The sequence below is a fragment of the Felis catus genome, chromosome B3 (genome assembly GCF_018350175.1).
Source record: "Felis catus isolate Fca126 chromosome B3, F.catus_Fca126_mat1.0, whole genome shotgun sequence".
Classification (NCBI taxonomy): Eukaryota; Metazoa; Chordata; class Mammalia; order Carnivora; family Felidae; genus Felis; species Felis catus.
The window spans coordinates 33,134,374-33,195,321 of NC_058373.1; the positions used below are offsets into that span (position 1 = coordinate 33,134,374).

Here is a 60,948-nt window from a genome sequence, read left to right on the forward strand (position 1 = left end):
TCACTGTAACATCAGGAAGGCCGTTGCAGTCTTTCAGTCAATGAAAACAGCCCTTGCAAACAACAAATGAAGGTTTTAAGGACACTTTATGTCCTTGGGCAAACTTCTTGGTTTTTTCCTGAATAGGCATTAGACTTTGAGGCACACATATTTTAGTTTAATGTTCAGTTCACAATATCAAAATTTTTCCTCAGTCGTGCTTAAATACTGGTTCATCTTTATTATGCATCATGAGGGAGAAAAAACTTTTCAGGGTCTCTTGTAGTCTTTCTATATCCCTGTCATGAAGTTTGGTGGCCGTGATCACTCCTCATCCTACAAACGTGTCCGTGTCCCCAGGCTCCACCTGCTCCTGGGATCTCCTCCTTCCTCTCTGACTACACCCTGATGAAGTGCTTCTTGCATGGTTTGCCCTTGACTCTGTTCTCTTTATTCACCAGAGGTCCTCAAAGTGTCATCCGGACTCACATTCAATCCACCTCCTGTGGGGCTGACGGGACTGAGAACAGGCTCAAGCAGACCTTAAATGACACAAAGCCACCCGGTGACCAATTTCCCCCTGCTAGGTCAGACCAAGGTTTAGTGGGTGACCATCTAGGACAGGGCTTCTAGTGGCACATCTCTCCTAGGTTTCCTATCACGATCTTTTAGGAAGGCTCCTACCAGCCAATATGTGCCGTGCCCTCTGTTCCCTTCTCCCTCCTCTACGATCGGTGACATCATCTCTCTGCATGGTTGGCCTTGACCTTCACAGCTCTTAGGTATTTAGGCACCTGTGCCCCAAGGTCACCGGGAAGGAACACACGGCCCCACCTCTCTGTGTCTGCGGGCAGAGAGTGAACATGGGGTCAGGTGGGCCAACACTCACCAGTGATGACCATCCTACCACTCTCTCATTCTTGCCAACACTTGGTATTACTCACCTTCTCTTTTGGCCAATGGACCACGTATGCAGTAATTTTTCATTGTTGTTCTAATTTGCATATCTTTGATTACTAATGTGGTTCGAGCATCCTCTCAAACACTCCTTAGTGCAAAACAAAAAGTTTTCTACTCAGTAAATTGTCTGGTCATTGTCCTTTGCCCATTCTTCAGTGGGCTGCATCTTAGCTGCTTGACTTGGCCCAGGGGCCCTCGGGAGGGGAAAATCAGCCCAGCCCAGAGTTACCTCCACCCACAAAAACAGCTTCCATCGGAGGGAGCTGCAGCCCTGTTTGGACACTCGGCTTCCTGAACTTTCTCACCCACATGTGCTTAGAAAAGTAAGTAGCTCTAAGCCAGGATAAAGGATATTTAAGACCCAGAAGCTCAATGACCAAGGTACTACATTAGGGAACAGTTTCTCTGGTGGGTGGCCTTCCTGGGAGGAAAGAGGCCAAGTTCCAGAGTTTATTTAGCCCCTGTCAGGAAAGGCTTAAGGATTATTCTGGGAGACACCAAGGTGGGAGTGGAAAGGGTCGTAGAAAGGCCTTGAGTACCAAAGGCTCCTTGTGTCTGCACAGGCCCCTCATCTATGGAATGAGGTGGATTATGGGAGGATATTTACCACCCTGCAGAATACAGGCTACACTTCCCTTACCTGTGCTGGCAGGATTGAACCTTCAAAGATGGAGCTTCCACACCAAGGAGGATCAGGGACTGTGAAGCCTTTCACACTAAACCCGTAGCTGTTCCTCTGCACTTTGGGAGCACAAACAATGCACATGTGCACAGGCATGCCTCATTCTAGTATGCTTTGCTTAATTACACTTTGCAGATGTGGCAATTTCTACAAATGGAAGGTTTGCAGCAACCCTACTGCTGTTTTTCCAACAGCATTTGCTAACTTTGTGTCTCTGTGTCACATCTTGGTAACTCACAAAATTCCACTTTCTGATTATTATTCCATTTGTTATGGTGATCTGTGGTCAGTGATTACAACTTGCTGAAAGTTCAGATGATGGTTAGCGTTTTTAACAATGAAGTATTTTTTAATTAAGTCATGTGCATTCTCTTTTTAGACATAATGCTATTGCGTGCTTAATAGATGACAGCACAGTGTAAACATAACTTATATGCACTGAGAAACTGAAAACCTCATTCAACTCACTTTATTGCTATGTTTACTTTATTGCCATGGTCTGGAACCAAACCCACAATATTTCTGAGATATGCCTATAGACGTGTGTGTTTTGTGGGACATTTAATGTTAATTATCTTATGTGTGTGTATACCCCATATACTTGTGTGTGGATGAGTGTGTGTGTGTGTGTGTGTGGATCTGCTAATATACACATAAGTGTCTGAGTGAACATGATTGAGCACAAGTGCTAGTGTGCACATGTATGCACAATTCTTATACAGGACATGGCCTCGAGGCACAACATACTGTGAAAAATGAAGAATAAAGAGAGTTCTCAAGAAAAAAAAGAAAAAGGGGCACCTGGGTGGCTCAGTAGGTTAAGCATCGGACTTCAACTCAGGTCACGATCTCATGGTTCATGAGTTTGAGCCCCACATCGGGCTTGCTGCTGTCAGCACAGAGCCCCCTTCAGATCCTGTCTCCCTCTCTCTCTGCCCCTCCCCTGCTGGTTCTCTCTCTCTCTCTCTGCCTCTCAAAATACATAAATAAACTTTAAAAGAAAAAAAAGGAATTGCTACGGGCCAAAAGTTTGTGTCCCCCATAATTCATATGTTGAAATCTGACCCTCCAAAGGGATGATATTAGGATATGAGACCTTTGGGGTGATTCGTTCATGAGGGTGGAACCCTCATGAATGGGATTAGTGCCTTATCCAAGAGACCATAGAGCGATCCCTTGCACCTTCCACCATGTGAGGACACAGAGAAAAGATGGTTGTCTTTGAACCAGGAAGCAGGCCCTCACCAGATCAGGTGGATCTCGGACTTCCCAGCCTCCAGAACCATGAGAAATAATTGTTGTTTAAGCCATTCGACCTATGGTATTTTTGTCATAGCAGCCAGAGCTAGGACAGGAACTGAAAGAATTAAAATTGGGTCTCTGCTTTCTCCTCTTCTTCAGTGGTTCCTTCTCTGACTTTCAGCACATGGGAACTCAAAAAGGTTTGAAAAATCTCAGAGTTGGAAAGAGCCATCTAATATTGGGAGCCCTTCTGCAGTATCCCCAGCAAGAAACTGTCGTCTCTCTAAACACTCCTGATGCGGTCCTGTGCTCACTGCCACACCAGGGAATACAATCTCATCACCAGGTAGCTCTGGTCACTGGAAATACCTTCCTCATATCACCTGAAATCAGTATCCCTGTAAGTCCCACTCACTGATACAGCTTCTCTCTGACAGGTTTCTCAAAGTAAGTCTCTCTTCTCTGCGCCAGCCCTAGCATGGTCTCTTGAAATACGAGCCCCAGGGCTGAACATGATTCTCCAGACTCAGCCAGAGCAGAGTAGGCAGGACAGATGAGAAGTATTTACCATGCCCAAAACAAGATAGAGATAGGAACTGATATCTAGAAAATTCTGAGAACCCCTGCAAATCAATGCTATAGATAGATAGATATAGATAGATATAGTTATATAGATATATATAGTTATATAGATATATAGTTATATATAGTTATATAGATATATAGTTATATAGTTATATTACTATATATATTACTATATATCACAATAATAGAATAGGCAAAGGATAACAAGCAGACAACTCAGGAGGCTAGGGAATATTTGAAAAGATATTCAACCCACACGAGTAATCAAATAAATACAAATTCAAATGACAACGCAAGATTACTTTATATGTGTTAGACTGGCAAAAAGAGAAGCTGAGTAGCACCAAGTGGCAGCAGAGCTGTGGGAATGGTAGAGCTCTCGCCACTGGTAAGCGTGTCAAACACTGAGCCCAGGTCAGATGCGGCCACGCTGCCCTCTGAGCCAGCAGACCCTTGCCTGGGTATACATCCCAAATGCATTCTCATACGGGTCTTTAGGTACACGTGCAGGGGCGTTTATATAGTTGTTTTGTGATTGCAGGCAACGGGAGAGTGTGTTTCAGGTAGAGGACACCACATACACAAAGCCCCCAAGGCTCCAGAGGGGGCTTGGCCTCTGCTCCGACAGTCTGGCCATTATTTTGAAGATAATGAAGAAAATGGCAAGTCCTGGAAAATGCAGCATATCCACCTCTGTGTGTGTTGGCTGTGAGTCCCCAGGAGGGCCCCGGAAGAGACGGAACGTGGCCAGCATACAAGGGACCGGCCATGGGAACTAACAAAAGCCAGAGGTATTTTCTTGTCAACCTTGAGCGGCAAGACAGCAGACATAGCAGAGAATAGCTAAAACCGTTGCAAGAACGAATTTCCTTTGAAACAGCACAAATGAAAAACAAAATCCTCTTAACCCAGTGACGGCTCCTGATGGAATAAAGCGCTTTCTCTGAAACGACCCCCAAATTAGCAAAACCATAATTAGGATTACTAAATGAATACATCAGAATTCCATAGAGAAAATATTTACTCAGGCAAAACCTCCTCAATTCAATAGCTCTTTCAATTAATTTTTTTCTAAAGTTTTGGATTTCCACAGACTAATCTGCGGGTATTTAGAAGGATTTGTCAACCACTTGCCAAGTAGTTAAAAAGTGTGAAAAGTCTTTGCCAGGAAGCTCTTTGGGGACCTTTGCAAGAACATACAGAGGGGAGTGAGGTGTCCGAAAGGGCCTCCCTGCAGCCAGAAGGACACTTCTCTCTCCACCGCTGGTTCACCCCCCACTGGAATAGACCTGACTAACGGTCCTGAGTAGCCTAGGATTGTCCAACGCCTTGGAGCACATGGGAGCCCAAGTGCTGGTTGCCCCTACAGGAGCCTTCCTGGCTATAGAACCTGGGGCTCCATTGGAGGGAGCTAATGAATGATTGGAGCTTACAGGGATTACACGATGAGGACGGACAGAGCTACATTGCATTGAACGTGATACTCAATCAAGCCTGGGCCACATGCAGCACTGAGAGCTACTGGATTACCCTAAGATTTTGATCAGAATATCTGGGAGAACCTCTGGTGTGGGAGGTAAGGAAGGCCCTACCCAGAGCCCTAACCCACTTACCAGCATCATCTCCCACCTCTCTGTTCCTCACCCCTCCCAACATCTCAGACATATTCCCCACCCACACGGATCTCTCCCTCCCCTTCCAAACACATCTTTTGCCCTGGTTGTGCCCTTACTTTAAATGTTCTTTTCTTTAAAGAAGGGAATGGCCATGGGGCGCCTGGGTGGCTCAGTCGGTTGAGCGTCCGACTTCAGCCAGGTCACGATCTCGCGGTCCGTGAGTTCGAGCCCCGCGTCAGGCTCTGGGCTGATGGCTCAGATTCTGGAGCCTGCTTCCGATTCTGTCTCCCTCTCTCTCTGCCCCTCCCCCGTTCATGCTCTGTCTCTCTCTGTCTCAAAAATAAATAAACGTTAAAAAAAAAAAAAAATTTTAAAAAGAAGGGAATGGCCAGAATGGAGACCACAGCATAGAGGTACCCAGGGCTCCCCGTAACCCTGAACCTGGGCCTGGCGCTCTCCCACTGGGAGCCTGTGGCCCACCCCTCACCAACCTTGCGTCACTCTCTCTCCAAAGAAAATCCACTGCACAAAGCATTGGAGTCACAAAGGCATTTTGTTCTGAAGTTTGACAAGGGAGACAGAGGATCACATGGCAGAGCACACAGCAAACTCGACGAAAATTTTAGTTACACACGTCCACTCTCCCTGCAAGTTTCTTCTCGGCCACACACATTCCTCCCACCCACCACGGCACTTGACCTTTCTCCAGGAAGCTTCTGTCTCTGCTCCCACCACCTCCTATATGTACATATTTCCTTTTCTTTCTGCAGAGCAATTTAACCCATCCCTGACTTGCTTCCAGTTTTGCAGGCCCCCTCCCGGGACCCCCTTGACAGTCTTTGTGCTCTATCTCCTTTAGAAGGCAGGGGGCAGTTGTAAATAACAGATGATACTTTCCCACATCATGCCTTTTCCCCTTGTGAACAAGTACCAGAACTCCATGAGGAGCACAGTTCAAGGCCTGGCTAAGGATGAGTGAACAGCTTTAGGGGGCTCTCAGGCCATGGGATCTTCCCAGAGCCAGCGGAGCTTTGCTCTCCAGGCAGACATGAAGCCGCCCTGAGGTCCTTCTGAAAACATTAGCAGGGGCAGTTCTACCCAGAAATGGGCTCAGGCCTCACCAGACCATCAGAACCAGAGGCCCAGACTAAAGTAAGAAAGTGAAATGATTGATCTTCACAGGAAAAGATGCCCGTACGGCAATCACCTGAGGGCAGTTTCTGTAAAATCTAAAGTCACAGGACATTCCAACTGGGGGGGTCACTGGGCTCCCACATGCCTTGGGAAAAGGAGACAACCATATCCTTCCTCTCCTCGTCAAGGTTTGCCTACCCATTTCCAGCTGGGAAAGCTGGGGTTGCCATGCCAATCCAAGTCAGGTTACACATTCCCCCCAAAATAGCTGTTTTCCACAGGGGTGGGCCTGAAAGCTGTTGGTGGTAGAACTGAGCTGAGTCTTCAGTATCTGTTTGTACCCACACGTGTTCCTGGGCGGGGGGACGGAAATAATTATCCCTCTCACTCGATGGAGCAAAGTAAAAAAAGCACATCCAATGCACTGGGGAAGCCCCAGCCAGATGTCTCATTTCAAAACCCCTAGGAGAGGCTCACCTTAATGGCACACGAATCTAAACCTCTGACTTGGGGTCCCCTGGGGCTGGGATGGGGGTGGGGAGCACTGGTTAGTGTCCTGGCTGGTGGGGAGTGGCTGTATTTCTGATGTGCCAGCAAGGGGCAGCAGTGAGCAGGAACCAGGAGTAGTTTGTAGGCTGCCTGCATCCCTGGAAACTGAAAACACCAACAGTGAAACCCTTGGAAGGATTGGACTTCCTGCTACTCAGATTGGTGGGGGTGTAGAGCCTTCATACATTGAGATATTTTTCTTTGGGAGCATTTTACCTGCAGACTCCCACCAAGTGGGATGTTGTCAGATATGTATATAGATACTTACACTGATTAGGATATGCAGCTGACGGGTTGTACTTTCCAAAGATGGCCACCTCAATATCCCCCATCCCACACGCCCTTCTGTGGAGTAACCCTGCCACACCCGTATCAGGAGGTGGAGGTTTGTTCCATCTTGTATCTGAGCTGTCCAATGTCTGCCTCAACCAACAGAATATAGCAGAAGTGATGTTGTACCAGTTCTGGGCATAGCTTTTAACTGTCCTCGTAGTTTCTGCTTCCTGCCTCTCAGGACCATCACTCTTGAGATTATCCCTTTCAGAATGCAGCTTCTATATTGATTGTATTTTCTCGTTTTCTATATTCTGAATGCTCTGGCATTTGATCCTGGAGGGACTGCCCCTCCTAGGATTAGTTCATTTCTAGAGCCTCCATCATGAGTGTGGCTTTGATATACAAACCAAACTATCCAGAGCCCCACTTCCCCAACCACCCCATTTATCAAATTCCCACACACCAAGCCAATATTCCCCCTGCCCTAAGTCACCACAGAGCCAAGTATCAGACAACAAAGGACCACCCTTATAGCCAGAGACCGAAATTATTCAAAGTATCCAATCCTAAACTTACTCAGCATATCTACCCTGCCTTCCCGTGAAAGTCCCAGGAAAGGCTCTGGACCACACTCTCCTCTCCCTCCTTTCTGTCTCCCCACTGACCCTGGTGCTTTTTTGTATGACTTTGCATGGCATGCTGTGCCTCCTGTTTCTAGGGATCTAGAGTGAGTGTAAACTCTTTCTTCCATGACAGTCATTCCCGTGTCTGCATGTCCTACTGTATCTGATTAACATAAATCCTGGGTATGTTTTAGAATAGCCACCATTGCTGGGAGAAGCCCAAGCCACATGGAGAGGGCACGCAAAGGCCCCACCTGAGCTCCCTGACAAAAGCCTGTGTCAGCTGCCAACCACGTTAAGTGAGCCCTCTTGGACATTCAGCACAGAAAACCACAGCTCCAGCCAACTTCTGGCGTCAACTACAAAAGAGACCCCCAGTGGGAACCACTGAGCTGAGTCCAGTCAACCCACAGAATGGTAAATGGTGTTTTGGATCACTCTGTTTTGAGGGTGATTTGATACATACCAGTAGAGAACCAGGACATGCATAATACTCCTTCACCAAAGGATCAGTTCCTATAACAAGAAGTTCCCACGAATGGTACTGTAGCTCATTGCTACTCAGAGCTTGGGCACCGCCTAGAAGCCCATTACAAATGCAGAATTTCAACCCCATCTCAAATTTATGAAGCCAGAGTCTGCATTTTAACAAGAGCCCCTGATGAATCAAATGCACATTAAAGCTTAAGAAGCACTGCTGTGGCCAGTATTGACTATACTCTGCCTAGCTCTCCTTAAATCCTTTAAATAGTTCTCTGTGCCCTTCTCCCACCTTTCGTCTAGGTGTTTTTATTCCAAGACCTTGCTCTTGTGATCTTTAGACTATCGCCCTTGGGTTACTGCGGTTGCTTTGCCTATACATGCAGACAGCCAGAAGAGTCTGAGAATTTATGCCCCTGGATAGCCCAATGACTGACTAGTATGGCAGTATGAAAGCTCAGCTCTTTTGCCTCAAGGTGGAAAAAACTTTAAGGTATCATTTTCTCCAGAGCTGTCCGGGATTAGTATGGGACTTGGACTCTGCCTGAAATGTCAACCTTGCTCCACTTGCCCCTCTTCCTGTGCTGCTTCCCCCACTCCTTTTCCAATTTCTCTTAAGGACTCTTCCTTGATAAATCTTCTGGACGTGAACCCTCCTCTAGGATCTGCAACGGGTATCTAAGACAGCATTGCCCTATCACATCCTCGTCACACAGACAGTAGACATTGGCTAACGTATCAGGATAGGATTAGGTGGAGGGGAAAGGAAGGAAAAGGAGATGATGAGTATAGACAACTCTCTTGAAAAGCTTTGTGATAGAGAGGAACTAAAAAATAATGCTGTAATTAGAGAGATATGGAAGTTGTGTTAATTATATTTCTATATATATAACCATTATTCCAAAACTTAGCAGCTTAAAACAACAAACATTTGTTCTCTCACACAGTTTCAGAGAGTCAGGAATTCCTCAGGGTGGTCCCACTCAGAGTCCATCATGAGACTGCAGTCATGATGTCGACCAGGGCTGCAGCCTCATCCGAAGGTTTGGTGAAGGCTGAAGGACCTGCTTCCAAACTCATTCACGTGGCTGCTGGCCCGTGGCTTCAATTCCTCGCCCCTTGGGCCCCTCCATAGAGTTGCTTATGGCATTGCTTCCCCTAGGGGGAGTGATGAGAGAGACAGGTATTTGTAAATGCACAGCATGGCTTGGCAAGGACACACGGTTAACAGCTGGCAAAAATCCTTTTAACTCTTAGGAGGAAGATGGAGGAGCACAGGACTGTAGGGATGGTGAATACAGACTTCCACTTTATATATTTCTGAATTCCTTTTGTAATCTTAAAACATTAAAGGAGAAAGCTTAAGTGAATCACCAGTAGCTTGTAATGCACATAACTAAGCCTGTTGCAAAAATATCTACAAGAAGGAGAAATGAGAAGGAGAGAAAATTTGAACTGAGTCATAAAAAATATGTAAGTGGTAAAAAAAAATACAGATAATTTTAGAGGCACGTATCTGTCCTATGTAGGATTGCTGGAAGTGCGTAATAAGCTCTGGAATTGCTGCTGACCCCAGGTGGGTGGGAGTTCCTACCTCCACTAAGAAAGCCCAGAGCACTCTGGGAACCTTCTTTCCCTTTCCATTTGCTCTGCCCACCATAGTGGGACAACAACTCTGACCGGCTCTACATGGCCCTCTTTCACCAGCTGCCTATCTGGGGCCTGACAATAGGCTTTCTGGTCTGATCTTAATGAACATCTCAAAATCAGTTATCTCCTGCTTCCTACAACATGCATGACCATTTGCTGTGGATGCAGCATCCTGACTCCTCCAGCAGAGACAAGTGAAACAATTCATCCCCAGGTTCTAGCATCAGCCCCTAAGAGGAAGGACAGGTGAGCAGATTTCTTAACCCCAGAAATGCACCCGCCATGTGCAGGTGGCCCTGCCAGAGAAGTAGCCATATCCTCCCAGTTCAAGGGGCAAATGAGCCTGACTCCCTCTCCCAACAGTCTCTGGAGCTGGAGAGGTCCTGGCTGTGTCAAATGCAACATCACACTCTCAGCACTGCCCTTGGCTCAGAAGCCTCTGCTCTAAGTATGTCTTTCAAGGTCCCTCATCATAAACCGATGGGGGTGACTCAGGGAGAAGCAGGGGTTGCAGAGGCTTGTGGAGATGGAGAAACCTTGGGGATCTGCACATGCGTCGGAACAACGAGAGAACAGAGGACTTGATGGCCTAACACGAGAACCGCATGACAGAGGGGGAAGTACTCAAACCAAGGCTGAAAAAGACAGTGGGGTAGGATTCAGGCTGGTGGTTTCTGGTACCTTCTTAGAGGCCAGAGGGGTCCCTACTCCAGCTTCTGGGACTTTGAGCAGCGCGGTAAGAAGTGTGGTCTGTGGACTATTGCCAGTCCACAAATGGTCTGTTACTGGAGTCTTAATGAGTTACACACAAAAACTGAGAGTAATTTTATATCTGTCGAACCTTTAAAACTTTAGCCTTGTATTTTGTATGGATTTTTTTAAATTCGTTTTTCTAGTGATTTGTTTTTATTGGATTCGTACAAAAGAATTGGTCTGGATTGGATCGGAAAATTGAAAACCGATCGTGCACCACAGCAAATTTGTGAAGTCCTCCCATAGAAGGTCCCACATATCATGAATACTCCAAAAATAAATTGATTAAGGAGCACACAGGATCTGTTGCTCAGCACTGGCTTAATGCAGCCTGCAGCCTAAACACCAGCTCCAGTGACGACACCGTTCAGGCCCTACTGAAACACCATTCCTGGTCTTTTGCCCCATGCCCTCAACACAAAAAGCAACTGTTGTCTGAATGTCACAAAGGTTTCTGAGCTGTGCTTCTGCCAACAGTGGAGACAGACACAGCTTCAGAGTAAGAGGAAGGTTTGAGTGGCAGAAGCACTTAAGTAAGAAAAAAGACAAATTAATTAACTTGTCAAATCCTTTTTCTCAGATAGCATGAATGCAATAGTTTCTTAGAGAGTGGAGTAGCATTTCCCAGTAGGGTACACGTCCATTTTCATGCTTCTCTGTGTGCTCCAGTTCATGGTCCAGAGCGTACTCACAAATTAGTGTGGTATTGACAGGTGCATATGGTGGCTGAGGAACGTCTTGCCATATTAACACTCTACCTCTGTATAAACATAAATATGGATATAGCGTGTGTAACTAATTCTTCACATCACAGCATCAATCTGTATATTACTTTAAGACCTGGTGAAATTTACAGTATAGGAGGTAGAAATTTATATTGTGAAATTTAAATATTTTGTGAGATTTGGGGCAATCGTGATGAATTTACCTTATGGAACTCCATTAACACATTGGAACAGGCTATGTACAATTCATGATTCATTTCCAAATTTAAATGCTGGTTTTAAGATTTTTTTTTTTTTTGGTGACAATATCCCACTTCTTTCTGAAGCTTTCTCTAAATAGAAATTAATTTTTTTAATTACCTAAGAATTATGACTCAGAAAAGATAATCTAATTTGGCCTCATCATCAAAGAACATAAATTGTGCAAAAATCTTGATTGTAACAATGTTGCAATAAGGAAGGCAAGAAAAATTAAGTTAATAAACGGATACATAATAATTTGTGAATTACGTGGATCTTGATTTTATTGTTCATTTACACATCAGCAGCCAATCAACAGAATACCAAAATATGTTCAAAAATAATTAAATTCTATCGCCTTTACTGCTTTGCCTACTTTTATTTATATAAAAATCATAATGTTACATTAAAAAATGTTTTCTTTTTTTTTTTTTTTTATCTCACGAGGGCATGTTTTTTAAGGCAGGAGGATAAAATATTTTTACCTAAGAGTTTATTGGCTTGGCTTATAACTTTAAATATTGACACACCAACTATGTGGGCCTTCATTTAGGGTAGAGGTCTGTTTAGAGCTGCCTTCCTAAGGTAAGCCAGGGCCCGCCCCCCTCCCCCCCCCCCCCCCCCCCCCCCCGACAGCTTGCTGGAGTTTAGCAAGTTTCCCCCACATTTAAAAAAAATTTTTTTTAACATTTATTTATTATTGAGAGACAGAGCGTGAGCAGGGAAGGGCAGACAGAATCTGAAGAGGCTCCAGGCTCTGAGCTGTCAGCAGAGAGCCCGACGTGGGGCTCGAATTCACACACCGTCGTGATATAATGACCTGAGCCGAAGTCAGACCCTTAACCGACCGAGACACCCAGGCGCCCCTCCCCCACATTTTAATTCACTTAAGACAGAGAGCCTCTGGGGCGCCTGGGTGGCGCAGTCGGTTAACCGTCCGACTTCAGCCAGGTCACGATCTTGCGGCCCGTGAGTTCGAGCCCCGAGTCAGGCTCTGGGCTGATGGCTCAGAGCCTGGAGCCTGTTTCCGATTCTGTGTCTCCCTCTCTCTCTGCCCCACCCCCGTTCATGCTCTGTCTCTCTCTGTCCCAAAAATAAAAAAAAAAAAAAAAGACAGAGAGCCTCAGGTGGATGGAGATGTGGCTTGACCACAAACATCAGAAGGGAGATGTGGTTTTTAGAAATAATTATTTGCAATTGATCCCTTCAATTAGTAGGAAATTTTTGCCTGACTTTGGTTTTAAAAAGCCACCGTAGGTGTGACTGGCAGTGAATGTAAGAGCCACCCTCGTGGTCCTCCTTTGTTGGTGTCCCTTCTTTGATCCTGAAGGCCCTGCCAAGAAGGGCTGTAGGAATGCCTCTGTCCCAGGTGATCACTTCTCCAAATTCTGCTATGTAATCAGTGCTGCTGGCTACGGGCAGGAGGAACAGGGCTTCTGATCGTCCACAACTGCCTCCCAGTCCAGTGCCCCAGGTGGAGACATCCTGTGGACTGAAAAGATTGCAGCTTACCCCAGGCCTCTGGACTATGAGCCCTAAGGGAGAGCACAGTCATTTACACCATTTCCTGCTGAGAAGCATTTGCTTTGTTTCCGGGCTGAGTGTCTGTGTGCGCACGTGTGTGTGTATCTGCACGCACACGCATCATGCATGCACCTCTACGATCAATGCTGCAATAAACACCCTTGTACACGAGCCTTTAGGTAGATGCTTTTATTTCTCTGGAATAGATTCCCAGGAGTAGGATTGCAAGGTCAAAGGGCATATGTATTTTTAATTTTAATGGATTTTTCCAGATTGATTTCCAAAATGGCTGTAATAATTTACATCTCCACCAGCAATGATTAAGAGCACACTTTTTCCCCCACATAAAATAGATGTAGAAGCTCTTTTTAATTTTTCCAGCCTGGAGGGTGCAAACTGGTATCTTATTATTACTTTAATTTACATTCTCCTGAATTCTAATGAATTTGAGCATCTTTCTATACAGTTGGATATTTTCCTTCTCTGAATTGCCTATTCATATCATTTTGTCTACTTCTCTATTGGGTTGTTTATCTTATCAATTGATAGCTCTTTGCATATTACAGCTTTTAACCTTTGTCTATCATCTGCATTGCAAATATTTTTTTTTTGCCAAATCTATTGTTGTCTTTTGACATTGCTTGAAGTATCTTTTGCCATAAAATTGCTTCCATATATATATGGAAACATCTATCACTTAGATCTCCAAAATTTCCAACTTTGGTTGAGAAGGTCTACAACCTTAGTTTATAAGAGACCTATCTATCAAAATTTTTTATTGAAGTATAACATACTTATGAAATAGTGCCTATATTTTTATGGATCCATGATTGTTCACAAAGGTGAACACACTCATGTAGCCAGGACCCAGATCAAGAAACATAACATCTCCAGCATCCTAAGAGCTCCTTTATGTCTCCTTCCAGTCACTCCCCTTCCAAAAAATTAACCTCTACCCTGACCTCTAACATCATAGGTTAATGTTTAAACTGTATTCAAATGAATCATCCGTATGTACCCATTTGTGTCTAGCTTCAACTCATATTATGTTTGTGAGATTCATTCATGTAATTCATTCATTCTCATTGCTCTGCTGTATTCCTTTATATAAGTATACCACACTTTATTTGTTTTACTGGGGTTTTTTTTGTTTCACTATTTTTTAAATTTGTTTTGGGCATGTGGTTTGCTTCCAATTTGGGGCTATTACAAATACTGGTGCTATGAACATCCTCGCACATATTTTTGGTGAATTTATGTCTGTATTTCTGTTATATGGAATTTATGTCCGTATTTCTGTTGTATATTTACCCAAGAGCATAATTTTGGGGACACAGGGTATGTGTATGCTCAGGTTTGTAGACACTGCCAGTTTTCCAAAGTGGATGTACCAATTACACTCACATCATAACATAAGAAACATCTAGTTGCTCTATATCCACCCAGTACTTGGTAGCATCTGACTTTTTCACCAGCCATTCTAGTGGGTATATGATAGTATTGCATCATGATTTGTCTTGCCAAATTTTTTAATATTTTATTTTTTACATTTTAAGCCCTTAGCCCATCTGGAATTTTATTTTTTTATATGATACAGTAGGAGTCCACTTTGACTCTCTCTATTCCAGACAATAGGCAAATATGTCAGATTAGATAATACATCCTTTGCCCTGATAACGCCTTGAGGTATAAGTAGTCAGGTGGAGAGTGGAGTGGGGCGAGCACTCCAGGCTGATGGAGCCATGTGAACAAAGGCACAAGGCATGAAGGAGCATAGATGTGGTTAAAGTTAAAAGTGAAAGTGCCTGGCTGGCTCAGTCAGTAGAGCATGCGACTCTTGATCCCAAAGTTGTAAGTTCAAGCCCCATGTTGGGTGTAGAGATTACTTAAAAACACAATCTTCAGGGGTGCCTGGGTGGCGCAGTCGGTTAAGCATCCGACTTCAGCCAGGTCACTGATCTCGCGGTCCGTGAGTTCGAGCCCCGCGTCAGGCTCTGGGCGGATGGCTCGGAGCCTGGAGCCTGTTTCCGATTCTGTGTCTCCCTCTCTCTCTGCCCCTCCCCCGTTCATGCTCTGTCTCTCTCTGTCCCAAAAATAAATAAACGTTGAAAAAAAAAAAAAACCACCATCTTCAAAAAAAGCGTATAGCAGCGAGTGACACAGGAGGGTAGACAGAGCCAGATCTTACCATTCTCCCACGGGTACATGGGTACAAGGCTGCTGTTGAATGGGCACACCAAAGGAAGAATGACCCTCTCGATTCTGATGTTTGGGGATGTTCTTTGAGATGTTCATTCTGAAAAGTGTGATTCTCAAACTCTTTCAGGGGGATGTTGACTGAGGTACTTATTAAGATCCATTACATATATTATTTAATTTAATCCTCACAATAACGTCACAAGGTGGCCACCATTAACCTCGATTTATAGATGAGGGCATGAGGCTCAGAGAAATCAAGTGACTGGCCCTCAACCACACAGCTACTAAGTGGCAGAGCTCAGTTTGGAACCCAGGTCCATCTCCTTCCTGAGTTCCTTCTCTTTCTCCCAGATCCACTGCTGGTGCTGCCAGTGGACAGTGAATCAAGCTTCCAGCCGCTTCCTAAACAATGGAGCAGGTTACAAAGCAGAGACTTATCGTTACTTCAGCCTCCGCCAACAGAACCTGCTGGTGGCTGTTTTCTCTTCCCCAGTCATGCTGAGTGGTGGTTTCTTGAGAAACAGAGTCACTGTTGCAGGCAGCAACGACCTCTTCTGCTGAAAGGTTTGCAGAGTCAGACCAGGGTGGCTACGTTGGGGCCCATGGACAAGTTCATGGGTCTGTGGAGAGGAAGGGAGTAGCACCCCAGCAAAAGCAGATAGGGCAGGAGAGACAGAGTACGAGGTTGCTACTGTCCTCAGTCCTTTTCTCATTAGCAGTGCTAGAAGGTCCAGCTGCTCTTCTTCTCCAACTGGGAGAGACCTCTGTGTCCCACATGAATCCCCTGGAAACCTGTGCCATTGTGAGCTCTCTGCTCCCCCTGCAGCCAAGGAGATGTTAACACTCACCAGCATGGACACACGGGCACTCAGACATCTTGCACACAGACACACAGAGGGAACACACAAGCTCCACGCTGACATAGAGCACAAACACCCACTTCCATAGAATCTGCCTCCTGGAATGTGAGATCCTGGGGAACCAAGCTAGCTCAAGAGTTTTCAAATTATGCCATGTGACTTATTCTGCAGAGGAAGGTCACATAAACAGTGAAGCAATTTCTCATCAAGGGGAAGATTTTTAACTGCTAGAGATAATTGTAGAAAAGTACACTGAAATGATGAGGGGCCATTTCCCTTTATCAGATCGACAAAGATTTAAAAGTCTGATAATACCCACTCTTGGTGGAGATGTAAAGATACGCCATTTGGCAGGGAAAAAATAAATGATTACAACTTTGGGGGAAGGTAACTTGGCAATATATATCAAAATGTTTAAATGCACCTGTCCCTCAACGCAGTGATTCCACTCCTAAAATTTTATAGATCAATAGATAGATATAGATATATCAGGGCGCCTGGGTGGCTCGGTTGGTTAAGTGTCCGACTTCGGCCCAGGTCATGATCTCATGGTTCGTGAGTTCGAGCCCCGCATCAGGCTCTGTGCTGACAGCTCAGAGCCTGGAGCCTGCTTCGGATTCTGTGTGCCCCTCTCTCTCTGCCCCTCCCCTGCTCATGCCCTGTCTCTCTCTATCTCAAAAATAATAAAAATTTTTTAAAAATTTTAAAAAAAGCTATAGATGTATCAGCACACAAAAATACTGACTAAGGAAGCTCATGGAAGCATTTGTTTATAATACCAAAAAACTGGAAACAACTAAAAAATATCCATTAATAGAAAGCAGGCCAAATAAGTTGAAGGTAACTATACCATGGAATACTACTAAGCCACTTAAAATGATTAGGTGGGCCTCTATGTCCATAGTATATTTTTAATTGAAAAAAAAAAGAAAGTACAGAAGAGCAAATTGTTTTTATCTCATCTGTGTTTTAAAAACCACATGTTTGTACACGTGAAGAGGGTGTCTTCTGAGGTATGCAAAAATGTTTCATAGTAGGTAGCTCTGGAATTGAAAGGAGAGAGGGAAAAGGGAGAAGAGAAGGAAGACTAATTTTTATTTAGTGACCTTCTGTATTTCCCCACAATTTTACAATGAGCATGTATTAACTGTATAGTAAATGATTTTAACTGAGATTTAAAATGTATACATATACATGGTACAAAAACAGACACTAAGATCAATGGAACAGAATAGAGAACACAGAAATGGACCCAGAAACATATGGCCAGCTAATCTTTGACAAAGCAGGAAAGAATATCCAGTGGAATAAAGACAGTCTCTTCAGCAACTGGTGCTGGGAAAACTGGACAGCGACATGCAGAAGAATGAACCTGGACCACTTTCTTACATCATACACAAAAATAAAATGGATAAAAGACCTGAACGTAAGACAGGAAGTCATCAAAATCCTTAAGGAGAAAGCAGGCAAAAACCTCTTTGACCTTGGCCTCAGCAACTTCTTACTCAACACGTCTCCAGAGGCAAGGGAAACCAAAGCAAAAATGAACTATTGGGACCTCATCAAAATAAAAAGCTTCTGCACAGCAAAGGAAACAATCAGCAAAACTAAAAGGCAACGGACAGAATGGGAGAAGATATTTACAAACGACCTATCAGATAAAGGGTCAATATCCAAAATCTATAAAGAATTTATCAAACTCAACACCCAAAAAACAAATAACCCAGTGAAGAAATGGGCAAAAGACATGAATAGACACTTCTCCAAAGAAGACATCCAGATGGCCAACCGACACATGAAAAAATGCTCAACATCACTCATCATCCAGGAAATACAAATCAAAACCACAATGAGATACCGCCTCACACCTGTCAGAATGGCTAACATTAATAACTCAGGCAACAACAGATGTTGGCGAGGATGCGGAGAAAGAGGATCTCTTTTGTGTTGCTGGTGGGAATGCAAACTGGTGCAGCCACTCTGGAAAACAGTATGGAGGTTCCTCAAAAAACTAAAAATAGAACTACCCTACGACCCAGCAATTGCACTACTAGGTATTTATCCAAGGGATACAGGTATGCTGTTTTGAAGGGACACATGCACCCCAATGTTTATAGCAGCACTGTCAGCAATAGCCAAAGTATGGAAAGAGCCCAAATGTCCATCGATGGATGAATGGATAAAGAAGATGTGGTATATATACACACAATGGAGTATCACTCGGCAATCATAAAGAATGAAGTCTTGCCATTTTGCAACTACGTGGTTGGAACTAGAGGGTATTATGCTAAGCAAAATTAGAGAAAGACAAATATCATACGACTTCACTCATATGAGGACTTTAAGAGACAAAACAGATGAATATAAGAAAAGGGAAGCAAAAATAATATAAAAACAGGGAGGTGACAAAACATGAGACTTAAATATAGAGAACAAACAGGGTTGCTGGAGGGGTTGTGGGTGGGGGGATGGGCTAAATGGGTAAGGGCACTAAGGAATCTACTCCTGAAATCATTGTTGCACCATTTGCAAATTAACTTTAATGTAAATTATAAAAAATAAATTCTAGAAAGTAAAATATATATATGTATATATACACATATATACATAAACACACACACACACATACACACACACACACACACGCGCGCGCGTGGATTTCCTGCAAGATTTCACTTAGAAAGAGTTGCACTACTAAAAACTTTGGAAAATCTTTATGCAGCCCAACCCTATTGTACAAATTGCCAGGAAAGTGTGAGAGATTTTTGAAATGGGGGGTGGGGGAGGGGGAAATGCCCTATTGAATACTGGGCTAGTGTGCCCTTCCAGGCTACCATCTCATTGTCTTTGAGTCTATAAATTGTAGAAAACTGAAAATAATACAAATGATTCATGTTCATCGCAATGCAAATAAATTTTGTCCGGTGGAGGTGTAATTGATACCCCGCCCCAGGGAAGGAGCCAATTTTGTATCAATTAACAAATTCATTTCATTATTCCTGATTGATGGTATGTGTGTCCGGCCTTTGTATTGTCCTTTGAACTGATTTTTCAACATAGTATTCTCTCACTAACTAAGGAGTTAAAATCTGACACATGGTCATTTCATACTTTTATGAGAGATTTTCCATTTAAACAATTATCTTTTACCAAAGTGGCAATGAAGACCAGTTAAGGAAGAGATTTGCCCAACGTTAGATGCTTATGGTTGCGAATATAGTATTAATCCCCAGCCCTCAGATTTCTTGGCTATTTTACCTATATCCTCAAGTAACAAGGATTAGAATCTTTTCCAGTTCCACTTGAATACTTACTCCATGCATTGAGTTAATTTAGAAGATGCTTTCTCACAGTACGTGTACAGTCACACAGGCACAAACACGCAGCCGACAGGCCGCACAAACTCCCACAAAGACGCACAACGATTCCCCCCCTCCCTCCCACCCCCCAACACACACGCACAATTGGCACGCCCCAATTGGGACCTGTAGCAAATTGGCTAAAGGGTGGGAGGTGCAGCATAGCCCCTTCCGAGGACCTTTGCGCTCTGCGGGGAGAAGAGGTGGCTCCTTCGCTTCTAACGATGGGCCCGAGGCGAGTGGCGCTTGCGTGCGGCAATAATGGGATCGAGTCCCGATAGGGAAGCAAAGCGCCCATCCCCAGAGACAGCCAAACGCAGGAAGTGGGCCGCACACTCGCGGAAGCAGGCGCCGCCCGGGGCGCCACGCCTTTTGAGCCCTGGGGGAGTCCAGCAAGGCTCCCTGGAGGCGAAGCCTCCCCGCGGAGGTTTGAAAACCCTGGAGCCAAGACTTGGAACTCAGGACCGCTGGACTGAGCGGGGAGGGGAAAAGCCAAGCGAGGACCTGTTAAGCTGCTGGCGTTCTTGTTGCACGGGAGAAGAAATCCCCCGAGATGAAGACCCAGCGTGGGTCCCGGCCGAACGCCTGGCGGCGCGTTCCTCCCTGGTGGCTCGGCGGCCCCGCCCCCCGCCGCTGCAGCTCGGGCAGTGGGCTCGCGGCGCCCCCTGCAGGCCCGGAGCCGTTCTCCCGGCGTGGCGTGGCTCCCTGGCCCTCGGCCTCCTGCAGGCGCCGGGGCGCTCCCGCAGGCGGGGCTCGGTTTTGTGCACCCCGGAGGCGCCGCATCCACGCGTCTCCATCACCAAGGGAATCCATCCCCGTTCCGCAGATGAGGAAATCAAGGTTCAAAGACAGAGCCTGTGCCACGCAGGGACAAAAGGTGACTCCTTCCATAGGCCCACCCTCATTCGTGCTCTCTTCTCCTGGGGACACCTCCCTTTGCCCTAGAGGGCTTAGATGGGACCACAGACTCAACGGCTTGCTGTGCACGCTACGCGCTCTCTACCCCAGGTTCCTCGGAGCCAGAACAGTCGTCTGGCGCGTACTTCCCGAAGCTGGCTGGGTGGGCTGCGGTGTGAACAGGAGTGCGTGCGGCATAGGGTTACTCAAGGAAAGCCTGAGAACTGCATCGGGCGTGCCCTTGGCTGTAGCCTTTCCACTTGTGTGACTGTCCTTAAGGAGACAAGTAAAGAAACAGAGAAGATTTTGTGATGAGCATGTTCATCTCTCATTGTTTGTAATAGCCAAAACTTGTGAACAGCCTCTCTACCCATAGGTTAAATAGTCTATGCAGCCATGAAAAATCATGTTAGATAAAAAATGTTGGTGATATATCCAAATGTTCAACTGTATTGTTTTTAGAAAGTTACCAGACAACATATATGATAATAAAATAACATTTCTGTGAAGATGTGTGTCTATGTGCTCACATTAAAAAAAATCTGAAAGATGTACACCAAAAAACTAACATTGACCAGTAGGATCAAGGGTGATTTTTTTTTTCTGAAGTTTACTTATTTTGAGAGAGAGAGAGAGAGGAAGCGTGCATTCACAAGCTGGGGAGGGGCAGAGAGAGAGGGAGAGAGAATCCCACACAGGCTCTGCTGAGCATGCAGAGATCCCATGACCCTGAGACCATGACCTGAACCAAAATCAGGGGTCGGAGGCTTAACCAACTTAGCCACCCAGGCGCCCAAAGGGTGATTTTTAAAACACTTCTATCTTTCTGTATTTTCTAAATGATACATACACACTGATCATGTCTTGTTTTTATGGTGTTGTTGTTTTTTTAAAAGCAGAAAAGGCCCAGTGTTCACTTATCCACCCCAGAAAGGACAGAGCAGCCTAAAAAGTTGGCTCAAGGCAGTAGGAAAGCATGACTGGGGCTTTTCTTTTCCCTAACCCCACAGGAATCATGCTTCTGAAGAATAGGACAGTGATGATACATTTTCCAAGGTGTTGATTATAACACAAAGTTTGCAACATGACCCAACTGACGGATCATACATTTGGCTACGGATCAGAAGCTCTGGAAGAAAGATTGCTACTGGGTACTCACATTGTAATGGATAAAGTAACCGACTGATGTGCCAGATTTTTGTTCCAGAAAGTTCACAGACGTAAGTGATGTGGTTCCTTTCTTGTACTAGCTTCATGCAAATTGACTGGAGCACATGAAGCAACACCTGAAATCCACAGCTCCATCGAAGAGGCAGGGGATTTATCTACTCCAACCGGGATTTGCAGCTCTAAGGCTGTGCATGGCGAGTAGGTGAAGCGATCATGTTGACAGATTCAGCTGTGACTGGGAACAGCGATGACAAAGTAGGCTGTCAGAAAGGAGCACGTCCTCCAGACTCTTCCAAGCAAGGAGAGAACATGGAAAACTCTGTTAGGCTTTTTCCTTTCGAAACTTGGCAAAACAGAATTTGCTGAAAAGTAAGCAGTGCCGTCTGTTTTTAATTTCATTTCTCAAGAAAATCCAGCTAACTTTCATCATGATTTCATAAGCTTGTGTCTTTTTGGAAATTAACTTTTTAATATAGCTTAACTAAAAATATGTAGATTTGGGGCATAAAAGTAAAATCTGTTTCTTGGAATAGTTTTTCAGTGAAGTGCTATCCACTTCTTATTTTAAAAGTTGTTCTCTATTGTTCTAAATGATAAATAGTGCCAAAAAAAAACTAAAAAACAAACAAAAAATCATGCATTACAGTTTCAACATCAGAACTGACTTGTTTAAAGAAATCAATTTGCAATAAATGGTGATGAACTCTAATGCCTCTTTAAAAAAAGATTTAGAAATAAATGCTAGAAGTATTAATTCGTTTTAAAAAAAAACCATAAGCATGAATGGGGATGGGGGAAATTAGTTGCCTGCTCTTTCTAGGAAGTAGGGAAGTCCATGCTGGGACTTGTAAGCCCTGCCACTGCTGCTGGGGCCAGTGACCCCAAGGGCTGACCACTTGGGATGTTAGCTGTCACTGGCCTGGGCACTGTGGTCGGAGTCTATGGTGTGAACAAGGACTACTGCTATAGAAGAACATAGAGATAACCAGCTTCATTCTGCCCTGCTTCCTGTCTCAGAATTTTTTAAAAACAGGGTGTCTTTATAAATCAGAGATTCACATCTCAGCACCCAATATCCCCACCACCACTACTACAAACTGTGCAGTTTAGGGCATGACACTTTATCTTTCCCAACCCAGTTTTTCATCTGTAAAATAGAACAATATCCATGTTATGCAGTTGCTGGGAGATTTAGTATTTTATTATTCAACAATGATTTATTGATGCCAGGCTGTATTCTAGTCACTGACTAGGAACAGACAAGGTCTCTGTTTTCACGGAATTCATATTCTAATAGGGTGAGATCACAATACAGAAATTAATAAACAAATGAGAAAAATCAGCTGTTAGTAAGTTCTAGGCAGAAAATAACAGAGGGAGAGGTGGTAGAGACCCACCAGCTGACGAGATTATATTGTTTGGTCAGAGCAGGCTGTACTTGAGCAGACATATTAGTGACAGAAAGTACCCAGGCATGCAAAGATTGAGGAGGAGAAACTGGGTAAAGGGTACAGGGAAACTCTGAACTATTTTTGCAACTGCCTGTGAATATGTAACTATTTCAAAATAAAAAGCCTTTTCTAAAAAGCAACTATTGATACACACTGTAGCCTAAATGAATCAAAACAGTTATGCTGAGTGAAAGAAACCAGATCAAAAAGAGTACATACTACATGATTTAATTTATATCATATTCTGGGAAGTGTAAACTGATCTAGAGTGACAGAAAGCCAGTTATTGATTGCTTGGGTACAGAGGAGACAGGGGGGATGTTTGGGAAGGAAGGATTACAAAGGGACATGAGGAGTCTTTTGGGGGTGATGCATATATTTATTATCTTGATTGTAGTGATGGTCTCGGGTGTGTATGGTAAACTTACCAAGTCATACACTATAAATATTATACAGTTATTGTATGTCAACCTTACCTCTATAGAGGTATTAAGAAATATTATGTGGCTAGAAATAAGTCATGCTAAAGATGTGCAAAGCCTCTATACTAAAGTTGAATATGTTAGTGTGAAACATTTAGGTGGATCTAAATATGAAGAGATCTACCATAGTCTTATATGGCACAACTCAGTTCTGTAAAGATGGAAATCCTCCCCAAACCGAAACGGATCAAAATCCTAACTGGTTTGTTTGTATTTGATAAGTCAATTTGAAAATGTATATGGGAATGGAAAAAGGCCAAGGATAGCCAAGATGCTCTTGAAAAATAAGGTAGATAGGGCACCTGGGTGGCTTAGTCGGTTGAGCATCTGACTTCAGCTCAGATCACGAGCTCGCAGTTAGTGAGTTCAAGTCCCACGTCAGGCTTGCTGCTGTCAGCCTGTCAGTGCAGAGCCTGCTTCAGATCCTCTGTTCCCCTCTCTCACTGCCCCTCCCCTACTTGCGCGTGCATGCGTGTGTGTGTGTGTGTGTGTGTGTGTGTGTGTGTGTGTCTGTGCTCTCTCTCTCTCAAAAAATAAAACATTTTTTAAAAAGAAAGAAAAATAAGATACAAAGAACCTACATTATCAGATATCAAGATAATGAGGTGCTGGTACAAGGGTGAACAAATAGATCCATGAAAGAGAATAAAGAGCCCCTAAAACTAGTCCAAACATATCTGGACACTTGATATTGGACAGAGATAGGAATGCAGGTCATTGAGAAATGCCTAGTAAAATACACCGGGTCAACTGAGTATCTATAAGGATTCCTCCCGTGATACACAAAAATCAACTCCAAAGTGGATTAACTCCCTAAACATGAAATGCAAAATCATACAGCTCTGAGAAGTATAAAGCTTCTCTAGTATAGTGTAGGAGGATAGTATAGGAGAAGATCTTCATGACCCTGGGTAGGGAAAGATTTCTTTTTTTTAAGCAAGTCACACAAAGCACTAATGATAATGGAAAAGGCCGCAAGAAAAAGGAACAAGTTACTAACAGCATTAAAATTAAGAACTTTATTCACTAAAGGTATTATAAGGAGAATGAAAACACAAGGGACAGGGGTAGAAGACAAAATATTTGCAACTAACAAAAATGTTGGCAAGACCACAATGAGACACCACCACACCTTACAGAATGGCAAAGCTTTAAGAACCTGTTGGTGTGTATTGTGGAGCAACAGCCAGTCTCATATGCTATGAGTTGGTGAGAGAGCTGGCATACCATTTTGGAAGGATGTATGACATTATCTAGTAAAGTTGAGGACAGGTGTTTCATATGACCGAGAAATTTCACTCTTGGTGAACCTCTTTGACACCCTGATGAAACTTAACATGCATGTGTATCAGCAGTATGTACATAGCAATGTTGTACGGAACAGTAAAAACTTGGGGAAATTCCAAGTGTTCTACTTACCATAAACTGGGCAAATAAATTATAGTATTTTTTTATTAAATTTTTTTTCCACGTTTTTATTTATTTTTGGGACAGAGAGAGACAGAGCATGAACGGGGGAGGGGCAGAGAGAGAGGGAGACACAGAATCGGAAACAGGCTCCAGGCTCCGAGCCATCTGCCCAGAGCCTGACGCGGGGCTCGAACTCACGGACCGCGAGATCGTGACCTGGCTGAAGTCAGACGCTTAACCGACTGCGCCACCCAGGCGCCCCTATAGTATTTTTATTCAATGGAATATTACATAGATGCTGAACAACCGAAAAATAGAAAAGGCCACTGCACAGTGATCTATGTGGAGATGACTGTCCTCTTTATAGTGAGAAAATGGCAGACCAGCAGGGCTGAGAAGAAAATTAAATAGACTTCTTAGGAACCAATTGTAGCAATGGGAGGGAATGTTCTGTCATGTAGCAACATGTAGCAGACACTGTGCTAGGCTCTTTTAAGATATGTCTACCTCTCACCACCATTTGGTATGGTAGGAATTATTTTGCAGGCAAGGAAACTGAGGGTCAGAAAGGTTAAATGACTTGCCTGAGATGCACAGAGACTCGGTGGCAGAAATAGAGATTTAAAAACAGGCATCAAATCCCACATTCCTTCCACTGGAGTAGAGGTGTTGATTGCCTTGCAACGGCCATGTGCCAACTCTCCTTTCTTTCAGAACCCCGATTTTATCATGGCACACCCTCCCCTCTATGCCATCACCCTACAGATGGCAGAGCAAAAGTCGGAGCAAGCCTGGGCCCCCGGCCGCTCCAGAGCACCCCAGACATGCCATACCACTTGGATGTTTTTGCTTCCTTTTATTTTCTCCTTTCTTTATTTTTGGAAAACAACTACTGGACTAAGTGGTCCTAGAATTGTTAGGGTTAGGATTGCTGGGTGGCTCAGTAGGTTCAGCTCAGGTCATGATCTCATGCATCGTGGGTTCAAGCCCCACGTTGGGCTCTGTGCTGACAGCTCAGAGCCTGGAGCCTGCTTCGGATTCTGTGTCTCCCTCTCTCTCTGTCCCTTCCCTGCTCACGCTCTCTCTGTCTCAAAAATAAATAAGCATTAATATGTATAGAATTGTTAGGGTTCTTGAAACAAGAAGGAAATAGAGTTACGGGCACTTGAGTGGCTCAGTTGGTTAAGCATCCAACTCTTGATTTCAGCTCAGGTCATGATCTCATGGTTTATGAGTTCAAGCACTGGGTATCAGCACAGAGCCTGCTTGGGATTCTCCCTGCCCCTCTCCCACTCTCTCTCTGAAAACAAATAAATAAACATTTTTTAAGAAGAGAGGAAATTCTTAAAAACTGAGAACTGAGGGTTGATGGGGGGTGGGAGGGAGGGGAGGGTGGGTGATGGGTATTGAGGAGGCCACCTTTTGGGATGAGCACAGGGTGTTGTATGGAAACCAATTTGACAATAAATTTCATATATTGAAAAAAAATAAAAAAATAAATGTTAAAAGAATTCAAAATAAATAAATAAATAAATAAATAAATAAATAAATAAATAAATAAATAAATAAATAAAAATAAAAAGAGAGGAAATGCAGTTAAAAGGCAAACTTTCCATTTCCTTCTAAACATACACGGCAAATATTACAGAACCCAGATCTGATGGCTGTATCATCCTCCAGGACCTACAGCAGGGCTGGTTTATACAGCCTGCAGAGAAGCACCAAGCTGGAGGGTCCCTAGTGTGAACAGGCTACAGCAGCCAGTGTGACAGCTATGTTCCAGAAGCATGCCTCACACGGCCCCCTTAAACATTTGCCCTGTGAAGCTCAGAGGCCCCTGCCAGATAGAAGCCCAGGCAGCTCTGCCCCTCCCACTTTCCCATGCTCAGCGCTTCCTCCTGGCCCAAAGCAGCTAATCCCAAAGCCCAAAGAAATCCAGCGCCACCACACTGTTGCATCCCCACAAACTAAGAAGTTCTTTGCCCTAATCTATGCAGGAGGTCCTATTAATGTCCATGAACTATCATGATTTGCAGCTGACATTCTTGTCACCTGGCTCCTATGCCTTTAACACTCTGCCTTTCCTTGTTCAGCAACCTATCCTCCTAGCTCTTCTAGTGCCCTCCTGATGGCAGATTAGGGAGGAGGGTGTCTGATTGCCCAGGGCTATGGCTGCAGACATAAAACTTTCTCTTTTCAGATCCTAGGATCCTTTATCCCTTCTCTTTTGTCTCCTTAGAGTTTTCTACAGTCTTCAAAGCTGAGCTCTCACTCTGGCCTTTGGGTGTGGCCTGTGGTGGTCTGTGTCTCTGGCTTGAGCAAAGGCCTTGACACAGTGTGGACTTCGGAGAGCAGCTTGGATGAAACTCCACAGGCCTACAACTGTGGAAAAGTGGGTTAGCCCAGCTTACATAAGGACTATTTGGTACCACTTTAGTTTCTGTTCCAGTGTGGGAACAAACTTGCTCCTTAAAACCCCTCTGATCACATGTGTGGTGTTGACTTGTGTTGTTGTCAAAGCCAAAGCTTCAGGCTAATTTGGGAACTGATAGCACTCTGCTAATTCCTTGTAGAAATATGGGATCTGCACCTTGGCCTTCCAGGTCAGGGTCTTGGGGGGGACACCTGGGGCCTCCATTTGCCTCTGAATTTTCTGGAACCAAATTGCTTTTTTTTCTCATTTCAAGATCCTAAGAGAGAGAACCAACTGCAAAAGGCCATGTCTGGAAGCAATTTGAGTGGGGGGAAGGGGTGTCTGGAGGCCTGCCCAGCCCCTTTTTCTTTGTTCAGCCTAGAGAATGGAGCCATGGCTGCCCATTCTGGGCTCTTTTGTATAATTGCCCCCAGAAATCTAACCTCTAGAAAAATTGCTTGCAATGCATTGCAGACTCTCTAAACAGATAAGATTATCAGAATCCTAAATAACTATTTTTCATTAAGGAAATATTTTAAGCGGGGTCGTAGCACCAAAAATAGCTGAATGCTCACCCCTGAGCTCCTGGTAAGTGAGAGGGAATTTAAGGCCACTGTGATTGTACAGGTGACCAGAAGTCACATCAGACTCTGCCGCGACTGGCAAATGTAACTGGTATTCTTCCTATAGCTCCTGCTGTTCTCACTTGGGACTGAGGTCCACACTCTGGGCTCTTTGTCCAGCCCTGCCATCACCCACAACACAAACCTACACTGAGCGACCAACCAGCAAGAGCCCCAGAGCAGCCTCAACAATGGGCAGATGGCTGCAGCCCACAGAGTACCGGCACCCCATGTGGACTTTTACATGAGAAATAAATCTCCATTTTATTCAAGCTGCTGTAGTTTTGTTTCTGTGGCTAAATCCAAAGTTCTAGTATAATGTATTTTTTAAAAAATTTTTTTAACATTTATTTACTTTTGAGAGAGAGACAGAGAATGAGCAGGGAGGGAGAGAGAGAGAGAGAGAGAGAGAGAGAGAGAGAGAGAGAGAATCAATCTGAAGAAGATCCAGGCTCTGGGGTGTCAGCACAGAGCTCGACACGGGCTCAAACTCATGAACTGTGAGTTCGTGACCTGAGCAGAAGTCAGATGCTGAGTGGACTGGGCCACCCAGGTGCCCCTAGTATCATGTATTTTAAAGCTGCTAAGAGAGTACAACTTAAATACAAAGAAACAAATGTTGTAACTATGCGAGGTAGTGATGTTAACTAAACTTATTGTAATCATGGTGCAGTATATACATGTATCAAATCATTATGTTGGACACCTTATACAGTGTTATAACTGACATGTCAATTATGTCTTAATAAAACTGAGGGGTTAAGGGGGCGGGGGTAGTTCTGGCAAGCCTGGAAAGAAGCAGAAGCATTAGTTTCAAAGTGCTGGCAGTTCAGCAGCTACCTTGGGAGCCAGAAGGTAAGGCCCCAGGCAGCTTTGTTTCCACATGACTCTGGTGTGGAGCATTTCCCTGTATCTCTAGGACTGTCTGCTCCGTGGTCCTCCCACAGTTTCCTGAGCGCCCCCAAAACTTCATCTTGGAAATATATTTAACTAACTCTATCTGACCATCAAGCCTATGTGACCTTGCGGGTCCAGAAAAGGAAAAGAAAAACAAACAAACACACCTAGCCACGGACTCTTGACTCTTGGTCCAAATTCTCAGTAGAGAGAAGTGTTCTGTGAGCTTTGTGCAGGGGCAGTATCATAGCCAATGAGGTTTATCTGAGGCAAAATTATTGCTAATTGAGAAGTGTTCTCTGCCACTGGTGGATTCCCTGCTTTTGAGTTAGGTGCTGGTTCAGTCATCTCTGGGATGGTAGGGAAACATGCCCACTGTGGGCCATGAGAGGGAATAGCTTCTCTAGGAACTGATTTGACACATCTCAGGAGAGAGAAGGGACAGGCAACTCTAGAGAAGACAGTTTCGTGGCTCCACGCAAATCTTACTGGCTCCTTGGCTTCTTTCCTTTCCTATAGCAGCCCAAATCTCTTCCTGTGTGAACATCTCCTTTGAAAAGGCTGCTACGATCAGGGATCAGGTGGGCTGGATGGGGTGAGCTAGGAGAAGATAGATGGCCAGGAGGGGGAAGAGCAGGTGATGTGGGGGTTGGGGAGTGTGGGAGGTGGGGGAATAAACCCTATAGCCCAAGATCAAAGCTAGGGAAATTAAGTTTCATTGCCAAGTCCAAAGGTCAGAGGCAGAGTGGAAAGTCGGACACAAAGCCAGTCAGGAGAAAAAATGGCAACAAGCCAGGGAAGAAGACCAAGAGGTGCATGGTGGCCACTGAGAAGGAACTGGCAACAAGCCTAGCTTCACTGGTTTCAATGTGGGCTCGCAGAAAGAGGGCCCCAACGAGGAAGACAGGGCCTACCTGGGTTGAAGCCCTACCACCAAGGGAAAAGAAGAGAAACCAGTCTTTCTTAACCCAAGTCCATAACCTCCCTAACACAAGATTGTGTGCCTGTGTGCGTTTTTCTGATACTGTTAAAGGGAACAGCGCCCCCCAGAGGGTTATCTTAAGCCTTGAATGTGATCATCCCTAGAGGAGGAACACTGCTGGCTCTCCCGTCTTGGAATGGGCCTCGAGTGGCCGAAGGCCTCGGCTACCCTCTAAAGGAGCAGAATCCCCTGCCACGCGCGCCCCAGGGGCTCGCTGCGGCGCTGCTCCCTCTGAGCTAATTCCCCCCGGGAGGAAGAGGAATTGTTAAATCAGCGGTGGAGGATGGACACAAGCGGAGGGATGGCTTAAAAGACGGGGAGTGTAACTGGTGTCCTTCCCGGCAAACGCAGGCGCTGCTCAAGCGGGGACACTGACCGGCTCAAAGATTAACGTGAGGTTGACCCGCTTCTTCATAATCCGTCTGTTTCCTCGTATTGGAACAACAAACGTGCCCTCGCCCCTCTGGTTTCGGGTCCGGGATGGAGCTGGGAGGCTGGGGGACGCGCGGGGCTTGCCTCCCGGCTCCGCGTTCGGACCTTTGTCCAACCTTCTGCAGGGCCTCGCAACCGCGCCCCCCAGCGCCAGAGTTGGCGCCTGCGGAGAGGCGCGGAGCCCCGCCCCCAGCCCGCCCCCGGGGGCCGCGGCGCACTGGCGTGACGTGGCGCGTGTGGACGTCGGCGCACGCAGAGACGGAAGAGGCGCGGGCCGGGAAAGGAGCTGTCTGGACGCTGCGGCGCCTCGGTCCCCATGGCGCTGTGGCGCGGCTCTGCGTACGCCGGCTTCCTGGCGCTGGCGGTGGGCTGTGTCCTCCTGCTGGAGCCGCAGCTGCCCGGCTCGGCGCTGCGCTCGCTGTGGAGCTCGCTACAGCTGGCGCCCGCGCCCCCGGGACCCGGCTCCCCTGAGGGCCGCTTGGCGGCCGCCTGGGACGCGCTCATTGTACGGCCGGCCCGGCGTTGGCGCCGCGTGGCCGTGGGGTGAGTGCCTGCGGGGCCTGAGTCTCAGGGTCTCTCCAAGGAGGTGCGGGCGCTCCGGGCCTCTTAGGGCCACATTGGCGGAGTTCGGGCGGCTGGGGAGCTGGGAGGTAGAGCCGCGCGGAAACAGGGGTTCCCAAATGTCCCCGGGAGGCCCCTCGGCGCTGGTGTCCACGCTGCCTCCTTGACGAGAAGCGTCAGACGTCTAGGACGAGCCCCGTTCGTCGCTGCTGCAAGGACTCACCAGACTGCTTTTTGCTCTCGGCTAGCCTCTGCGTCCTTCTCTCGTCTTGGTAGGACCAGCCTAATAGCTTCTTGCAAATCCCGCGCAGCCTGACACCCTCATGTTCCAGTCTCCTTCATTCCTGTTTCGGCTCGTCTGCCTTTTTGCGGTCAAAGACACCTGGTCTTACGGCGCTCATCCTCTTGCTTCTGAACTTCTTGAGTGAGTGGCGTGGCCGCTGCCTTTAACTGCTGACTTTATTTCCCTTGTTTTCGCTTCCTGAACGTCCGGGAGACCCCCACTCTACTGAAACTACTCTCTCAAAACTCACTGGTGACTTGTTGATTTTCCAGTTCAACTGCCTTTTTTTTTTTTTTTTTTTTTAGTCTTCACTGCCAACTGTCTGCAGTCTTGCACGCGCTAAAGAGTTTCCCTTTTTGAAACTCTTTTCTTCCCCTGACTTCAGTGACATGGCATATATAAGGTTCTCCCAGCTCACAACGCCTCCTTTCTGTGTTCCTCTCCAAAAAATGTATTTGTTCTCCTCACACAAACTTTAAACCCTGTCTCAGTTCGACTTAAATATCTTGTCTTCACCTTTAAAGCACCATACAAAAGCAGGCCATCTATGAAATATTCTGTAGGTTTTTGTGAGTGCTGGGGGAAGGCTAAGGTAGAGAGCCAAGTTATCCTGAAGGTTAGACAAAATAATCGTGTAATCTAGCATGCCTTCTGCTGTAAAGAGCACTCAAACGTTAGCTGGTTTTTTCGTTTTGTTTTGTTTTTTAATACCAGTGTATTGTTTCTTCAGATATATCCCCTGCTATCTCTTCTTTCAAGTTCAGGCCCTTTCACCAACTTCCTTATCAGCTTCTTAAGTGTCCTCCCTGGTTTTATGCACATTCAACAAAAATCATCAACTGCATGGTATGTGTCAGGTCTGTGCTAGGTTCTGATACAGAAATGGGTGAAGCAAGATCCCCGCCTCATTTGTTGAAAAGAGATATATTTATTATTAGTGCTCATGCTGCCATAACAGTATACCACAGACTGAGTGGCTTAAACAACAGAAATTTATTTTCTCAACAGCTCTAGATGCTGATAGTCTCAGATCAAGGTGAGGTGCTGGCAAGATTGGTTTCTAGTGAGTCCTCTCTTTCTGACTTGCAGATTCCCCCTTCTCACCGTGTACCCATGTGGCCTTTTCTCTGTGCATGCACACTCCTGGTGTCTCTTCCTCTTATATGGACTTTAGCCCTGTTAGATTAAATAGTCCCTATCTCCAAAAACAGTCACATTTGTGGTAAATGCTTCATACGAATTGGTGGGGGACAGGGGCACACAGTGCTCTCTGTAACAGTTATCAGAAGTGCTTTGCAGAACTAGGGCTAAAAACAAGGTAGCCTTGTGTCTCAAAGGATTACTAATTCTTCCCAGGATGAGGCTTTGGAAAATGCTCTGAGAAGGTGATGTTACATTTATTAAATCACAAATCACCCCAAAACTTGGTAGCTTAACACATGGTCATTTTATTATCTTTTCTGATTCTCAGGTTCAGTTAGGCTCTGCTAGGCAGTTCTCACCGGAGGGGCAGCTTCAGTCAGATGGTGTCTGGGACTGGAATCCTCTTTAAAGGTTGATTGTGGTTGTCAGCTACAGCCTCAGCTACATCCTGAGCACCTACAGGCATTCTGTGCAGCTAGCTATGTAGGTTTCTCATAGCAGAGTAAATAGAATGTTCCAAGACGACCAGGCAGAAGCCTTAATGCCTTTTACGACCTAATCTTAAAAGCACAGTGTTACTTCTACCACAGTCCTAGGTCCAGCTGGTTTCAAATGGATGGGACTTCGAGCACATCTTGATGGAAGGAGTGTCAACATCACATTGTAAAAAGGATGGAACATCTTGTGACCATCTTGGACAATATAATCTGCTATAGTGACTGCATGGGATAGGCCCTGGAGAAAAAATGGGATTTCTTCACAGAAGTGGGGTGGGGTGGGGGGATAAGACCACCTAAGCAGAGAGAACCAAATGTGAAGTACACAGTTTAGGAACAGCAAGTTGGCCCTGTTTTGAGGGCAAGGACCTTATGGTAGAGAGAGGTGAGTAAATGATGCTGAGAAGGGCCTTTCATATCAGGGTAGGTGGTAGGAGAGCAGTAATGGTTTATAAGCAGGTAAATAAGACTAAGTTCTTTGCTGAGAATAACTGGTAGGAACGTAAAGGGTGGGTCTTGAGCCATGGCTGTAACCCGATTGACAGTTTCACATCACTTTTGTGGGTAACAGACATCCGTTGGTAACATTTTTCATTACCCACAGGGATTTAGCCCTAAAGATGGTGATGTGCAAGGAGTAGGTGAGAGAAGTTGCAGTACTTGTACTAGAATTTCTTTTGGGGGAGGGGATGTTGTAGTTTGACTTCTCAGGAGAACACACACTTGCACTTGCACTCTGGATGCACAATGTAGTGTGGTTGATAAGGAGGAAAGTCTTGACATCCTGACCTTAGTTAAGAGGCCGTTGTAAGATCTGGGTAAAGGGAGAGAAGAGCCTTTTTTTCATTCGCAGTGTACTAAATGTGAAATTTGTTAACAGATTGAGTGTGGTAAAGAAAGGCAGTCCAGAATGACAAGTTTTTAGCATCGGGCATTTTATAACCTTATGTACATAGATACAAATATTGTCATCCAGTTTTCATAGATAAGTAAACCAAAGCTTTAGAAATATTGATTGGCCCAAGATTACACAGCTGTTAACTACCAGAGTCACAAGGTAAGCCGGTTTCTGGCTCCGATCTTGTTCATGCCACATTACTGCTATGAGACTAAGAAAAGAGATCAAGTTTGTGTTGAAAAGTAACAGGTTGGATTTCAGAGGAGGGGGCACTGTGCCTGCTTGTGGGATTTCAAATGAAACTGAGCCTTCAGCTGACAGTGAGGCTGAAGTTTAGGAGCATATTGAGGAGCAGGCTTGCAGGCTTTGGAGATGCCAATGGTTAAGTTGAGGTCAGAGACTGGATAGGATTGCCCCGGAAGAGACCAAGAAAGGAAAGTAAATGGCAGGGGTGGAATTCTGGGAGGCACCAGCATGTAGGGGGCTGGTGGAAAGGACCCAGAGAAAAAACGGATAGGACATGTTTCAAGAAAGATGGTCAGGGGTGGGCATGCTACCACACCTTTCTAAAATGTGCCACCTCCTCTGCTCCAAAATCGGACTCTGGTGCCTGAGACCCATTGAGTGAATCATGAACCTAGTGTTCATTCCCCAATACCTGGCTTTTCCCTGGCCTTTGAAGCCTGTCATACTCCACTCCTCTCTTCAGCTCTCCATTCTAACTAGATCCACATTGTTACTGTATCCACACGTAAAGTTAATCTCTTCATCTGAACCTGTGCTTGTGCACACTGCATGCAAGGGCTTCAGTATCGAATAAATCTGGGTTTGAATTTAGCCTCCTCCATTTGTGGCCTTTGGAATGTCAGTCAGCCTCCAGCCTCAGCTTTTCTCAGCTGAAAGCAGTGAGAACTACTTGCCTATCCTACCGTGTTTTGCAAACTGGTGTGATCTCTGAAAACACCTGCCTCACATGCATTGCTTCAGAAATACCAGCCTTCTCTCTCTGACCAGAGCACCATCCAGAGTTCAGCGCAGGGACCACTGCCCCTGCACCTTTGGATCTCTCTTCTCTGCAGTTCTGCATCTTCTGGTGATTATGATTACCCATTGTAAATATCTCAGGTATAGGGTTAAAGCTAGGAAGAACTTAAGGAAACATTTTACAGATAATGAAACAGAAGGGAGGTGATTAGAACCACCATCCTTGCCTTTAAAGAATTTACGGTCTAGAAGGGGAACTGTGCCCCCTTCCCCAGCCCCCCCAACAAACCTCTGGCAGTAGGGCACGGAAGCCCAGGCTTCCCTGTCCTTCTAGTCCTTCCTCTTGTTTGGACATTCAGTATCTGTTGCCTTGCTTTAGTTTCCAGTTATTGCATCTGTGTCTTCCTTTTCTCCAAACTTACAATCTTTTATACCTTTTGTACTCAACTGTGAAATTCTGCCTGAAGTCAAATGAGCATAATTTTGTCTTCTGGTTCTTTTGCTCCCTCCCTCTCTCTAATTCCGCTGGTAATAAAGCGACGTAGGTAATGTGCTTGTTTACATTTTCAGATGCTGTTGAATTGAGGTAAGTGCAGAGGAAGGTTCTTGCTCTGGTTAAAGGGTGACTAGAAAGCACATGGAGAAGTACTTGGTTTGGTGTCTGGCACAGAGATGTTCAATGATCCCTTTTTACTAAAAGCTACTGAATAAAATGTTTTCCTTTTATAAGATTTTTTTCCCCTTTGTATTCATGGCATGATTAAGTTGGGGGGTGGAAAATGTTCCTATGGTAGTTACATTTTTTTAAATCAAAATTCTGTTGAGTTTTGTCTTGTATTGCAAAGTATGCTGAACATTGTTCCTTTTGTTTTTTTTGTAACTTTTGCAAACTTCCCCCATTCCCATCTTTAAAGAATCAAACTCTATTCAAGGTCTCAGCACACCACTGGATATGAAGGCGATGTGTTAAGAGTCTACCCTTTAGATATATAATGTTGCATCCAGTAGAAATAAAGAACACCCTGTATGAGGTGGAATTGAGACTGGTTTATAAGGTTTGCTTGGTTTATGATCATGCAGGGCTGTGAAAGCGATGTTTTTTAAACACCGTTAAGCTCCTGCCACATGAATGTCAGTGTGTTTTATGCACTGAAGGGCATAGTAACTCTTAGATTATGCTTTTCCAGTTGACCAGAGTATGTATGTATCTTTAATTTTAAAAGAATAAGTAAATTTGAATATTTAAATGCAGAAATCTTTTTTAAAGCATGGGATCCATAGGAGAAAAATAAAGCATCCTTATGAAGAGGGTGTAGTCAGTTTGTATCACTAGGAGAGATGTGTCTCTTCCTTGCCATTGTAAACCTTATATCTAGTCTACATATGAACCTTTTAAAAATTATAGTGCTTTTCAATTATAAACATAATACATGCTTATAAAAATTAGAAATCTAATGAAAAACGAAATTCCTCTCCCTTACCCAATCTCATTCCTCTTAGGGTTTACCACCATTAATGACTTTGTTAATTTCCAGATCCAGAGATTTTTTTTTTTTTTTTTTAAGAGACTAGAAGGGAAACATTGTAGCTATATTCCACACTAGAATCCAGTCCTTCTGTCCTTCTTTATTGATGATTATACTTTCTGGTTTGAAGCTGCTTGGATTTTACCTGGAAGCCCAGCCCCCTTCTCCCCAGGAGCTATTTATTGGCCTTCTGTGGGCCTAGGTTCTCTCAGAGGCTTACGAGCTGTCTGTGTGGTCATCTAGCCCCATTGGCAAGAATGACATCCCCAATAGAAGCAAAAATATAGGTGACTATGGGTTGGGGGGCAGAAGGTCCTCATCTAGCTACCCAAATTATTTGACCCTTCTCTTTTAAGGGGTGGCTTTTTAACATTAAAAATATAAGCCAGAACTTTTCTGTGCACACATAGGAGAGGCCATGCCAGACAACCATAACTCTTTATAATTTGATTCCACAGAGCCAACCAGGTGATGCAGCATTGATTTCTTAGGAGCCCTTTAAGGTCATGGATTGGTCCAGTGAACACCTGCCAAGTGATGAGTCGTTACAAGACTGCAGGTGTGCCTGAGTCTTTAAGATACCACTTAACTCTTAAGAGTTTCAGCTGGGAGTATTTACACATTTAGGTATTTAGTGTTTTACCACCTTCCACATGTGTCTTTGGAGGTAGGCTATCAGATACTTGACTTTTGACCAACGCTTACATTTTGCTTACTTTGCACCAGTGTTCCTAAGCATATATTAACTTAATCTTTGAAACAGTTCTATAAGTTAAATACCCATATTATGCCATTTTATAAATAAGGAAACTGAGACACAGAAATTTGACTTGCCCAAGTCACAAAGCCAGTGTGAATCCAGACAGTTTGGCTCTGCCAGCATTTTCTCAGAAATGCTGTATTTGTGTTATCATGATATCTTTATTCTAAAATGCTGAGCACTTGTCTTCTCTTTGTAGCTCGCAAAGGTTTGCCAACCTATTGAAAAGAATCCTGTGTTCCAATCCTCAGAAATATTCTGGCATACGTCCAGACAAAAGACTCTTCCTTCTGCCATATGCTGTGTACTTCCCAGTTAAGGTTTCAGATCCACCTCGTCTGTTTTTCTGTTTGAATATGTTCCTGGAAACACTTCTCTGTTGTTAAATGCAGAATAGGTACTTCTGGTTTTCTCTTTCACACTGCCTCTTCCTTCCTTCCTTCCTTCCTTCCAGAGTCAATGCCTGTGTGGATGTAGTGCTCTCAGGAGTGAAGCTCTTGGAGGCGCTTGGTCTGAGTCCTGGGAATGGGAAAGATCACACCATTCTGCATTCAAGGAATGATCTGGAAGAAGCTTTCATTCATTTCATGGGGAAGGGAGTGGCAGCTGAGCGCTTCTTCAGTGATGAGGAAGCTTTCCATGACATTGCCCAAATTGCATCAGAGCTCCCAGGAGCCCAGGTCTGTTTGGTTCACCAGCAGTAAATTAAGAGAAGGTGGGGAAAGATACCTTTTTGTATGCTTCCTAGAAGCAACTGATAAGCTTTGTCTTCATTCTCTCCCAAATGTGATTGTTGGGAATCCAGTTCTGCAGTGTTTTCCCTTTTTGTAGGACTGTATATCTGAACTTCCATTAACTCCACTGTTTCCAGTCAGTTAAATTCAGCCAGTATTTATGAAGCATAATTACTAAGAGTTTGGTTCTGGTTCATCCCTTAAATTGCTCTTTTTTCATATTACCCAGCTTTAAGGTGGGAAAGATACCTACCTCTTAACTTGTTTGGGTATTGCTTGTGGCTCATAACATGGAATAATTGTAGTATGACTGAGTCCTTCCTGAGCAGAATAAGGCCAAATGCACAGAGAACTAGTTGTAGCTTTTGCATGGCAATGGAGAGCTGGATCTTCACCTCTGCTCTAGTGTTCCAGAGCCAGGCTCCTTACCTCAGCATTACAGACACTTAGGGTTGGTTAATACTTTGTTGTAGGGGCTGTCCTGCCCGTTGTGAGATGTTCAGCAGCATCTCTGGCATCTACTCATTGGATGACAGTAGCACTCCCTTCCCTCCCTGGGTGTGACAGTTAAAAATGTCTCCAGACATGGTCAGTTTCCAGGGTTAGGGAGAGGAGAGAAGCAGACTGGTTGAGAATTGCTGGTTTAGATTAGTGGTTCTCAGACATGAAACACAGAATCACTCGGAGGGGGTATTGAAACAGTTTCCTGGGCTCCACTCCCAGAGTTTCTGATTCAGTAGATGTATGGGACTCAAGAATTTACTTCCCTTCTGGGAAGTTTCCTGGTTACATGATGCTGTTGTTTTGAAGACATTGTTTTGAGAATCCCCAGTCTACGGGGTAGAACCTGTCAGAGATGGAGAGAGCTTAGAGGGCCCACATGGTCCAGATACTTTCTTGAGGTTCGCATGGAGTAAGAGGCAGTGGTGGGCCCAGAGACCTCAGACTATCACCCCAGCATACCAAAGGCCAGATTTGATCTGCAGTTACGACAGTTATATTGACTTTCATGGTTGGCATATTTGGGTTTTTTTTTTTTTTTTCACCTTTGCTTGTAACTCATTGTTAACCTATGAGGTTAATGATCTTATGAACCTCATCTGTGTGGCATTGTTATAAGGTAGCCTCAAAATGTTTTGGGAAAAAAATGGGTTATAAATTCAATAAATTAAAGAATTATTAAGCTTGGGTAACATAGTTGTGCTAAAATATTGTCTGATAACTTTGAACTATCTTACAGCACTATGTAGGAGGAAATGCAGCTTTAATTGGACAGAAATTTGCAGCCAACTCAGATTTAAAGGTAGGTCAAATTCCCAGTTTAAAACTTCTATCTTTCACTAGTGTTTTCAATAAATTTAGGGGTAGGAATGAATATTCAATTTATGGGCCACCTAGTATGTGCCAGACCCTAGGTGTCTTGTTAGGAGGCAATATAGTAATGCTAGTGTAATAGCTAATGTTTTTTCAGTGCTTATTGAGTGCCTGACAGAGCTTTACATAGGTTAATTCAGTCCTGGCAACAGCTGAGACCAGTTGGTACTCTTGTTGGTACTTTAATTGTCTTGCTTTCCACATAAAGCTTGAGGCATAGAGAAGACACAGCTAATCAGAAATGGAACTATTCTAACCTAGGACCCTACAGCCCACATTCTTAAATACTATATCATGTGATGGTTAAGAGCCTGTGGGCTCTGGAATCAGGACCTACGACTGGGGAATACTCAGTGATGAGAGAAAATGTAGATGACTATATTGATAAGCCTGGATCCAGAGTGTTGGGAAATGAAGTCCTCAGGTGAAGGTCAGTAAGGAGGTGTCTTCAAGTCTTAAAACATTTGGTTTAAATAGAATTCAAAATTACTGCTCTGTTCGAAATAACGTGAGTCAGTGAGTTCTCTGTTATGAGTGGAATAGGTCTGGTGGGAGGGGGAGGCCAGCAAGGTTATCGCTGTTGTCCTACTGTAAAATGATTAAGGTTTGGATTAGAGCAACCAGAAGGGGAGAAACGACATATCTAAAGCTTACTGAAATGGAATCACTTCTATGTGAGGACACAGAAGATAGACTTAACAATGATGATTCTGGAGTAAACAAACTTGAGAAGTGCAAAATAGATATGGCTACTGATGATGGGGGGTGGGGGTGGGGGGGACTGTAAACAGTCCTCAAGTTTGGGAGAACCAGCCTGAAAATAGAAATATGGGTCAGGGGCACAGAATCAAGACCCCAGGGATATATTCAGAAATACAGATAATCAGCTATTTGAGGGGAAAAAATTCATCTGGAGCCACACTGTACACCAAGAGATGGATGTGCAAAGATGTGGAGAGCATGTTACAGTGTGAACATTGGCATTTAAAAATTTTTTTTAACGTTTATTCATTTTTTGATAGAGATAAAGCCTGAATGGGGGAGGGGCAGAGAGAGAAGGGGACACAGAATCCGAAGCAAGCTCCAGGCTCCCAACTGACAGCACAGAGCCCGACACAGGGCTCGAACTCACGGACCGTGAGATCATGACCCAAGCTGAAGTCGGACGTTTAACCGACTGAGCTACTCAGGTGCCCTGAACATTGGCATTTTAATAAGAATTAAAGTTCTCATGAAATATGAGGGTGAAAATACAGATTTTTTGCAGCTACTTGTCTTTGTGGGTAGTAATTAATCTCAAATAGAGATGACAAATTCCAAAGCTGATTTACAGAAACATCACCAGTTAATAGATAGAAGAAAAGATCAGTTATAAGCTCATTAGGGCCCAGGCTCTTCCCATCAGAATCTTGGTTCCTAAAAGGCCACCCTCCTGACCCTGAGATGTCATTCTGGCCTCTGGGAGGACAACACCCTAGAAGTCCTGGGTGAATACAAGATTGACCTTTCAACATTGACCTCTTCAGAGAAGAGCATTTACTGTTGGTTTCTGGAAAACCTGGGCCTGAGCCCAGTCCAGCTGGAAGGCATCCTGGTAAAATAAGCCTGGCCTTAGTAGGAGATTGAGGCCAGAAAAGAGACATGTACATAATCATCACAACAATCTGAAGAAATAAAGTACTATTACCCTTTTACACATGACAAAAGAGGTCCAGAGGGGTTAAGCAGTGTGCCTCAGGACACCTAGCCAGTAAGTGATTGAGCCAGGATTCACATTCTAGCTCTGCCATGACCTCACCGCTCACACTGCACTCTCAGATTTACTTTAAACTGCTGAAATGCTTCTCAGCATGGACAGTGATCATCTGAGAACAACCAGAGATTAAGTGCTAGGTATTTTCCAAAGGTAACAATAATAGCTAACACTTACATAGTTCTTACTAAATGCCATTCACTGTTGTGCTTTGGATATAAACTCATTTAATCTCATAACTCCCTATAAGGGAAGTCTTACTATTATCTTCATTTTGTATATAGGAAAAATGAGGCATGGAGAAATTACAGCTGTTCAGGGTCACACACCTGGTAAGGGACAGAGCTGGGATTTGAACCCAAGTAGTATAGCTCCAGAGTCCACACTCTTTAATCACCATGCTATATTGTGTTTTCAGAAGTAGACCCTGGTGAATTTAGCAAAGGCATATTTAGTGGAATGGTGGAATAGAAACCAGACTGCAAGGAGAAAGAGTGCGTTTAGTAAGTGTATTTATGTTATTTAGCCAAGAATTAGGAATAGATGTTGGATTTTTTCAAATGCTGCTTCTGCATTTATTGAGATGATTGTATGGTTTTCTTTTTCTAGTTTGGTATGTGGTAATTACACTGGTTTTCAAATGTTAAACTGACCTTGTGTCCTTAGGATAAACTGCACCTGGTTCTGATGTATTTTCCTTTTTATATATTGCTAGATTCAGTTTACTAAAATTTTGCTTAAAAATTTTACATCAGTTTTCATGAGGGATATTGGTCTGTATTTTTCTTGTGTATCTGCCTGGTTTTGGTATTTGGGTAGTACTGAATGAGATGGGAGATACTTCAATATTTTTTGAAAAGACTTTAAATAGATTTGGTATGATAACCTTCCTTAAGTGTTTGTAGAATTCACCAGTGAAACTCTCTGAGCCTGGAGTTTTTGATGTGGAAAGGTTTTTCACAACACATTTGATTTCTTTAATAGATACAGAGAAATTCAGAATTTGTATTTCTGGTATTGTCTTTGATAGTTTTATCTTTGAAGGAATTTATGTCCTCTAAATTGTTGAATTTATTGGCATAAGATTATCTCTTATCCTTTTAAGGTCTGTAGAATCTGTAGTGATCTTATCTCTCTCATTCTCCATATTGGTAATTTATGTTGTCTTTTTTGGGGAGAAGTTCATCTTTTTTTTTTTTTTAATTTATATATTTTGAAAGAGAGAGGAAGATAGAGCACGTGCATGAGTGGGGGAGAGGCAGAGAGAGGGAGAGAGAATCCGAAGCAGGCTCCATGCCCAACACAGCCTGACACGGGGCTCAATTCCACGACTGTGAGATCATGACATGAGCTGAAATCAAGTCACTTGCTTAACAGACTGAGCCACCCAGGCATCCCATCTCGGTTTGTTTTTTTTGTGTTTTTTTTTTGTTTTTTTTTTTTAATTAAAGTAGAGTTGACAGAAAATAATACTGCAGCAAACATTGAATTAGTGTTTTCATTTTCTTTGGGTCAGTACCCAGAAGTAGAATTACTGGATCATGTGGTATTTCTATTTTTAATTTTTTAAGGAATCTCTGTACTGTTTTCCACAGTAGCTGCACCTGTTTACATTCCTATCAGTGGTGCCCAAGTTCCTTTATCTCCATATCCTCGTCAGTACTTTTTATTTCTTATCTTTTTGATCCTGGCCATTCTGAGATGCATGAGATGATCTCATGTGATTTTGATTTATGTTGCATTTCCCTGATGTTTAGTGATGTAGAGCACCTTTTCATGTGTCTGTTCCAGTCCTCTGCCCATTTTTATTTATTTATTTATTTATTTATTTATTTATTTTATTTTATTTATTTTTAACGTTTATTTATTTTTGAGACAGAGACAGAACATGAACGGGGGAGGGTCAGAGAGAGGGAGACACAGAATCCAAAACAGGCTCCAGGCTCTGAGCTGTCAGCACACAGCCCGACGCGGGGCTCGAACTCACGAACCATGAGATCATGACCTGAGCCGAAGTTGGCCGCTTAACTGACTGAGCCACCCAGGCGCCCCCCTCTGCCCATTTTTTAAATCAGATTTTTTTTTTTTTTTTGGTGTCAGTTGTAGGAGGTTTTTTTGTTTTTTTTTTTTTTCATTTTTCTTTCTTTTTTTTTTTTTTTTAACATTTATTTATTTTTGAGAGAAAGAGCATGAGCAGGGAAGGGGCAGAGAGAGGGAGACACAGATTCCAAAGCAGGCTCCATGCTCTGAGCTGTCAGCACAGAGCCTGATGCGGGGCTTGAACTCACAAACTGCGATCATGACCTAAGCCGAAGTCAGAACGCTCAACCGAATGAGCCACCCAGGTGCCCCGGAGTTCTTTATATATTTTGGATATTAACCTTTTATCGGATAATCACTTGCAGATATCTTCTCCCATTCAGTAGGTTGCCTTTTCATTCTTTTGATTTCCTTTACTATGCAAAATTTTTATTAGTTTTTTTTAAAAAATGGTTTGTTTTGTTTTGTTTTTTTACATTTATTCATTTTTAAGAGACAGAGCTTGCACAAGTGGGGGAGGGGCAGAGAGAGAGGGAGACACAGAATCTGAAGCAGGCTCCAGGCTCTGAGCTGTCAGCACAGAGCCCGACACGGGGCTCGAACCCACAAACCAGGGGTTTGATAGTTGATCTTACTATTTTACTATTATTGTCTTTTGCATTTACACTAGCTTTATAAGTGGCTGATCGACTACCTTTACTGTATGTTTGTTTTTACCAGTGAGGTTTTTTTCTTTCATAATTTTCTTCTGGTTACGGCCTTTTCTTTTCCACTTAAAGAAGTCCTTTAACGTTTCCTGGAAGGTCAGTTTAGTGGTAGTGAACTCCTTCTGTTTGGGAAACTATCTTCTTCAGTTCTGAATGATAATTCTCCTGAGTAGAATATCCTTGGTTGTAGGTTTTTTCCTTTCAGCTCTTCAAATATATCATGTCACTGCCTTTTGGCCTGCAGTTTCTGCTGAAAAAATCAGCTGATATTCTTATAGATGTTCCTTGTGCTTAATTTGTTGCTTTTCTCCTGCTGCTTCTGAGATTCTCTCTTTATCTTTAATTTTTGGCATTTTAATTATTATGCTTCTTGGTGTGGACCTCCTTGGCTTCTTCATCTTGTCTGAGGATGTCTGTGCTTTCTGGACCTGGATGTCTGTTTCCTCTCCCAGGTTGGGGAAGTTTTCAGCTGTTATTTCTTCAAATAGGTTTTCTGCCCCTTTGTCTCTTCTGAGATTGATCAGTTCTGTGACCTCCAAGCTGCTGTTGATTCCCTCTAGTGTATGTTTCATCACAGTTGTTGTTGAGTTCTGATTAGTTCTTTTTTCTATTTTCTGTCTCTTTGTTGAAATTTGCACTGAGTTCATCTACTCTTCTCTCAAGTTCAGTGAACATCTGTATGACCATTACATTGAACTCTTTTATCAGGTAGATTGCTTGTTTCTGTTTCACTTCGTTTTTTTCTGAGGTCTTGACTTCTTTCTTCGGAACATATTTCTCTGTCTCATTTTCTGTCTCTCTGTATTTGTTCCTATATATTAGGTAGTTCAGCCACATCTTGTGCTCTTGAAGGTGGTGGCCTTATGTAGAAGGTATCCTTCGGGGCCCACAAGTACAGTCACCCCTGGTCAAGCAGAGGCACTCCGGAGCGTTGCCTTGTGGGCTGCACGCATCCACCCATTGTGTCTGGGATGCAACTGCTGTAGGCACCCTGGTGGGTGGGCTTTGCCTAGCTATTTCAGAGGCCTAGCCTATGAGGGGTACTGGTGGTTGGGGTGGCCTGCCCCTACCTGGGGCAGGAGTCGCTTTGCAGGGTTGCAGATCCCAGCTGAGGCTGCCTACCAGGTGTGGTGGGCAAGAGCCCCTTCAGACAGGTGCCTGCCAGGGTGGGCAGGCTGGGCAGAAGAGGTCTGCAGGAGAATGTGGGAACAGGGTGAGCAGTTGTAGTAAAGTAGATAGATAGTGTTAGAACTTTTGCTCCTTAGCGTCAGGCCAGCTAGGCTGTCCTTAGTGTCAGGCCAGCTAGGCTGAAGGAGGGCAAAAAAATGGGACCTGCTAAGCTTCTGTTCCCAGAGAAAGTTCCTGCAGATCCCTGTCCTTCCAGCACATGTCCTAAAATTAGTAAATGTCTTCCATGGCTCAGGTGCTTCTCAAACCGCTGCCTCTGCACTGGGTCTTGGAGTGATTGAGATTCTGTGCAGGCCCTTTAATAGTGAAGTCTCCATTTACTATAACCTTCCTGCTCCCCCAGAGTTAAGCCCCTCTGATTTTCAAAGCCAGATACTACGGAGGCTTCTCTTTCCCATGCAGATCCATAGGGCAAGGAGTGCCCAGTGTAGGGTTTGAACCCCTCACTCCTCAGCGAAGACCTCCACATCCGTGATATCCCTCCCACTTGCGGGTTAGCACATCGATGATTTGGTTCACGACCAGGCTGTGTCTCTTTCCCTTCTGCTCTTCTCAGCATGTCTTTTTCTTTATGTCTTTAATGTGGAGGAGTTGTTCCTGCTGCTCTTCAGGTCATTCTCAGGAAGAGTTGTTCTATATGCAGTTGCAGCCTCAGTGTATCTGTGGGAGGAGGTGAGCTCAGGATCTTTATACTTTGCAAGTTCCCCTCATGATCCTTTTTTTTTTTTTCCGTTGATCAGTTTGCTTAGAGGTTTATCAGTTTTATTGATCTTTTTAATCAATAATGAGCTTTAGGTTTTATCAGTTTTTCTCTATTTTTTTCTTTTGTATTTCATTAGTTTTTATGTTGTTTAACTTGCTCTTCTCTTTCTACTTTAAGGTAGAAGCCCAGGTCATTGATCTGAGACTTTTCCTGTTGTCTGATATAGGGATTTAGTGCTATAAATTTCCCCTTAAATACTTCTTTAACTGCATCCTCAGATGTCCATACAGTGTGTTTTTCTTTTCATTCAGTTCATAGTGCTTTCTAATACCCCTGTGATTTCTTGAGATGGGCTGTTTGATAGCCCATCCAAGAACTATTAAAAGTGTGTGATTTCATTTCTAAACATTTTGGGGTGTTTCCAGATATCTTTCTTTTATTGATTTCTATTTTCATTACATTCTGGTCAGAGAATGTGCTTCTCTGACTCCTGTTAAATTTATTGAGACTTTTGCATGGCCTAGAAAATGGTCTATCTTGGTGAAGTCTCGTGTACACTTAAAAGCATGTATATTCTGCTATCGTTGAATGGAATGTTCTATAAATGTCAGACCAAGTTGGTTGGGAATGTTGTTCAGGTCTTCTGTATTTTTATTGATTTTGTGTCTATTTGATTTATTAATTATTGTGGGGCAGGTATTGACATCTACATGTGTACTTGTAGACTTTTTTCCTTTGCAGTTCTATACCTTTTTGCTCTGTATTTTTAAGCTCTGTTGTTAAGTGTATAACTATTTATGATTGTTATATCCTCTTCATGAATTGACCCCCTTTATCATTGCCAAGCATAAGGAAAGTCATTTTATGTTCTTTGAAATATTCTTTGGAATCCATTTTGATTAAAATTTGCTATCATAGCTTTCTTTTGATTAGTGTTAGTGTGATATATCTTTTCCCATTTTTCTCTTTTTTCCCTATTGATATCTTTATTTCAAATGTATTGCTTGGGCAGTGAGAGGATGGGCAAAATGGGTGAAGTGGAGTGGTAGGTGCAGGCGTCCAGTTATGGAATGAAAAAGTCATGGGGATGAAAGGTATAGCATAGGGAATCTAGTTGATGGCATTGTTATAGCGTCGTCTGGATGAGGTATGGTAGCTAGCTACACTTGTGGTGAGCATAGCAAAACACATAGACTTGTTGAATCACTATATTGTACACTTGAAGCTAATGTAACATTGTATGTCAACCAAACTTCAATAAAAAATAATAGTAATAATGTAACCAGATAAAAACAACATAGTGGTAGTTGCAAAGTAAATAAAATGGTGACTTAGATTTCATAGTTTAGTTAATAAATAATATATTTCTTGTAGGCAACATATATTTGGGGCTTGCTTTTTAATTTTTTTTTTAATGTTTATTTACTTTTGAGAGACTCAGTGTGAGCAGGGGAGGGAGCAGAGAGAGAGGAAGACACAGAATCTGAAGTAGGCTCCAGGCTCTAAGCTATTAGCACAGAGCCCGACATAGGGCTTGAAACTATGGACCATGAGATCAAGACCTGAGCCAAAGTCGGCTACTTATTAACCAACTGAGCCACCCAGGCACCACATGGGGCTTGGTTTTTAATCCACTTTGACAGTCTGTCTTAATTGGACTGTTTAGGCCATTTGCATTTAATGTATTTCTTAATAGATTAGATAACTTTAAATCTGACATCTTGCTATTATTCTCTGTCCAAGCTCTTTATCTTCCCTTTTTCCTCTTTTTCTGCACTCTTTTGAATTATTTTCTAGCTTTCATATTATCTTCTTTGGCTTATTAGTTATAATTCCTTGTTATTATAGTGGTTGCCTTAAGATTTATAGTGTATGTTTTTAGCTGTCACAGTCTGTTGTCAGTGATATCATACTTCATGTATAATATAAATATAGTAGATAGGTGCTTCCATTTCTCCCTTCCCGTCTTTATAGTGCTATTGTCATATGGTTTACTTCTGTGTATATTGTAAACCTCATCTGTGTTGTTAGTATTGCTCTTTAAGCAGTTGATTATCTTTTGAAGAGGTTTAAATAATAAGAAAAAGGTCTTAGGTGCTTATCCAGAGTCACCATTTCTGGTGCTCTTCATTCCTTTGTTTAGGTCTTTATTTCCATCTGGTATCATTTTCCTTCTGCGTGAAGGATTTCCTTTAACGTTTCTTATAGTGCAGGTCTGCTGGTAATGAATTCTTTCAGATTGTGTATATCTGGAAAATCTTTTAAGGTTATTGATGGGGCATTTGTACGTTTTACTCTGTTTTGGGTTTATTTTTCTTTCCTGTTATGGCTCATTGTCCTTTGTTGCTAAATGTTTAATAAGTGTTTTTGAAAACCATTGTTTCCAAGTATTTTGTCTGTTTTTTGTGGTTGTTTTGGGCGGGAGGGTAAATTTGGCCCTTGTTGCCTCATCTTGGAGGCTGAAGCTCTGGCCAGGAATTAGAGAAAAGAAGTAAAGCGGTAGTTGTACCAACAAGCAGTTAATTAGCAAGTAAATGCCTTTTGAAGCTTCTGGGTGGAGCGTATTAAATCTGAAGTGGTGTTGATCATCTCTGAGGACATTCCTTTACATCCCTGTGCAAGCCCTCGTTGTTTGGTGGTTTTGAGCCTGTTGGTCTGGCTGGGAGTGGGGTCCAGACCTGTCAGGGCAGGAGCAGCAGCTTATGGGAACTGAGGAAGAGCAGCAGATGTGAAATGACTTCTTGAAGGAATAGCCAGGGAGAGGCCCAGGTTAGAGTTGAAGAAAAGGTTTGGGGAATGTTGCAGAGCACCTTCCCCCCAGCTTGCTGAATTGAGGTGTGCTCTTTAATTCCCATCTCTGGAAGGCTAGCCCGCTCACATAACAGCTGAGTGCAATAAAGAGCCCGATTCCACAAATTGGGTCCTGTGATTAGGGAGGCTCTTTTCTATATTGTGTAAAAGTCAAACAATTGCTTTTATCTGGCAGCTTTGAGCAGACAACATCCCGTATCAGTTTGCTGATACAGGACGTGAGTGAGTAAAGAAAGTGGAGGTGGGGTGGGTCTTAGGTTGCTTGGACAGCCATAGCAACAAAATGGCATTGACTGGGCAGCTTAAACAACAGAAATTTATTTTGTCACAGTTCTGAGGCTGGAAAGTCCAAGATCAAGGTTCCAACAGGATCCAGTTTCTGAGGGCTGCTTTCTTGGCTTGTGGCCACCTTCTTGCTGTGTCCTCACATGGCCTTTCTTCAGTGGGTATGCTGGAAAGAGAGCTCTATCTCTCCCTTCCCATTCTTAGGAGGCCACCAATCTACTGGATTAGGACCCCACCCATATGACTTCGTTTGACCTTACTTACCTCTTAAAAGCTCTGTCTCCAAATACTATCACATTGGCAGTTATGCTTCAACATAGGAACTTGGGGGAGGACACAAATATTCAGTCCCTAGCAGGGTGTAGGAGATTCAGCAGTTACATAGGTACCTAACCTGTATTACTTGGGTCTTTTGTCAGCCCCTCATTTCTGGTGGCCATTCCTTCCAGAGGCCTAAGTCCTGGTAATAGCCCCTCCAGACCAAAAACTTTGGGATTTAGATTTGGATTCTAGTTTTTTGTTGAAATGAATAGAAGTGGTCTGGATGTACCTTTTCTGTTACTGTATAGATTCCATGGGAACAGGGACAGGTCTTCTGAAAGGTTTCCTATTTCTTGTCTCCAGGTTCTTCTTTGCGGTCCAGTTGGCCCAAAGCTACATGAACTTCTTGATGATAATGTATTTGTTCCACCAGAGTCATTGCAGGAAGTGGATGAGTTCCACCTTATTTTAGAGTATCAAGCAGGTAAGAGAAATGACTAAGTAAATGGTGTGAGACTGGACAGGGAACCGTGTGTTGTCAGATTGGGGTGTGACTATGCTGGAAATTTATCTTTGTAAATTGGTGGGACCCTTTCTTGCTTTACCGAAAGTTTCCTGACCTCTTGCTTCTGCTGAGCTGATACTGGCCATTGTCTCAAGAATGATGGAGTATTCCAATATTGAAGAAAATTCTCAGATCTACAAACAACTGATCTAAACCCAAGAGAAATCAGGCGATAGGAAAGTAGGCATCTTGAGCGAAAATGTGTTAAACATAAATATACAAAGTTTTTCTTTATTACTAAGGAAAGAGAAGGGCAGGTAACATCTGTTCAACACTGTGCTGGATTGTGCCCTAGGCTTTTCTGGCCAACTGTTCCAAGCTGCTTAGGATTGATTGATTCCAAGCCTCTGGCAAACATCTTTTGAAGCATTTTATTTTCCCTTGGGTGTGGAAGTGGAAGTGTTTGTATTTCACAACACTTATATTATTTCCCATTATATAATATTCCAGTGTTTTATCAGTCCAAATCCAGCTCATCTGGTATCATTCCCAGTAGATTTTGCGTGTTACATAAACTACAGATCAGATTCTCAGAGAATCCTAAATACCTAAACATTTTAACTGTATTTAATTCTGTGTATTTGCTGTTGGATCTTTTCTCTGCTCGGTATTCAGACTCTTGAATTTCTGATTCAACACATTATTAAGTTAAAGAGTCAAGCATATAAACAGACTAATTGGTCCCTTAAAGCAGTACTTAATAAGCTTCAGTGAACTGCTTCCAAGTCAATTAAGAGAACCTCACCTTCTAGAGTAATTAACTTTAAGATATGAAATAGAGTGTTTCTTAAAAATTGGTTTTTTCTCCATGTATGAAAAAAGGAATTGTTTCTGGTTCTCTCTTGGGTGCTTATTGGGAGCAGGAAGCTTCCTAACTTTAGGAAGGGTAAGATCTGAACATTATGGACAAGGTGTTGCAGTGGGCAGTTCACATTTAATCATATACAAGTTTTGAGTTTCTCAGAAACTCAGAATGATCATTCTTACTGCCTGAAGATTGTGGTAAAGATTAAGAGGTTACTGTGTACTGTGAGCTCCTTCAGTGGAAGGCACGAACAGGACTGTTGACTTGGAAGGGTCTAGAAGAGATAACAATGCCTTTGAGGTGCTGCTGCTGCTGCCAGTTCCGGGGTCCTGTCACTTGCACCCTGCTGGCGCTCACATGGTGAACTGGGGACCTTTCTAGTTCCTGGTTTCTGTCATGTTCCCTGTTGACCGCAGGGTGGGGAGACTGCTCTCTTCAGTATGATTTTGCTATTGGATTTGACAGCTATGCCTCATGTGGAGGTAAGAAGATGGCACAGCTTGTCTTGAAAGGAGACTATCTCCATCCTTGGGTTTATGAACCCCACACTTCAGTTTTTCTTTCCTGGGTCTTATTTTCTTAGAACAAAGCAGGGCTTCCCATTGAACTTCACATGAAGTTACAGTCTACTGGCCCTGGAGGGAACCTAGTCTGGGCAGAAGCCCTCGGGTCACTTCTCTTACAGAAGTCCGTCCCCAGCTTCTCTCAAATTTCGATGAATAAATTCCCAGAGAGGATTTGTCACCTTTCATTTCCTCTTCCTCCTCTGCCAGACTTGCCCAGAGAAGCTTGTTTCCAGGCTTTGGCCCGGGACCCACTGAGTCACTGCACAGGTTTTGCTGACTTCGTGGCCGAAGGGCAGGATGGTAAATTGAGTGAAGGGCTCCCTTAGAGAAACACGTTCGGAGCTCCGTGAGACCAGGGGGGCATGGAGGTTCCCGGCTCACCCTGTCTGCGTTCCAGTCGTTCTGTCGCTCTCGGGCCACTCCATCAGTCCTGTGTCCTGTGGGAACAGCCAGGGAGCAGCTCTCCACTTCCCTCCTTGTCTTTGCCTTGCAGAGGCCTGTGTGTTTTGCCTCTCTCCCTTTTTCCCTGGGGAAATTACTTTGAATGCTAAGTTGCTTTTTCTCTGGGGGTAAGTTAGGCAGTGCCTCTCAGAAGCCTCGCTTCTTAAGGGTCAGTTCCAGGTCTTGCCCTCTGCAGGACGCTGGCGTGGATTTCTCCCCTTGTGCAGAGTCTTGTCAGTTGGGGGATGGTGGTTGGGATTTGGAGTCATATCCATATTTTTTGTTGTCATGGGCACTGAAGTCCTCAGTCTTTCCTCTCATTCGCTTGTTCCTTTGCTCATTCATTTGTTCACAAGCTGCATGTGGGGCAGTGTGAGACCGGAGGGGCTGGTGACAGACATGGGCCCTGTGCTCAGCTCACAGCTCATGACAGCGCATGGGCTCCTGAGCAGATGATTACAAAATCATGTGCCACATCCTGAAGCAGTTACAGCAGTGGCCCAGGGGCCGAAGCGGCCGAGTCTACTGGGATCGGCAGAGTTAGGACAGACTTTGCAGGGGAGGCCGCGCTTGCTCTGGGTCTTTGAAGATGAGGCAGGATGAGAGTGTTGCACTCAGCTGTGCGGACCATTATTGGGTATGTTCTTTGGACAACTAGTAAGCTGGCGGCCAGGAATTGAAAGCATGTGGCATTTTAACGGACATAACCATTGTGTTGGGGTTTAGTAAATAGGAAATGTCTTTTTCTGCTTTCGTAGATTTTTATACACCTAGAATATGTTTTTCAGAGGAATGGATTCAGTAAAGCTGAACTCAAAGCAAAGGAAGGATGGGCTCTCCCCACCTTGGCACCCGCCCCAGAGTCAGCCCTGCACACTCATGCACACTCCCCATGGAGAGGCAAGGCTTCTGTCTGGGGAGGCCTGTTGTAGAAAGGAGGAAGCAGTTTGCTGACTGGAGTCCGTTAATCAGCCTGCAGTAGGAGGAAACCCTCTGCTGGGTCTGCCTGCCTTGGGGAAGAACTTTCTAAAGGAACATCCAGGAAATATGTTAGAACCAGTATGAAACCAGGCTTCAGCGTATGGACTCTAATTTTGTAAATGGGATGAATCCTTCATTTGGAGGAAAAGCTGTATAAGCCTAGATAATAAATCCTTGCCCCTGGAGTCTCTAGAAGTACCTCCATGCTGGCAGGGGCTCATTTAGGAGTTGCCCTAAGCAGTAGCAAGCCTAGTAGCAGTGGCCCTTGGCTTGACTGAGTTTCCAGATTTTCTATCAAGTCTTGAGAGAAGAAAGAGCACTGTGTTCCAGTTGTGAGGCTTCACAGGTGAGCCTGAGGAGGGCCCCTGTCGCCTGTCCTGCTTCAGGACTCCCAGCCATAGCGCACTCCTCAAATGCTTGGCAACTGTGGAGTCCTAATAGGTAGCTCTCCACTCACCTACACGTCAGGATCTCCAGCGGTGGGCCTCACCACCTGACATTTAAAACTCAGCTCCCCAGGAGATTCTGATGTGTGGCAGGTGCTGAGAGCCACTCCCGTGGGTAGGCCCAGATCCTAAGCTCCTTCCCCCCACCAGAAGACCCAGCCAACTGTGGATCTGGCCTCCCTCTGCTGGCGTCAGTTCAGCAGATGCTGAGTGGCTCTCTCCGCAGGGGCCTGTGACAAGTACTGCGAGAATCAGAGGCGTACAGTCTGGCATTCCATTTGGGGAGATGTGGCACAAATGTGTAAGAAGTTAAGGGATGGTATAAGTTTGAATACTAGTTCAGAACAGTAGAAGTAGAAGAGATAGCTCAAAGCAAAATGCTATTCAAACCATATGGAGGGAAATCTCTGTGGATACACCTCAGGCTGGAGCAGTCAGCAGCCACTTAGGGAGGAAGTAGCATTTAACCTTGGTCTGGAGCAGGCATTATTCCAAAGCAGCTCACTCACAGGAAGCTAGAGCAGCCAGATACTCTTGCCTTCTGGATCAAGTGCGGGGAAACCACCCGTGACAACAGGGTGGAAAGGCTGCAGTCAGCCTGACTCTTGGAATTTCAGCCTCTGTAGGTCCTGGCTAACTGAAAGGTGGTCGGGGCACAGCTGCAAGTCGGCAAGTGCTTCAAGAAAGACAGCATGTCCCGTAGGCAGAGACACAGGTATCCTGTATGTGAGAGCTCAGCGGGCAGTGGAGCCTTCCCGGGACTAACTGCCAGCCCCTTGCCAAAGGCATAGAGCACCCAGGACGCGTGTGTTGTTTTCTGGGGTTGGGGTTGGGGTTTGGTTTGTTTGTTTCGTTACTGGCCACGGTCCTCCTGGATGCAGCGCCGTGCTTGGCTGGGCCCTTGTAGCTGGGCTGCACTCAGCCAGCAGCCAGCGGCCAGCATGCCCAGAGCCAGGGCTCCAGTGAGGCCCCTGCTAGCCCCCCACAGCTAGGAGACTTAAAGCCTCTTCCTTTTCTTCCCATTGTGTTGACTGGGCTTTTCTAGGGGAGGAGTGGGGCCGGTTAAAAGCTCCCCATGCCAACCGCTTCATCTTCTCCCACGACCTTTCCAACGGGGCCATGAATATGCTGGAGGTGTTTGTGTCTAGCCTGGAGGAGTTTCAGCCAGACCTGGTGGTCCTCTCTGGATTGCACATGATGGAGGGACAAAGCAAGGAGCTCCAGAGGAAGAGGCTCTTGGAGGTAATAGCACTGCCACAGAATCTCACGGATCTCAGCTGGCGTTTTTCCTCAGGTTCCTGCCTCTCTCCGCCTCTGCCGCTTGCGCTGCCTGGTCCTCGGTCCTGGCCTCCGCAGGACCCTTCGTGGCAGCCGGCTCTGAGGCCTGCCTCCTGGTGCTCTTTTCAGGCACACGGACGGCAGCCTGAGTAGGACAGGGCAGGACCTCTTGCCTGAGCCTCTGCACCCTGCGCTATGCTGGACGTGGCTGCCGCGGTGTTTGTGGTCTGCGTCCTCTGTCGTGTGTGTCATCTGTTCACATCAGCTGTGCCGCGGCTCCTGCAGGCTCTGCAGCGGTTGGAGCCAGCCGCTCCACGTAGGCCCCCAGGAATAGGCTGGCTCTGTGAGCAGACAGGGGCGGTTCTCAGTGCCCTGAGTCTGTGACCCCAGCGCCTCCCTGTTGGGAACAGTGTCCCTTGTCTGGAGGCTGTGGTGACTCCCGAGGCTTAGAGCTTTCATGATGAGGCAAAGAAGGCAGTGACCCGAGGCACTGCCTCTCGGCCTTGACCCTTTCTTCCCTCTTGCGTGACATCTGTCTTTAATGGCACCGCTGCCCTCTTCTGTTCGCAGGTTGTGACCTCCATTTCTGACATCCCCACTGGTATTCCAGTTCACCTAGAGCTGGCCAGTATGACCAACAGGGAGCTCATGAGGAGCATTGTGCATCAGGTAACCACACATGGGCAGCACGTGAGGCCCTCTGGCGCACTCACCCTCGTGGGCCTTGCTGAGAAGTGCCGTTGTCCAGTGGGGCCAGCTCTTTGGGCTCAGGGGCCGGCTTACTGAGGTGTGGATATTCTGTCATGCAGTCCTGGGGCCATGGAGATCCAGATAAGGAGTCATGGCCATTCTGGAACAGGATCTCTTACTAGGTTAGAAGTATGGCAGCGTAACTGATGGATTTTGTGGGTCCTGTTTCTCCCGGAGTGGAGAAGTTGAAAGTGAATGGTTTTTGCGGTAGAACGCCAAGGAGAAAAACCACAGGTCCAGCTCAGCTGCTTTCAGTTGAAACTCCAGAAGCTCAGAGGAGAAGAATTTTGGGGGAGCTTCACTCCCTTACCACCAGGCACCAAGGTATTCAACTCCTGCCTCTCGACAACAGCAGTGCTTAGGTAGATCTGGGAGTGTGGTGCTTGAACACAGACTTCGGAAGCCGGGGTTGGGATGCCAGTTTGCCGCTCTCTAGCCTTACCAACTTAGGCAAGTTACTTAACCTTTCATTGTTTTAGTATTTAACCTATTTAATGGGTAATATATTCATGTGGTTCAAAACCCAAAAAATACTAAGATACAGTGAAGTCTCCCTGCCACTGTTAGTAACGTTCTTGGTTTTATCTGTATACTACCAGAGTCACTGTGTACAAGTATAAGCAAATGTGGGAATATATCCTTATTTTTTTGTCCTTTTTTTACCCCAAAAGATAGCACAGCACACCGAACACAGACCATTATGCATTTTGCTTTTTCTCACTGATGGGACTTTGGAGACCTTTTCTCCACCATCCCCTGGGAAGCATCCTGTCTTTTCACAGCCAGGCAGTGAAAGGGAGCCCAGGTTGCTTAGCCTGCACCATCTTGGGCATCTTGGTTTCTGTCCTTTGCTGGCCCATCAGGAGGTGCAGGGGAGAAACTTGTATAGGATTTTCATTTCCCCAAGAGCAAGTAGGTACATATGTTGAATTCTCAGAAGAGCTGTTAGGTGGAGCAGAGAAGGTCTTTGTAAATTTAATGCTGCCAAGACACCCTTCATGAGAGCTGTGCCCATTTCCTGCTGCTAGAAATCTTTACAAGTGTTTATTCCCTCTTTTCCTTGCCACAAGAATGTGATTAGAAACTTGTATTCTTTACCAATCTGATAGGTGAAAAATACTTGAATATTTGTGCCTTCTTTTAATAGACTTTACTTTTTAGGGCAGTTTTAGTTCATAGCAACAGTGAGTAGCACGTGGTGCATTCCCATATACCTGCCACACACAAGCCCGCCACCTCCCCCGTCGGCACCTTGCTGCCCTGCAGTGTCACAGCTGTGAGTGCCTGACCCTACACTCAGGTCGCCACAGCCCACGGTTTACGTTGGGTTTCACACTTGCTATTTCTCAGTAGAGTTTTTAATTTGCATTTCTCTTTTGAGGTTATCTTTTCACTTAAAAAAAAGCCATTTTCATTTCATTTTCTGTGTGTCTGTTTAACCTTTCTGAGCCTCAGTTCCCTTATCTGTAAAACAGAGGCGATCTCTCCTTTGAGAGGGTTACAGTAAGAATGGAACGAAATAAAGCCATCCACTCAGGGCCCGGCACACAACATGCCATAAATGGAGGTGCTATTACATTGGCAAAGGTACAGACCATTGGTTTTTTGTTTCTTTTTGTTGTTTTGTGTTTTTTTTTAATTTTTTTTTTTTTTTTTTTAATGTTTGAGAGAGAGACCGACAGAGTGTGAGCAGGGGAGGGGCAGAGAGAGAGGGAGACACAGAATCTGAAACAGGCTCCAGGCTCTGAGCTGTCAGCACAGAGCCCTACATGGGGCCCGAACTCACAGACTGTGAGATCATGACCTGAGCCGAAGTCAGACGCTCAACCGACTGAGCCACCCAGGCGCCCCTAGACCATTGGTTTTTAAATAATAAATATATTCACATGCACCCACACATACCCCTCCCCCTCCTGCCCTCCCTCCAGGGGCTCCTTTCTCTTGCACAACCTTATGTGCAGTTCTCTGGCTCTAAGGAGAGAAGTGCTGAGTAAGAGATAGTGAGTTAGACACAGTGGTTCCCCTTGAGACAGAAACAGGCTTAGTGGCTTCCATTCAGTACCCTTTTGCACACGGTTATTACTGAATACAGTCTTCCCTACCCCACACCTGCTTAAAAAGCTTAGCTCTAACCTGAAATGTTTCTCCTTGCTTCTTGGTGTTGTGTACACGGAACCATGTGACCCTGACTGTGTTGGTAGGGCCCTCATTTTACTGGTACAGCACCTGCTGGTGTTCAGGAACCGGGAACCCCGTCCCACCAGTAGGAAGAGGGTCTGCTGTGTATGCAAAGGCAAAAGCGAGGCCCATGGAAAGCAATACGAAATATGTGTTCCCTCTGCCCTTTGTCTTAGATGAATATAACAGAAGACTGAGTCTAAAACGGTGTGACTGCAACTTTCTGGTCAAATCCCAAGTGATAATGAGGGTGTAGTTAGAGGTACAGTAGCCAGAGCAGCGACCTGTGGTCCGTCACTTCCCCAGCGTGTGCATCAGGGGTGGGGAGTCCTGTGGTAGGAAGAAAGATGCCATACTGCCTGCCTTCCCTGACTTCAGTCATTGGCTGTGTCCTGAGGCATCTTGGGAGTTGGATGTTCATCAGGAAGAAACCTCTGTTTTGTTTCTGTTAGCAGGTCTTCCCCGCGGTGACTTCCCTTGGGCTGAACGAACAGGAGCTGTTATTTCTCAGCCAGGCGGCATCTGGACCTCACTCGTCCCTCTCTTCCTGGAATGGTGTCCCTGATGTGGGTATGGTCAGCGACATCCTCTTTTGGATCTTGAAGGAACATGGGAGGAGTAAAAGCAGAGCCTCAGACCTCACCAGGATCCATTTCCACACGCTGGTCTACCACATCCTGGCAACCGTAGATGGACACTGGGCCAACCAGCTGGCAGCTGTGGCTGCGGGAGCTCGCGTAGCCGGGACACAGGCCTGCGCGACAGAGACCATAGATGCCAGCCGAGTGTCCCTGAGGGCGCCCCGCGAGTTCATGACTTCCCACTCAGAGGCCGGCTCCAGGATCGTGATAGACCCCAGCAGGCCGGTTGCAGAGTGGCACAGGGAGGGGGTATCCTTCCACTTCACACCAGTACTGGTGTGTAAAGATCCCATTCGAACCGTGGGCCTCGGAGATGCCATTTCTGCCGAAGGCCTCTTCTATTCAGAGGCCCGCCCTCACTATTAGGGAGGTGGCCACTTCCCTGAGGAGAGCTAGCCGATGTAAGAACTACAGGCGAAATAGGATGGAGGGTGTCAGAACAGATTCTAGATCTAATTGAAAGATAGCCAAAGAGACAACAGATTAAACTGTATCAGATACATTCCAGCCTGTTGAAGATTTCACAAAAACATTTCAGGTTTTAATCAAAATTTAGCTGTCTACTAACGAGACTGGATTTTTGGTTTTTTATGTTGCGTGTTACGGGGGTAAAACTTGATTTCCATATTCCCATTTTACGCAGGCTTGCCAAGTATCTTAGGCCAGACTTTGCCCTGGAGAGCATGTCAGCTGGAGAAAGCACTTCCCCTGTTCCCCTGAGGAAGCGAATGCTCGCTCACCCGAACTCCCGGTCTCCAGTAAAGCCCAGCGTGAGGGTCCCGTGTTTTCTGGGCTCCGCACTCATGGGCAGGATCTTGATTTCCATTCAGTGTTACAATGAAAATATTTAATGAGCACACCTTCTGAGTCTTCTGCTCTCAACCTTAAGACAGAGCCACAAATGAGGACAAAACAGTCACTCCCGTGTATCACAGTCACAGCAGAGGCTGGGAGCCCTGTGCAGCCTTTGCGGGGGCCCGAGTTCGTCATTTGTTCAGAAGCCTGGCTGACCTGCAGAGCGGCCATGGGAGCTGCTGGGCCCTGTCTTCGTGCCCTGGCTCTGGAGGTTGTAGGCTGGCTGGTCAGAGGACCCCAGCCTGGGCCCGGTCCCCTCCCCCAGCTCTGGACACACTTTCCACAGTAGAGGACTGATCTTCGTTCGGATCCTTGAAGGAATTTGCTTTTACAACTGGAATATGCTTCTGTGTGTAACAGATCATGTTTGTTTTACATCGACGCACCACATCCATTAAAAAGTTTTACCTCATAAGAGCCCCAAGATCATGAATAAATCTGTCATGTATTTATTTTTTTATAAATCAAGGAGACTTCTGTGTGCTTTTAAATGTATTAAAAATAATTTACATTTCAGGAATCCTAAGTCTGTGATTTTGTTTCTTTCCCCACCACTCTGGAGCCAGGTAAAGTATGAATCATTCTGACCTCTGCTCTTCAGGTGTTTGGTTATCTTGTCTTCCTTTCACTGGGCAGGCAGCCCCACACACTAAGCCTGAGCTATATATAGGTCTGTCCTCTGTTGGTTTAAGGCGACAGAAGACAGTAGTTTCAAGCAGCAAAGCCGCTGTGAAACAGTTTGAAAGTGTTTGGTGAGTCTTCTCAGTTGTTCAAAGAACAGTATAAATATGGCAGTGGGTGGCAGGCCCACTTAGGTCAGGGGTGACCATTTCATACCTGGCTCATAGCAGCTTCTAGAACTGCAAAGCTACCTCAGATTCTTCATTTATGACCTCTCCTTTCCCGTTTTGGATAAGAAGGAAAGGCTTGATTACTCCTTCAAAGAAAATGTAAGCCTAGAGCTTGAAACTCAAATAGCTTATTAAGGAAATCTCTGGCTGCTATTTCATCAGTCTCTGCTTCCAACTTAGGTTAAAAATAAACACCGACTTTCTAGCCTATTTGTATTAGAAAGGCTTAAGTGAGAAGAGATTTGTTTTCCCAAGAATTGGAATAACTCCTTGTTTACGTTATAAACCTAAAACTTGGAGAGCACTGAGATGTTTTCCATGTGACTTTTTCTTACCATCTGTCTCTATAGAAGTTGTGTCTACTGGCCCCTGCCCTTGGTCTATGCGAGTTCTCCAGTTTGCTCTGGTGTTGTCAATAAAGTGTAATCAGCGCGTACCTTAGAGCAATATTTTTCAAAAGATGGGTCTTGAAGTATTGATAGTCACGAAATCAATTTGGTGGTTAACAAAAAAGGTATCAAGATGCATCCTACTCAGGGGCAAGTACTCTTTTTGTGAATCTTTACATGTGCCTGAATGCGTGTAGTCGGGAACGTACATGCGCTCCTCTGAACGTCCACCCTTTAGAGGAGTCAGCTAATCTTTGGAAGGAAGACTGGACTCATGACCTAGGACAGGCTTTGTGGAAGTGAGCTGGCAGGGCAGGATACAAGCAGGCCTCAGGCCTCTCAACCCTTCGCTCCAAACTGTATTTTACAAAAGTTTCCACATATGACTTGATATAAAGAAGGGTGAAGATCCACCGGACTAGGAAAGGGTGCCTGGTGAGAAATGAGCCTTCCTAAAAATGTTCTAACACTCTTACGTTTGCTTGAAATTGATTTAAAGCCAGGGAATAGCGCCAGCACACAAAACACTACTGATCTCAGAATCTGGCCAAAAATCGGTAATCTCTACCTTGCAGATTGAGTTTGCATTTTATTGTCGAGTTTAGTGGGGAAAGGTGAGTCATCAGAAGAAATCCAAATTCTATGCGGGGTGTTGAGATGACGTGTGTGACAGGGCATGTTACCTGCGCTGAGCCTTACTTTCCTCATCTGTAAAACGGGGTGTAGTCTGTATCCTTAGGGTTCTTGATTAAAGGAGAATGCTGTGCAAAATAGCATGGTACGTGGTGCATATTTAAAAGTTTAAGAATTGTCACTGTTACTAAACTGAACAGGTGATTTCCTGGGTCTCTTTAGAACTGTTTTTAAAACATTGAGAAGTTACCACAATGATTTAACATTTCACTTTGGAGTCTTGTCATAGGTAAAGATTTGCATACAGTGAAGCTACACAAATTTCAAGGGTACCATTGAGTAGGTTTGACAAATGTATGTGCCCATCTAACCCACATGCCTATCCAGGTACATAATGTTCCCATCACCCCAAAGTGGCTACACCATTTTACTCCCACTAATGATGTAGGACAGCTCTGGTGGCTTCTCAACGTCCCCAAGATTTGGAATTGTCAGTTTAATTGTAGCCATTTTGGAGGGTACAGAGTGGCATTTCATTGCAGTTTTATTTTGCATCTATAACATTCTTTGTGTTTATTGGCCATTCATGTATCTTTGTGACATGTGCAAATGTCTATTCCCTGCCCCCCACAATTGGGTTATTTTATATATGCTGTTGATTGGGTGGTTCGTTTTGAGTTGTAGGAGTTCTTTATATATCCTGGATATAAACTCTTTGTCAGATATATTTTGTGACTGTTTTCCCAGAATATGCTCCCAGTCTGTAGTCTGATACTCGTTTTCTTCATGGCTTATTAGTTTGAAGCACTGGACTATTCCTGTCCTACCTGTAGTCTCATTATTTTCTTCTAGGAACTGTAAAAATTTT

General features: G+C 44.6%; 1 protein-coding gene, 1 long non-coding RNA gene and 1 other non-coding gene across 6 annotated transcripts; 2 read left to right on the top strand and 1 right to left on the bottom strand.

Moving 5' to 3' along the window:
- Nucleotides 1-21,190: 21,190 nt before the first annotated feature.
- On the bottom strand, nt 21,191-30,358 carry LOC109500581. Its single transcript, XR_002158218.3, has 2 exons — nt 30,138-30,358; nt 21,191-21,792 (listed from the first exon to the last, which is right to left on the bottom strand). It is a non-coding gene; the product is annotated as an uncharacterized LOC109500581 (long non-coding RNA).
- LOC111561015 lies at nt 29,004-29,148 on the top strand. The gene has a single exon (XR_002743388.1). It is a non-coding gene; the product is annotated as a U4 spliceosomal RNA (small nuclear RNA).
- An 87-nt stretch (nt 30,359-30,445) lies between the features above and the next one.
- ADPGK (ADP dependent glucokinase) lies at nt 30,446-58,727 on the top strand. 4 transcript variants are annotated; one of them, XM_045059048.1, is made up of 7 exons: nt 30,446-30,736; nt 37,300-37,525; nt 38,820-38,882; nt 49,065-49,185; nt 53,551-53,747; nt 54,354-54,452; nt 57,164-58,727. In XM_045059048.1, the coding sequence occupies exons 1-7, from the start codon at nt 30,510-30,512 to the stop codon at nt 57,716-57,718; spliced, it is 1,488 nt and encodes a 495-aa protein (XP_044914983.1). In that variant the 5' UTR covers nt 30,446-30,509; the 3' UTR covers nt 57,719-58,727. The 4 variants fall into 4 exon arrangements, with proteins under 4 accessions (XP_044914983.1, XP_044914984.1, XP_044914986.1 ...); XM_045059049.1 differs by having other exon boundaries at nt 57,167-58,727; XM_045059050.1 differs by lacking the exon at nt 30,446-30,736 and adding an exon at nt 36,544-36,644.
- The last annotated feature ends 2,221 nt before the right edge of the window (nt 58,728-60,948 follow it).

Coding starts and splice junctions, on each gene's coding strand:
- ADPGK (XM_045059048.1), top strand. CDS start 30,510: ATGGCGCTGTGGCGCGGCTCTGCGTACGCCGGCTTCCTGGCGCTGGCG. Junction 49,186..53,550: donor TATTTTAGAGTATCAAGCAG/GTAAGAGAAATG, acceptor GGGCTTTTCTAG/GGGAGGAGTGGGGCCGGTTA. Junction 53,748..54,353: donor AGAGGAAGAGGCTCTTGGAG/GTAATAGCACTG, acceptor TTCTGTTCGCAG/GTTGTGACCTCCATTTCTGA.